This window comes from Camarhynchus parvulus, chromosome 13, assembly GCF_901933205.1.
Source record: "Camarhynchus parvulus chromosome 13, STF_HiC, whole genome shotgun sequence".
NCBI classification, from domain to species: domain Eukaryota; kingdom Metazoa; phylum Chordata; class Aves; order Passeriformes; family Thraupidae; genus Camarhynchus; species Camarhynchus parvulus.
Window position 1 is genome coordinate 11,895,382 of NC_044583.1, and position 63,127 is coordinate 11,958,508.

A 63,127-nucleotide genomic window follows, 5' to 3' on the forward strand; every position below is an offset into this window, starting at 1 on the left:
CCCCCCTGCTCACAGGGAGCAGCCCAGGGTAGGGATGGGGTGGGTCTGGGGTGGGTCCGGGGTGGGTGTTCTCCCTGGCTCTGCTGCTGGGGTTGCTGGGGGGTCTGTGAAGCCCCGTGGAAGGGCTGGAGTCAGGATTTCCTGCAACAGGGATTGCTGATGGGATGTGAGGACGGGACGGTGTGGGGAGGGGAGGTTCAGCTGCCCATGGGATGGGCTTGTTTTTACCCATTCGACCACTCAGAGATGAGTTTTGGTGCGCAGCCATCCTCCCCAGCCAGCAGGATCCAGATCTGCCCCTGGCCCGCAGCTCTGCTGGGATGGGGCTGTCCCTGGGGGGCTGGCTCTTGTCTCAGATTTGGCCCCGTGCTGGAGCTGGAGCAGGCACATGCCGGGCGAGATCCCCATTCCCGCCCAGCGGGAACTGCGGCTCGGGGAGGGGACTTGGCAGAGGGGGTGGAAAGCTCTTTCTGTTTCTTCCCTTCTTTCTTCTTCCTCCAAGGATTAGTTGGGATGAGCCCAGTGAAAACATGGGCACACATACGCCTGACATTCCCAGCCCCTTCCTTCTCCTTGCAGACTGTCATCTCCTTGTGTCTGTCCCCATCGTGACTCACTGCAGCCTCCCCCATCCCTCTGGCACTACCTTGGCCCCATCTCTCCCTGAAGCAATTGGAAAAAAGGGGAGATTTGAGCAGCCAAAACCCACTCACTGCTCCCCCCTTCCCCCAGCCTTTTCCCCTCCCTCCCTCCCTCCCTCCCTCCCTGCCCTGATTCAGAGAAAAGAACCGGCTGGATTTCAGGTCAGCGCCCGGCTCTGCCTTGCTCAGCTCCCGCGGGCTGATGACTCAGGCAAGAGCGGCAGGATCTGCAGCTCCGGCTCCGTCCCAGGCTGGCTCCGCTCCCCCCGGCACGGCTGCACCAACAATGGGCTTGGCCTTGAGCAGCGGACGCGGAGCGGCAGCTCCTGCACACCCACCAGCAGGGTCACACCAGCAGCAAGGGAGGGAGGGAAGGTGGGGACCCAGCACCCGCCCCCAGACCAGGGCCTTGGATGTGCCTGGTGAGCACTGGGGGCTGAAGGAGTCCTTGATGGAAACGGGATGGGCACTCCCAGCCCTGGATCTCCGCAGGTGGGTGTGAGCATCCCACCCACACCCCTCTGTGCTCAGGAGCCTGAGGAAGAATTTCCAATTCTCTGTCTGAGTTGGTTGCTCTGTCTCACCAGAGAGCTGTGATCAGCTCCCAGGGGGTTCTCAAGCTCCCCAGGAGTGGTACCCCGTTCCCTGAGCTCCTGAGCTGCCCTGCGCTCAGCCCCTTGCTCTGTCCCACAGCGAGACGTGCGCGGGCGGCGCAGCCCTTGGCGGAGGGACCTTGGTTCCCAGCGATCAACAGGAAACGGGAGATGGATTTCTCGGCAAACTGGGCTTTCCATAAACAATCTGAGGGGCCGACCCGCGACGGCGGGAGCAGCACAGAGCCAGGGCTGGGCTTTACAGCTGTTTATCACATTTTTCTGCTCTCGTTTCCTCTCTGGCTCAGCAGCTCAGGGTTCCTCCTCTCCTGCATGCAAACCGGGGATGAGTTGAACGCTGTTGGATGGGCTGCTGCCGTTCCCAGCTGGGATGCTCCTGCTGGAGCAGGATCAGGGTAGGCATCGTCCCGTGGGTCCTGTGCCCTGCTCAGCGAGGGTGCAAAGTGCCAGAACAGTCTCCAATCATTCCCAAACATAAACACAGGTCCTGTCAGGCTCCCTTTGCTTTGGAACACACCAGAACCCACTGGCACACAAGCCTCCAATTTCTCTGCAATCAGGACTTAAGAAAATACAGGCTGACCCCGAGGGCTGAGAGAGGACTGGGTGGAGGGGGGGGGATGCTGGGATCTCCACCTGTTTCTCATTAGCAGCAGCTTGTTCAGCGCCAGCCCCGCTCCCCATCCCACCCTGGTGATCTTGGCAGCTCCACTATTTCCCAGTGATTTCTGCCTGTCTCAAAGAGCATGAGATGAAAGGTTTGGCTGTACAGCATCCCTCCATCCATCCGTCCATCCCTCCCGGCTGGACAGAGCAGCTCCATACCCTTGCACCCACAGTGACCCATGCCTGTGTCCCTGGGCACTGACCCTGACCCGAGGAGGGGTGTCAGGGGCTGTCCCTGTCCCTGTCCTCATGCCGGCCCTGACCCATGGGACAGCAGGGACTGTGTTTCCGGGTGGTGGAGGTCACTGGGGTCAGCCGGCCCCGCTGGCTGAGCTGAACAAAGGGGCTTTATTTGCCTGGGGCTCGGGGCGAGCGCCGCCCGTCTGGGAGCGAAGCCGCCTGCGTCAGAGAAAGGATGGAATGGGATGGGGGGGTCCTCAGAGGGCAGGAAAAGCATTGGGGCTGCACTGGAGTCCAAGGGGAGCTGTCACTGGGCACTTCAGAGATGAGATCCTGGGACCCTCATGCCCACACCCCCTGGCAGGAGGATGCTGGGTGCCCAGGGCTGATGCACAGCCACTGTCCTCATCCCACGATGCCATTGTGGTGCCAGTAGTGCTGCCAGTCTGCTGAGCAACGCCCAGCTTTATAAAATACATCTGTTTTGCCTCTGAACAGTGCAGAAATGCCCCACAGCAAGGCCAGAGTGGGGACACAGACAGATGTCCAAGCAAAGAGTGAGACACCTGGTGTCACACCAATTTCAGCAGGTCAGCATTGATGGCAAGTGCCAGCTCCTGGCTCCTCCCCTCCATCCCAGGCACGGCCAAAACCATCTCACAAAAGCCAAGTGCGATCCACCAGCACAGCAGCAGCTCTGTGCAGCCGTGCAGGCGCTGCTGGCGCGGCCGGCCGTGCGTGCTCTGGCACCAGAATGCACATCCTACTGCCACGTGATGGATGTGGAAGAAAATGTGTTTGCCTGTGGAGAGGGGATGTGGATGGCGGGATGGGGCTGGGAGTGGGGCTGGCAGGGGAGGCAGGATGCTGGGATGTGGGACTGGCCAAGGGGCAAGGCTGCCTGGAAATGGGCTCTGCTGGGCCAGGGCTGTGTTAGGGAGAAAAGCTGGTATGTAGGTGTGCTGGTGCATGGGGATGTTGAGCTGGGGAGTGTGTTGAAGCAGAAGGGTTTGATTTTTTCATTTGAAATGGCATTTCTGCTCCCTTGGAGTATAAAATGAAACATTACCAAAAGAGGAGAAAAAGGGGGGGGGGGGCGAGTCATCAGTAACCATTCCTTCCCACCCTGAAAAATCCCCTTTGTAGTCACATTTTTGCTGCTTTGTTTGTTTTCCAGCCTGGATATGAAGCTGCAGCTCAGAGGCTCGTGTGTCCCTGTGCCATGGCTCTGCTGGCCTCAGGCTGCAGGGTGGCATGGCCCTCAGGGAGCCACACGGTGGGGATGCCCCTAGTCGGGGATGCTCCCAGGGAATGCAGCAGCTGTGGTGGTATGCTTGCATCACCCAGTGCCTGGAGGAATACAGCATGGGAAGTGCAGCCAGGCAGTTCCTGATCCTGCAGAGAGGGATGCTCCTGACCCCTGTGCCTCCAGCCCTGCATCCCAGTCCTCAGCAGGAGCAAGGGCATGGTCACTCAGGGCCAAGAGGTTCGTTCCAAGGAGGACTCGTGCAGGATTTGCTTTTGCAACTGTAAATCCAAACAGCAGCTGGTCCATGGGCCAGCTTTCTGGGGAACAATGCTTCCAGACACATGAGGCTCTGGGGCTTGCCCCTGGCCTCCCCATGGGGGCAGGACAGGCGAGGGATGAAGATCCTGGAGGTGCAAAGACATGTGGGGGTCCCTGGCACAGCCCATCCTCCTGCCTGGTCCTGGGAAGCAGTCAAGAAGGGTTTGGATCCATATCTTTCCTCCCACAGAATTTGCACCTCGTGTTCCCACTTTTTATTCTCTCTGGCAGTGTTTGGTTTAATCCACGTTGGAGCCTGCAGGGTGAAGTGTCTGGAGCCATCCCAGCCACGGCCACCGCTGTCCCACACTGGGCACGACGTCCTCTGTGTGCAGGGGGCACCCAGGGGAGCAGATGCCAACTCCCCCCAGAGCTGGGAGGCTGCTGGGAGAGTCTGCTCCAAGCATCGCCCAGTCTCCACAACTCCTCAGCTCCCTGCCAGCTCCGGGAGCGCTCCAAGCCCCAGACCCTGCTGATTAGAGACATTTAACATTCCTCCCAATGCCAAAGGGTTCTTTTATCAGCGGGGGTTTTTTTTCCTGCAGACTATTTTCTTTTCATGAAAACATTAAATGGCCTGAGAGATAAGGAACAAATTTATAGCAGTTCACACCGAATCAGCCAAGGCACTGGCAAGGAAAAAATGCCTTCCCTCCTGCTACCCGCCTTCCCTCGCACGCTCCCCACCCTGGCCGCTTCCTCTCATTCTCTCCAAATTCTACAGACTCCCACGAAAAGCTTGGCCAGCCCGTCCCAGCTCTTCCTGCCCAGGCAGGGCTTGGTGCAAGCTCTCCACCGAGCCAGGGGATTTGGCACAAGGAGGTGCTGGCACAGTCCCATTCATCCTCTCCCTGGGATGCTGCTGAGGGCTGCCTTCATGCCAGGGTGATGCAGCCTTGTGTCCAGCAGCCCTGGACATGAGGATAGGATCCTGGACATGAGGATAGGATCCTGGACATGCTCTCTCTCTTGGCACGAGGATGGATTCAGTCTGTGCAAAGCCTTGCCTTAAAAACGAGCCAGTCTAAATCTGGGTGGATGTTAACTGTGGGTCTGGGTGAGACCTGTCAGCCCCCCCTTCCCTTCCCCAATAAAGCATCCCTTGTTCCATCTCTGCCGCTGGGAGCTGCTCAGCAAACCAGTCCCGGGGCTCACAGAACTGTAATGTTTAAGTTACCAAAATCTGCAATAAATTTTCCTAGCAGCCCCCAATCATCTGGCCCCCGTCCGCCAGCACTGCCGGTTTATGAGCTCTGAAGAGCTATAAAGGCCTTTTACTGGCTGCCTTTTTTATTTCAAATTAGAGTGTGACTGGATAAACACTGGACAAAGTAAGGATTTACTGGGCATCCTGTGTAGTGCAGGGCTGGGGGCTCAGGGACAAGTGGAGCTGTGGCTCCGTGGGATGGACAACATATCCCAACACCCTGGGTGAGTGGATTCATGCCTTCTTTCTCCTGGCTGGCCAAAAACACGAGGGCTGGTGAAGGGGAACCCACTTTGGGAGCCCTCATGGGTGCCAGTCAGGGGGTGGGCACCAATGAAGAGCCCCAGTGCTGAGGAATCCACCCAATCTGGGGAAAACAGAGCACACATGTGGCCCTCTCCATCTCAGACCACTCTTGGAGTTTTACCACCAGTGGATGTCCTCTCCTGCCCAGAAGGTCAAAGCCAACATCTCTTCTATGGGAATAAGGGAGGGATGCAGTGCCAAGGACCCTGGATGTCCCCATTCCACCCTGAGGTGGCTGGTGGGGGCTGCAGGGGGCAGTGGCAGCCACTGGCAGTGCTCAGGACCTGGAGATGTCCCTTCCCTACTCGGAAAGATGGTGTCACCCATTTTCCAGGCACCATGGTCCGTCCCCAGACACCACAACAGAGGACAGAGAAGAGCAAATGGGTAAACAGCTTGAGAAGGGGATCCCATGTGGATATTTGCCAGCCCTTCCCTGTCAGCACCTTGCCTGCTTGCTGCTCCAGGGATGCTCTTGTGTCCTTGGGATTTGGGCAGGGAGGGGACATCCACCAGCCCTCCTCAGCCCCTCTGGGCCACTGTTAGTCACAGCTCATGGGACCTTTGGGCTCTGCCATTTCCCTGGGACAGGAGGGATGTTTTGGGTCTCAGGCCGCTGGGGATGTTGGGGTTAGCTTCCCCCACTTCACATCATGCCCAAAAAACAGGGAAAGGGGCATCCCTTTCTTGGCTTTGAGTTTGGGGGCTTGGTTGCCCTTTTGGGGGGACAAAACCATGCAGGGGGTGATCCTGGGTGAAGCAGAGCAGCTCTCCAGGCTGTAATTTAGGGTGTCCCTGCTTTAGGGAGGGGTTCCAGGGCAGAGGGGCTGCTTGCTGCTTGCTGCAGCCCCCCAGGACCGGCGCTGTGCCCCGAGCTGGGCTCAGGGCTGCGCTCCCAGCCGCCGCCAGCGCTTGAAGAATATAGGTGGTTAATGCCTTCAGCATGTATGAAATATCCCATATGCTGGGAAACAAAAGGGGCTCTGTGCTATTAAAGTTTCATTTCCCCCCTCCCCTCCTCCCTCCCCTCTCCCCCCGTTCTCCCTGCCCCGCGCGGCTGCAGCAGAGCAGCAGCCGAGCCGGGCGCTGCGGCCCCAGCTCCGGGACCCGGCTCCGGGCACGGCTCAGGGGCAGCGGGACGGGACCTGCTCCGGGCTCAGCCGGAGCGCATGGACAGCAGCCAGCTTCACTTCCCCAGGGGAGACAAGGGGAACAGAAAGAGGTGAGCGTGGCGAGTGCGAGCATCCCCGCGCTCACCAGAGGCGCCCCGGGCTCCGTGGCCATCCCAGCGGGATGCTGGCGGGGCTTGGCTCTCGGTGACCTTGGGGACAGAGCGGTGTCACACGGCCACCTCCAGGATGGAGAGGGCTCCCGGAGGAGCGGAGGGTGGAGGGGGGCTTCCCTGGAGTGCTTTCCTCACCGTGGGTGGCTCCTGGCTCCTCTGTCCTGCCCAGTGTGAGGTGCCCCCCTGCCAGCACCCAGTGCTTGGCTGGGTGAACTGGGAAGCTGGAAGGGGGAGCAGCCCTTTCCCCAGGACCCTCCGGAGCTGTTGGGGAAAGGATGAGCTGTGGAGGGGAGAAAGGAGGCAAGGGGGAAGAAGAAGAGGGAGGGAAACGACAGCCAGGGGACTCGAGGGCAGCAAAACCAGCCCTGTGCTCTGGGGGGACCCTGGAACCTCACTGCTGTCCCAGCCCTTCCTTGTGGTCAGGCTCCCAGGGTTTCATGGGGTTTGGCTCCAGCAGCTCCTAGGGCAGCTGGGCACAGGTCCCCCGGGCTCCTGAAGGGGTTAAGAGAGGAGAGGAAAAGCAGAGAAAGAAAAACAGAGTGTTGGGAGAGAGCAGCTCGGTCAGGGGCTGTTTGCACTGGCTTGGATGTGTCCTCGGCGTGTTTATTCCTACTGCACAAGCGGCTCTGCCAGAAGGGAGCCAGACTGCTGAGCACACACACACACACAGCCCCAGCCCAAAATGCTGGGGGACCCCTCTGAGTAGCGAGGTGGTGGTGCTGCCCTGGCCTCAGGGAGCCCCGGAGCCCCCAGGAGCAGCAGGGCTGCTCTCCTGCCTCGCCTGGACTGCCCGGGCTCTCAGCCTTGGGGGGCTGCATGGGAAAGGACCTCATGTCCCAAGGCCACCAGCCTGCTGTGCTGCTGGGGCCAAGGCCTGGGAATGGGCATGTGCTGGGGTTTGGCTGCTTTCCTGGTCTGGAAAGAAAACACTCCCTTCCCCGGGATGCTCTTTGTTTCCCATGGACAGACCCGTGGGGCTCAGAGGGGCCAAACCCTGCACTTGTGTGCACTCTGTCCCTGTGCTGCTCAAATGTCCTTTATCCTGGCCCTGGCAGCTCCCTGGCTGTGTGCACCCATCCCTGCTCTCAGTTCCCATCCTGCCTCCCTGGGATCAGAGCTGGGGGCCGAGGCACGGCCAGGGCTGCAGGTTTGAGTGGCAGCAGGGAGTGCTCCCTGTTTCTTAGCAGCCCAGTTCTGCTCTTCAGGGAGCTTTAGGGCTTCAGGGATGCCTGGAGGTGATGGTGGGGGGGCTCACAAGGGGGAGGACAGAGCTGGTGGGCTCAGCAAACCTTGGCTGAGCTGTCAGGCCTGCTATTGACCTCGGATCTCTGCACTGGCAGGTCACATCCCCTGATCCTGACAGCCCCAGGTCACGGCCCCTCGTTTGTCTGTTCAGGAGGACCTGGGCAGGGCTGTGACAATGTCAAACACGGCTGTAAAAGCCAGCAGTGGCTGTGCCAGCCCCCAGGATTACCTGGGAACTTCTGCAGCCTGGTTTGGAGCCTGGGGAGTTGAGATGCTCAGACTCAGTTGTCCCAGCTCAGGCAGCCCCGAATGCTCAGAGGTTGTTTAAACTGGATTTGCGAGCCCCTGTGGGGTTTTCTGCTTGGTTGCTGTCTTGTGCTTTGTGTCTGCTGAGGCTGAGCTCCCTGGGGCCACTGAGGCTGCAGGATGAGCTGTAACTCCACTGCCAGAAAGTTCATCCCACTCATCTCAGGGCTGTGGGGTGAGTTCCACCCCCACTGCAGGGTGAACCCCAACCCCACTGCAGAGGCTGCCCTGAGCTCCCCACCCAACACGGGTTTTGGAACAACCACCAACAGGCAGCTGATATCCAGGGGTGACCCCATCCCCACAGTGCTCTCCTCCAGGAGCAGGGTTTTGTTCAGTGAGAGTTCCTTCATTCCCCTCCCAGGAAATGTGCGCTGGTATTGCCTGGGAAATGCGTGCAGGTGCTGCTGTGCCAGCCCGCCCTCCCTTCCCTCCCTTCCCTCCCTTGCCTCCCTCTGGCAGCTGCTGCTCTGAGGGGAAATCTGGCTGTGGGACCTGCTGTGCCAGAGAGCTGGTGGTGCAGAGCTGGGATGTTCCTGCAGGATGGGTGAGGAGGGTGAGCTGCCCCGGGCACACAGGGGTGTGTGGAGCCAAAAGCTGCCAGAACCTGGCTCGCCAGCCCAGCTCGCCCTGCTGCCATGGTGGTGCCAGTCCTGGGGAGAGCTGTGCCACACTGACTTGATTTTTCAGTTCATCTTCTCTCTTGGACCTCTCTGGTTTTTGCATTTCTTTTGAGCTTTGAAAAGGCTGAGCTGCAGTTTCATCCCTGGCTCCCTGTAGCGATCTGCTGAGGCTCCAGCTGATCCCCCTCTGTCCCACAGCAGCAGGGGAGAGGTCCCTGAGGATGGTCACCCCCCTGGTGACGCCTTGGGCTGGCGTCAGGCTGAGCTGGTGGGACATGGCAAAGCTGGCACTTTGCTCTGCAGAGCTGCCCTGAGAAGAAGGGCTTGAGGCAGCTGTGAGAGCCAGGCTGGGGCTGTCCTCATTGCCTGGAATGCAGCAGCTGGAGCTGGGGTCAGGGTTCAAGCTGAGCAAAGGGCAGGACAGGCTGGGACCTGCCCTGCGTGGGGCTGTCATGCACTCAGGACATGGGCAGCTCCCAGCATGGTCTGGCTGGGACCCCCAGGTCAGATGGGCCCCACAGGGGTGGCAGGAAGGGGAAGATTCGCTGCTGCACCCAGCCAGGAGGGCAGAGCAGGATCGATGCTGCTTGGAGGAGTGCACAGACTGCTGTTTGATGGGTGCAAACCCTGTGCAGCATCAGGATTTCTCGGGGACTGGGACTGGAACATGGGCTGAGCAGTGGGAGGAGGGGAGGGGGCGTGCTGAGCACCAGAACCTGACCAAAACCCCCTCGGCATGGGGGTGGTGGAGTGGGGCAAACACCCTCTGGGGCTGGGCTGGGATGGCTGTGCTGGGGTACAAACACATTTCACCCTGAGCGCAGCCCAGCCTGCGCCGTGCTGCCCTCCGAGGGGCAGCATCCCCGTCCTGCTCCCCGTCCTGCTCCCCTGCCCTCCCCAGGGCCTGGACCCCAGGGAGCTGCCTAGGGAGAGCTCCACTCCCCCTGAACACAGACGGACGGGCCCCGGGCTGGAGGAGCGGTGCAGCAGCTCAGAGGGATGCGATCTGCCCACATCCAGCCCTTCCTTCCAGCCTAGGGCGGACAGGGAGGGGACATGGTCCAGCTGGCCAGGATGCCGCTGCCATCCTCCTCCTCCTCGCCTCGCTCAGCGCTGAATCACGCCCGCAGCCCCCGTGCCCATCCCCGGCATTCCTCTGCTGCCTCTCGGCAGCAGCTGCGGGCTCAGGATGTGGGCACAGGGCAGGGACCGGCAGCCCGTGCCCAGCCCGTGCCCAGCCCGTGTCCAGTCCCTGCCCAGCCCGTGCCCAGCCCGTGCCCAGCCCGTGCCCAGCCCGTGTCCAGTCCCTGCCCAGCCCGTGTCCAGTCCCTGCCCAGCCCGTGCCCAGCCCGTGCCCAGCCCGCGCCCAGCCCGTGTCCAGTCCCTGCCCAGCCCGTGCCCAGCCCGTGCCCAGCCCGTGCCCATCCCGTGCCCAGCCCGTGCCCAGCCCGTGCCCAGCCCGTGTCCAGCCCGTGCCCAGCCCGTGTCCAGTCCCTGCCCAGCCCGTGCCCAGCCCGTGCCCAGCCCGTGCCCAGCCCGTGTCCAGCCCGTGCCCAGCCCGTGCCCAGCCCCTGCCCAGCCCGTGTCCCCGCCGGCCGGCCAGGGTGCTGCGGATCGCAGGGGTTGCACGGGGACAGGAATTCAGGAATGTTGTTTTTTCCATCCCGGTTTCCGTCAGGTAGTAAATCAGCGCTGCAAAAGGCTCTTGTTTTCCCCAGCACGCTGCTGCGCCTGCCCTGAGCCAGGACGAAGCCATGCCTGTCCACACTGCCATTGCTCCTCAGGGAGCATCCCTGGTCCTGCCGGGGGAAGCGATCACATCCATCCCTCTTTCCCTGTGCCCCTCCCCTGAGCACTGGACCCTGCCAGAGAAGGTTTCCCTCCCTCCCTCCCTCCATCCTGCCCAGCCCAGCTGTGTCTGTCCTGCTGCCATCCCCTTCTGGCTGTGAGCAGCCTGGCTCTGCCGTGGAAGGGCGCTGAGGTGGCACAGGTGACCCCTGCAGGGTTTAGCAGTGGGCTCCTTGTGCAAGGGACACAGTGCCTTGTCCCAGCACACAGCTCAGCCGTCCCGGCCAGGTACCCAGGGAGCCGGGAGGGATATTGGATTGCAGCAGGCGGGAGCGTGGCCGTGCGCAGGGCGGCCAAACGCTGCTGGTGACACCCGAGGTGTCTCCGGTGTCAGCTGAGAGGGCAGCGCTCCCTCACAGCGATGTGGGGCTGCCCCGGGCGATGCAGCCTCCCCTCTCCTGAGGGAAAGGGCCACGGGAGGGAGGTGCCACGTGGAGAAGGAAGGTGCCCAGCTCCCCTGAGGGGACATTCAGCTGCTGGCACAGGGGAGGTGTAAAGCTCCCCAGATGTATTCATTGCAGCTGGGCTATTTTGGAAAGGGACTGCGCCGATCTTGTGACTGGAGCTGGGGACTGCAAGTCTGGGCAGCAGGGTCCTGCCTGAGTGACAGCGACCCGCTGCCTGACCCGGGAAACCCGAGAGCCCCGCGGGGCTGGGACGGCTTTCACACCCCTTCCCGGCTCGTTTCACGGTGATGAAAGCCCAGCGTGCGGCAGGGATGTGGCTGAGAGCAACACGGGGAAGCGAGGACAGAGCCAAAGTTCGGCTGCGAATCTGCCCCTCCACTTCATGGCACTCCCGTGGCTGGGCCACTCACGGTCCCCAGGGCTGTCCTGGAGGTGCCCCCCGGTGTTTTACAGCTGTGCCACCTCCTGCCCCTGCTCTGTGTCTGGGACAGACCAGCCCAGACCCCCAGCCGGGTGCCGGGAGCAGATGGAGACAAAGACTTTGAGCAGACCCCGTCTCCCCCGGGCTCAGCAGCCTGAATGCCAGCAACGCCTGCCAAAAATATTTGTGTGGGACGTGGAAAGTTAACTTTAGTTTTCCTTTTTTCAATAGCTGGGGGGGGGAGGGTGACAGGGTGTGAGAAAGGCAGGTGGGGGGGCTGTGCATCACTCGCCAGCGAGTGGGCAGGAAGAGAAGCCGAGCAAAAGATCTCCTTGCTGCCAGATTTCAACACTTTGTGAATTGAAGGATTTTTTGTTGTTGTTGTTGTTGTTGTTACTCCCTCCCCAGCACCATTTTGCAGCTTCTCTAGGGACTTGTTGCCATGAGGAAGCTTGAGGAGCCTCTCAGATGGACACAGGGAGCAGCTGCTTCTTGGGACACTGAGTTGGGCACTGCTGCCCAGTTTGGGCGTCCTCTGGAGCTGCACCCCTGAAATGCAGTCTGAAATGACCCTCATCCCTCTTTACAGCCTTTGTTTGCAGGTGGGGGCTATCTCAGCCTGGCTTTGTGGCTATGGCTGCCGTTGCTGCCTGCTGTTGCCAGCACAGTGATGCACCCGAGGCATTTACACACATCCTACCTGGCTGGTGTTCCAACAGACAGCATCAGCCCAGCAGCTTCTGCTAGAGATCCGTGGCACTCATAAATATTCCCCTGCTGCACTGCTGGTAGAGCCCAGGAGCTGTGTCCTGGGGGGAAGGAGGCTGCTCTCCACAGCTCTGCCATCATTCCCCCTCTGTGCTGGGCCCAGCCTGGCTCCCAGGGGGGCAGCAGACGCCTGACTCAGTATTTGGTGCTGTGGGCAGCCCTGTCCCAGCAGAGTGTCCTCAGGGAACACCGCAGCTCGGGTCTCAGCAGGAAGGGTTTGCCTGGGGACCCCCGGGGCCGTGGGTGTCACTCCCAGGAGATGCCCGTGCGGGGAAGGCGCTCCCACATGGATGGGAAGCTCTGGAAGATGCTTTCAGGGAGCTCCAGCTCCCCCAGCAAACTGTCAAGGCAGCTCTGGTGTTGGATGGACATGACTGTGCTGCCCCAGAATCCTGCTCCCTTGGGATAGGGTGAGGAAATGGGAGTGGGGAGATGCAGACCCACCCTGAGAGGTTCTCTGCCCACCCACGCTGGGCTGGGGCTATTCTGGGCAACTTTCTCTTTGTCCTCATTTGAGATAAACTGGCTCTCTCCAGCTCCAACAACTTGCCATGTTTCTAAGGAAAGATGTGGGTGGCTTCCTGCAACTATTGATCCCCCAAATTACGTAAAGACGAGGGTGAAATTTCTTTTTCAGAGAGAAACATTGACATTTTCTCCTCAGGTTCTCTTTGCAAATCTGTGCTGAATAATTGCAGCAGAGAGGAAGGATTTCAAAAAGGGCAGAAGATTTCCTTTGGGCGTTCTCCAAAAAATGCAGCCTTGTGTTTGGGAAATGCCCGAGCGCCTGCTTTCTAATCTGCCTTTTCCAAAATAACCTTGCTAAGGACAGGAAAAGTTTTGCAGAGAAGCTGTGTGAGCCCCGAGGAAGCTGCAGGGTGTATTCCTGCCAGAGCTTAACCTGCGATGTTGACCTGGTGCTTTTTCTTATTTCACTGAGAAACCTCACAGTAACTCAGGGAGGGGTGTGGGATGAGCAGGAGCCCCTTTTCCTCCCCAGCTGGCTGTTAGCTTGGGAAATCCATCATGCTCCACGTGCCCTGGGTGCTGTGGATCTCCCAGAGGTGATTCCAGGACCAGCCGTGCCGTGAGCAGGGCTGGGTGATGCTGTGTGAGAGGGCTCACAGGAATTTCCGTACACTGCAACCCATATCCTGCCCCGGGAGAGATGACATCCCCCTCTCCCAGCTGATAGCTCGTCTGTGTTGGTGCTTGGCTCCGTCACCCCGGCAGGATTTGTGCCTGGCAGGAGGGAAGTGGCTCTGTCTGCGCTTGTCCTGACGCCGCATGAGTCACTCGATGGTTAAACACAGCTTGGCTGCGTGCTGGAAATTTTCCCTTTTTTGTTCCTGATAACCCTGAGCAACATCCTCAGGGGTTTGCTTCTTGGCTGGACACTCCCAGCTGCGGAGCAGCGGTGCCCCAGGGCTGAGCACTGACAGGGGTGCCACATCTGGGCTGACAAAGCAGGGCGAGCAGGGCACAGGGTGCTGTCCCCAGGGTGAGGATGGATGGATGAGGGTGCTGGGGTGGTGAGCACGGTGGTGGGGTTGGGGCATTTCCAAATTGCATCTCAAGGGGTCCTTCCTCATGGGCTGAGGTTGCTGGGAGCTGCTCTGTGGCCATAGGAAATCAGTGCAAGCACAAGCATCCTCAACACTCCTCCTTCCCTTCACACAGGTCTTTGGGTGCTGGTCCTCTGTCTGGAAAAGAGAAATTCCTGCATAATCCTCCTTGCTGGCCTGCCTCCCCTGGACACATCCCTCCATCTGGGTCTCCAAAACCTGCCTGCTCCTGTGGCATCGTGCCTGATCTTCCTGCAGGAGTAGTGGCTGCCCTCCCTCATGCTGCCCGTGCTCTGAGGGAAGATCCATCCACCCCCCTGGCCATGCAGAGGCTGTGGAGCGCCAGTGAAGGAAACCAGTGAAGAAAGATGCTGAGGACAAGGCTGCAGCAGCTCTGCCTCCACCCCCAGCCCGGCTGCCCCGTGCCTGGCGAGGCTGAGCAGCCCCCCCGTGTCCGTGGGACAGCCAGGGGGGACACTGAGGGGGACAGTGGCTGTTGGCAGGAGAGGGGCAGCAGAGGGGGGCAGAGCTGCCCTCAGCTCTGGGATGCTCCAGCCTCCCAGGCAGGCGAGCAGGAGGCACGGACGGGACTGCTGGGAGGGAAATCGAGTGGGAGCTGCCAGAGGGACCTCAGGGGGCTCAGCGGGGATGCACCACAGCCCCCATTGAATGGCAGCAGCCTGGCCTTGGCAGAGGAGCCTGCAGCCCCCACAAAGTGCCCTGGCTCTGCCCCAGAGCTGCCCCCCACAGCAGACAATCCCAGCCAGGAGTGGAAAGTGGTGAAGATCCAACGGGTTCTCATCAACCCTGACTTTGAGCCAAGGAAAACAGGTAAGAGAAACCCCCTTTGGCCACTGTCCCCCTGGAAAGGCACTACTGTGCTCCTGGTGAGAACACCCAGCTCTTCCCAGGGCAGGACTTTCCCTGGATTAGAGGTCCCAGGCTTCCAGCAGAGCTGCTGGGACTAATTTAGCTTGAGATGATCTCTTTGGCCTTACAAATAAGGAGGAATCTGTGGCTTTTCTCGGGAGGGGGGTGGGAAGGCAGCGGGCGGGTTCCCGCTGTCCCCAGGAGCTCAGCCCATCCCTCAGTGGGGCACGGCCAGGATGGAGTTCCCAGCCCTCACCCCAATGGGGCTTGGTGGGATCCTGCCCAAGAGTGAGCAGGAGCAGCTCCTGTGGCACTGTCTGGGACAGGGACACCTCTCCTCCATCGATTTGGGATGGCCTAGTGTTCCTCACATGGCTTTGGGCCATTTCTGTCAGCCCCTGGTTAAAAACCAAGGGTTTATTTCAGTCTGGTTGGTTCCTACAATGCTCCCTGCCATCTCCTCACTTCACAGCCCTGTGCCACAGCCATTCCTGCCCCCATGAGTGTCCCTTCAGCCATAGTGACACCACTACAGGCCCATACCCAGGGTTCCTGTGGCTGCTGCCATGCCTGGAATGCCCCACCTCCCTGTGGGAGATGCTCCCACAGAACCCATCCTCTTACAGGCATTGGATCCAGTTTTAAACCCCTCTTCCACCCTGATTTCTATTTTGCTCCTGCCCAGCTGTTATCTCAGCTGCCACACCGTGCCAGGTGTGTCCTGTCCCCATGGGGGGGATGGCATTATGGGATGCTGCTGCCCAGCTCAGAGCCTGGCTCTCCCAGGGCAGCCCCCAGCACTGGGTGGGGTGGGACCGGCTGGGGGTGCTTGACACAAACCCAGTGTCCAGAACCCACTCCCTGCCCTTCTGCAGTGTCAGGCATCCTCCAAACCAGCGGCCCCTGGATGGGACACGGGCTGGGAAGCTCAGCCAAGCCCTTTGGCTCACAGCTGCCCCAGCAGCATCGTGTTTCAGGGCTCAGCACACAAACCAGATGGACCCAAATAGTCTTCCCATTCCTCACTGCTCCGGGATGGCAGATCTGTGGTGGGGAAAGGTCAGGCCTGACTCTGTCCAGGCTCAGCATTTTCCTAATCCATGCAGCCATCCAGGGCTTTTGCTGCCAGCCTGGAATTTTAAAGTAACTCAACAGGTTTGTTGGAAAGAGTTTGTCTGTCCCGTTTCCTCCCCCTCCAAGTGAGATCACCACCAGCCGCTGCCTGCAGGACCCGTCAGACTTTCCAGAGCCTGCAGGCAGGATGTCCCCGAGGGTCCTGGGAGCAGGGACCTTGCCAAAAGCCTGCAGGTTTGGGGGAGAGAGCTTTGGATCAGTGCGGGTGAGAGGAAAGGGCAGGTGCCCTCACAAGTGGCACTGGGGCTGTTCCTGCAGCAGGAGCATCCCTGGGAGGTGTCAGGGGCTTGCTCCTCTTTGTAGCTGCCATGGGGTGCTGGACCCCCCACCTCTTCCAGTTTCTTCAGGAGAAGAGGATGCATACAGAGTGCATCTAATCAACTCTAATAGTTCATAAAAACATTGGTCTTGTAAGCCAAAGATTGAAGACTAAACCCCTTCTTAGAGTCACCCCACCCCCCTATCTCAGGAAGAAAGGATTGAAACCCACATCTCCAACTCCCAAAGCTGGCATGTTTGACTAAACTACTTCCTGACCCTTGCACTGAACAGCCCGAATCGCCCCCCAAGACACCCCCTGCACAACCTCCAACATCACAAAGTCAACAGCAATTCTCACCCCCCAGTCTAAAGCAACCCCACACCCAGAGTGGAGCAGGGCTGGCCCTGGGAGCCAGGAGCCAAACGGGTGCCCCACCTTGAGCTGTGTGGAGCCACCCAGGCGGGTCCCAGGTGCCCCTTTGGTCCCCATCCAGCAGCCCAGGGCCAGGCTGGCTGCTCTCAAACATCCAGCACGGCAGCCCGGGCTGGCTGGCACCTCTCAGGGCAGGCTGGGGAGCGCAGGAGCCCCGGGAAGGGGCAGGGGCTGGGAGATGCAGGAGGCAGGACTGGTTTCTCTGTCTGGTGTGCAAATAAATGGAAGGTTTCACTCCCTGGGGGCTGCAGAGCCAGCGCCAGGCTCCCTCAAAAACCAGGAAAGCACAAAAAAGCACAGAGGGGCAGGAAGAAAGGAAATTAGAAAGGCAAAAAATCAAGCCAAGAGCTCATGCTGAGGTGTGGACAGGCATGGGAAGGGGGTGAGGCCGGTCTCACCCGCAGCCAGGGAGCTCTGCAGCCCCAGGGAGCTCTGGTGGAGGCGGGAGGTGATGCTGGCTGCCCAGGGATCGTCTGTGGTTCTCTTGGGAGCATCCCAGCCCTGGCAGAGGGGGGTGAGGGCTGTTTCCAGGAGGTCCCCAGGGCAGTGACATCGGGGCTGGATTTTTGTCTCTGGATGTTTTGCCTCCCTCCAAGTGCTTCAAAGCTTTAGCACTGAGGAAACCTGCGGGAAGGGGAAGCCCCACACCCCCAGCAGCGTCTGAAACGTGAGGTGCTGCGGGGGAGAGGAGGGAAAAAGAGTGAGGGGCTGGGTAAGGGGGTGTCCCGGGATGGGTGAGAGGATGCTCAGAACTGTTATAGGGAATGTGTAGGGCTGGGGGAGAGGGATGCACCGGGATGGGATAAGGCGATGCCCCAGAATGGGGTAAGGAGATGCCCCGGAGTGGGAAGGGGATGCGGGGACCTGGGTTAGGGGATGCCCGGGCTGGGTAAGGGGATGCCCGGGCTGGGTAAGGGGATGCCCAGGCTTCTCCCCCGCCTCGCAGCGGGCTCAGGGCAGACCCAGCCGGGACGAGAAAGCGGCAGAGCAGGAACATCGGGGGCGGCTGCCAGAGTGGCCGGGCGGGGGGACCCGTCCCGTCCGGTCTGTCGGTCTGTCGGGGCGGGCAGGGGCAGGGGCAGCGCCGGCGGGACCCGCCACCCCCCCGGGCCGGCCCCCGCCCGCCGCCCCCCCCGGCCCGCTCCGAGGGCGGAGCTGCCGCAACTTTCCTGGCCGCCGCCTCCTCGCCGGTGCAGTCGGGCTGCGCGGGGAGGCGGCACCGGCACCGCGGGTACGGTCGGGCTGGAGGGGTACGGGGGCAGGGACCGGGGGCTCCGGGCGGGGGTGGCACTGCAGAACGGACGGGGCGAGGAGGCCGTGTGGGCACGCAGAGGGGCTGTAGGGGTCTGGGGGTGTCGGGGTGTCCGGGGATGGCGGTGAGCAGGGGGTGCTTAGGGGTCCGGGGTGCACGGGGGGGACGGGAGTGCATGCCCAGATGTCCCGTGGGTGCGATGGGGGGCGAAGGGTGCGCGATGGGCACGCACAGCCGGGGCTCAGCGGGGTTTGTCCCCAGCAATGAGCGGGGCAGGTGTCGCTTCCCTCCGCCGGCACCCGGGTGTCCCATGTGGGTGTGGGAGGCACGGCGGGGACACACGGCGGGGACACACGGCGGGGACGCGGAGGGGCCTGGGGTCCTCCTCGGGGCTCGCAGGGTGGCACCTCGCAGCCCCGCAGAACTTCCCAGGCGATGTCCCCTGTCCCCTGCGTCAGGGACGTGACCTCCCCTGGCCATGCCACCCATGCTGGGGACACGAGGTCTGGCCCTGAGCTTGGCAGCCAGCAGGATGGATCCCTTACGGGTTGTGCAAGGGACAGCAAAGGCCCCGTTGCGTTCCGCCGCCCTCCCCGCTCTGCCCACCCCGCAGGGACACTCGGAGCCGTTTGACCTTCTCGGGGCACCGGCCCGGCGGGGCTGCCCCGGGACCTCGCAGCCCGGGATGGGTCACAGCGAGCTCCAGCAGCTTTGGGCACGATGGGGCTGGGAGGCATTTCCCAGGCAGGATGGATGGAGCACCCGTGGTACCCGGCCGTGGGACGGGCTGGTTCTGCTGCTCTCGGGATGGCAGGGCTGCCTGGGGGAGGTCTGCCCAGCTCCAGACGCCTTTTCCAAGATAAAAGCTTGATTTTAGCCAGCTGGGGAAGGTGCTGCCTCCACCTGTGTGGTGGCAACTGCTTCTTCTTGCCCACTGTGGATGCATGCAGGGCTGGGGCTGCTCAGTGCATCCCCCAGGACCTGGGGATGGGCAGGGGCAGACAGCCCCCACTCAATCCCCACCATCCCTTCTCCTCCCCCTGTGTGGGAATTGGGTGCCCCAGCACTGGCTGCTTGGAGCCTGTGGGGCCATTTCAGCAGGATTTGGGTGCTGAGTGCCAGCCAGGGCTGGGGAGGCGAACAGCTCCAAATCCAGCAAAGCCCCTGCGAACAGAGCACAGGCAGAACTTGCAAGCGCAACGAATTTTCTCGCTGTGCCACATTTTGTCACTGGCAAAGGCGCCCGTGTGGAGAGGCCCAGCACAGAGCGTCTGCCAGGCAGGAGAGGCTGATCCCACCACAGCACCCTCCACTTGAGCCAGATCTTTTTGGGGCTGCAGGGCCAGCAGGGATGAGAACATCATGGAGGTTTTGTATCTGGGGCATAGGAGGGCTGGAAGCTGGGAATGAGGCAGAAAATTTTCATCTCTCTATCCATATGTTTGAATCACATCCGTTTCTAGCTAGCTCAGCTGCCTGTCTGTGCTACCCTCTGTGTTTTCCTAGCTGCAGATTATTTGGGATAACTGGGAGCTGGAGGGGAATGTGTGCACAGACTTAAATGTGGGTGAGTTGGTATGCGTTGCAAAAAATCCTGCACAGCTGTAGCTGGGGCAAGGGGCCAGCTTGCTGCTCTGCCAAAAAACCTGCTTACATTTCCTCAGTGGCCAAAGTCCTCAATGTTTGGGTGAAAACACTGGATCTCCTCTCCCCAGCATTGCCTGGCTGTGGATGTGCACTGAGGTTCGTGTCAGGTGGCACAGAGCGTGTCCCTGTGGAAATGGGGTTTGTCTTGGTTTCACTCTTGGTTTTGCCAGTGGGATTTTGCCAGCAAGAGGCACCGTTTGGGTTGACCACAGAAGTCCAAGAAATGTTTGGAAATGGGGAAAAGCGCCTGCTGGTTGTGGATGGTGGGTGCTGTGTCAGGGGGTGGTCTGGTAGGACACCCTGACCAAGCTGGGCTGCAGCACCAGGATGGCTGAGCATCCAAACCTGGAGCAGGCCAGGGACAGAGCCCAAACTGAACTTTGGAGTCACCTGCCAGCTCTGACTCTGAGATTTCACATGTGGCACCCTGCAGGTACCATTGGGTACCTCTTGTCTTCTGCCTACAAAGACTTCTTACCAGGCACAGCTTCCAAGTCACTGTTTCCTTCCCGTGACATCCCAGCCATGTCAGGATCATCAGCTTTCACTGAATTTGTCAGTTCAGTGAAACTGCAATTTAAGGCCAAATCTTCATCCCATTTCAACTCTTGGAGTCCACCTTAGGGCAGGATGGGTTCACCAGCCATGTCTGAAACATCCTTCACCTTCATTTAGGGTCAGATGGTGATTCCAGCCTTTCCTGGCTGGACTTCAGACATGCTGCTTTAGCACCCTTCAGGGGGATCCATCCTTTGCATGGAAAGCTGAGATGGAAGGAATTTTTTTCCCCCCATCTGTCCAGGAAGTGAGAGTAACAAAAATGCCTTTCATCACCTTCGTCATCCTCTCTCTGGAGGAGAGAGCACTGCACATGCTGTGGGAAGGGCGGCTGACAGCTCAGAGAGAAGCTGTTAAGCCCTGCACTTGGGGGATGTTCAGGAAGTCACCCCTGGAGCAAGGGAAAACCTGCAGAGCAAGTGCCTACATAGATCTATAGATAGAGATCTATAAATCTATAGATAGAGATCTATAAATCTATAGATAGGGAGAGATCTATAGGCTTCTGTGGCCAGAGTTGGAGTGTGTTAAAGCAGAAGAGCACCTGGAGCTATTCTGTGTGCCAGGACTCTGGCAGCTCCAAGGGGCACAGGATGCACAGGGAGCACCTCCTGCAGCATCCCTGGACCAAGAGAGACCCAGGGTCAGCCCAGGGAGGGCACATGGCAGTGGAGAGGGTTGGTGGGGCTCATTGGCTTGGAAAAAGATGGGATATTTGGAGAAGGGAGATGTTTCCTGCCCGAGGGACAGTGTCATGGGAAGCCAGTGTATGTGGGAAGGAAGGAAGGAAGGAAGGAAGGAAGGAAGGAAGGAAGGAAGGAAGGAAGGAAGGAAGGAAGGAAGGAAGGAAGGAAGGAAGGAAGGAAGGAAGGAAGGAAGGAAGGAAGGAAGGAAGGAAGGAAGGAAGGAAGGAAGGAAGGAAGGAAGGAAGGAAGGAAGGAAGGAAGGAAGGAAGGAAGGAAGGAAGGAAGGAAGGAAGAAGGAAGGAAGGAAGGAAGGAAGGAAGGAAGGAAGGAAGGAAGGAAGGAAGGAAGGAAGGAAGGAAGGAAGGAAGGAAGGAAGGAAGGAAGGAAGGGAGAAGCTGTCACCTGTTGGAATTTGGACTGGGCTCAGGGTAATGGCTGGAAACCAGTTCCCAGTGCCCCTGGACACATGGAGTAATTTTACTTTCACCTCCTTTCTGCATGGCTTTGGCTGCCTTCAGCCCCACACCCCTTTTCCTTCTCCTCCCCAGCACCTGGACATTCTCAGTGCTTTCAGCTCCCTCCTGTCTGCCTGGGGCTGGGGCAAGGGACCAACCTGAGCGCCCCCGGGGCTGCCAGCTGGCCGGAGATGGCAGGGAAGGATGAAGGAATGTTCCCTGTGGCTGGGCGGGGAGTGTGTGGTGTAGAAACTGCCCCAGGTGACAGAATCCCTCCAGACACCATGGCACATGGATAAAGGCTCCAGCACTGGGTGAATAACCTCATCCCATGGCTTAGGCTGCAGCAATTTCCTCTGGACTGCCAGAGGCTTCAGTGTTCTTCATCTGTGTCATAAAAATCGGATGTGAAGAGCAATTCTTACCCTCAGCATCCCCAGCGGCATCCTGAGGGATCAATTTCCAGTGGGCCCAGGCGGACCAGCCCAGGAATGGGCGGTGCTGGGTGGGCAGGGGCAGGGCGGCTGCTGGGAGACCGGAGGGGATGGGTGTGGATGGAAATGGATTGCAGGTAGGGGATTTTAGGTGTCAGAGTCCACCCTGCAGCGCACCTTGATCCCAGCAATGCCATGGAGACGCCCAGGGGCAAATCCCGGCCGGCAAATCCCGGCCGGCAAATCCCGGTGTTGGTCCCGGCTACGTGGGAGCGTATCTGGCGGCTAGGGCAAGCGGGAACGGGCTGGCCGAGAGCTGAGTCATCCCTCCAGCACGGGGAGATCCCCCAGGGCCCCTCGCTTGCTGTTAAAAGGCAGTAGCAAGAGCAGGAGGCTGCGAAATGGCTCCGCCGAGAGCTCGGCTTCTGAGGCAGCCCCGGCGGCCTGGGGAGGAAGCGGGGATGGATGCTCCGCTCGGAGCACGGAACCCGCAGACATCTGGAGCCTGTGGCTTCTTTCTCAACGGCGCCTTGGCCGCGTTTCTCCTCCGTTTCGGAGATAAAGGCGGCGAGGGTGACCCCGCGGAGCGGGAGCAGCGGTGCTGGCCGCCCTCCAGCCAGCCCGGCCGGAGGAAGAAGCGGCCCCGCTCTGTGCGGCCGCCAAAGCAAACACAAACGGGGCGTACAACAATGCTGGGCGCGAACGGGGGACTCTGACCGCCGGCGACGCCGCTGCCGACGGGCTCCTCGTCTCTAGGAGAGTTTCCACTGGCATCTCTGCCCCCTGCCCAGATAAAACCCTCCTGTCGGGCAGCCTGAAGACTTCATGCAGGGCATCCTGCACACCTGAGCTGTGTGCAAGGACTTGCCGGGTGCTGAGGGAGGCAGAAGGGATGAAGGTTGAGGAAGAGGAGTTGCCCGGCTTCCAGCAGCCCTCCTGCTAACCGTGGGCTTGCTGGAAGGATTTGGCTTAGTCATCCATCCCTTTCCCTCGCTGGTAGGCTGAGCCACTGCTGAAAATATCCTGGAAGAGTCCCAAGCAGCACAGAAGGCAAGAAAATGAGGAACACATGAAGGAAGGGAAGACGGGAAGGGATGGGATGGGAAGGAAAGAAGAGCAGGGCTGTGAACGGGCTGCCTTGGCCACCCACCTCCCTGCTGGGGCCGGAGCAGAGCAGAGACACCATCAGAGCCATCCTGGCAGTGCCTTTGGAGCGGGGCTGCGCCCTTGCTGGGTGCGGGGCTGATGCCGATGGTGTCTGTGCCCAACAGCGGCCTCGGCAGGGTGGGGGACACTGCCCTTCCCACGGGTGCTTTCGGGGGGGGCAAGCTCATAGGAAATGGCTCACGCTGAGAAAATGCATTCCCGGCAGCTCCACATCCTCTCGGTGTTAGGGAAGGGCTGGTGCCCTGACCTTTGTCCGGCACAGGAGAAGCCAGCGGCACCGGGCTGCTCGCCGCGGGGCTCGGGCCAGGCTTTTAGCACATCGCTTTTAGCGCTCGTCTTGAGTCCCGAGGCGCGAGGGTGGCTCCTCGCTGTGTCCGTGGCTGTGTCCGGCTGGGCAGGATCTGCACAGCCTCTGTCGGCTGCTGCCATCTCGTGTTGCTCCGCACACGAGTCCCCCACCAGGGCTGCCCACGGCCTTGCTGGGCGGTCGGGGTGGGCTGGCATCTCCCCCGCTGGGGGCTGAACGTGCCGGGACTCGGGGCGAGGGGCCGGGGAACACCCGCTGGCCTCTCCCCCGCCACTGCCTCTGTGAGCCGGGGCCGAAGCCATGTGAGCTGCAATGTGAGCTGCAACCCGAGAGCCGCTCCGAGACATTCCTTTCCCATGTGGTCAGCGCGGTGGGTGCGCAGAGCCCAGCCGAAACACGGGGAGGGGTGGTGGAAACGTCCTGAGTGTCACTAGGTGTCCCCCGGGCCTTCCCATCTGTCCCAGAATCTTTGTGACGGCTGTGCTGGGTCCCCGTTGCCCCCGGACCGTGTATCCCAGCCTCGGTGCATCGCTCCTGCCTTCTCCCACCTGCCAGGGAAGAGTCGGGATGCCGGGGGATACCTGGAGGAAGGGCTGCCAGTCCTGGGGGGGAGGATGCCACCCCACATTCCCTCTGAGGGCCCTAATCCCCTTCTCCTCTGTGCCCAGGTCTCTCCCGCAGCGCCAGCCTCTCGGAGAAGGAGCTGAAGGAGGCGAAGGCGCGGAGCCAGAGGATCGCCGCTCAGCTCACCACGGCGCCCGGCCCCAGCTCCAAGGGCGTGCTGCTCTTCCACCGGCGCCGGCAGCGCGTTGAGGGGCTCACGGGGGCCGGGCATGGCGGGGGGCTGCCCATGAGCCCCCCCGAGCCCCGGCCTCGCCACGGAGCCATGGAGCACAGCCAGGGCCAGGGCATGAAACCAGAGCCTGGCCAGCCTGGCAACCCAGGAGAAGGGATGCTGGCAAACGCCTCCCCGTGCCAGGAGCTTCCTGCTGAAGCCCAGCAGGTCCCACTCAGCGTTTACTTGAAGGAGAACATGGCAGCGGCCGCCGCCAACGGCGTGCAGGAGCAGGCGGCCAGCGGGATGGAGAGAGGGATGGAGGGGCTCGGAAATGCAGCAGCCCCTGCGGGGCCGAACACGGCGGCTTTTGTCCTGCCGCAGAACCGCGAGGAGGGGAAGAACGTCAAAGTGCCCAGTGAGGTGCCCCGTGAAGTGCCCGGTGAGGTGCCCGCTGAGGTGCCCAGCGAGGTGCCCAGTGCGCCAGCGGGGACAGCCACAGGGATGGCACCCCCAGGCGGGCAGCAGCAGAAGGGGACGCAGGGCCGGCAGTACTACGAGGTCCATCTCACCCTGGCCAAGCCCAAGCCCGTGAAGAACCGGACAGCCAGACCCTTCGGCACCCAGGCATCCCCCGCCAGTGCCCAGCCGGCCGAGGAACCCCCTGCCCCCGAGCTGCCCCCACCACCAACCTATGCAGAGACCCTCAGCAGCCCCCCACCCCTCACCCGTGTCCGCTCCCCCCCTGCCTACTCGGCCCTGTACCCCAGCCAGGAGCAGAAGGTGCTGCCGGATCCCCTCCTGGGCTGTGGGGTGAGCGGACCAAACCCCTTGCCCAAAACAGGGATCCTGGAGGAGTCGGCTGCACGCAGAGCCAGCAGAAAGTCCATGTTCACCTTCTTGGAGAAGCCAAAGCTGAGCCCCAACCCCGACCTGCTGGACCTGGTTCAGAGTGCAGACAGCAGGAAGAAGCAGAAGGAGCAGGGGGAGCCCAGCACCGAGGATGAGCCCTTTGCCCTCGGGGCTGAAGCTGCGAACTTTGTCCCCAACAGCACAGCCAGGGGGGTGCAGCACCTCCCACCAGCTGAGGATGCTCCAGCGTGGTCCTCCTGCCTCAAGTCTCCCACTATCCAGCCCAAGAAGAAGCCACAGCCCAGCCACATCCTCACTGAAGCGAGAGGGAAGGGGGCCGAGCTCTTTGCCCGCCGACAGTCCAGGATGGAGAAGTTCATCATTGAGGCCCCCTCGCAGCCCGAGCTGCTGCGGTCACCATCGCCCACCATGTCCCTGCCTCCCTCCTGGAAGTATGACAACAATGCTTACCTGTCACCCATGGTCTCCAGACGCCCCTCCAAGAGTCCCTGCAGGCCCCCCAAAACCCCTCCTGCATCGCTGTATGGCAACAACCTCATGGAGAACGAGGTGTCCCAGAAGGAGCTGGAGATCTCCAGGCACCAGCCTTACCAGCTCCAGTCTTCTCTCTTCATCCTCTCCCCATCCAAGGGGCCGACAAGGTCCATGCCCCAGGAGGTGCCTCCACCCAGACCCTCTCTTCCCGACTCCTACCCCTACCCCCAGCAAGCCTCTTGCCCGACCTCTCCGCTGCCTCCTTCCCCGGTTTGGCATCCCCCCGTGGTGCCCAGCGCCGGCCAGAGCAGTGCCAGCCCCTTCCCCAGCGCTGCCGGGGCTCTGCCCCTGAGCCAGGAGAGCCGAGCCAGCCCTGCAGCCCCGGCCGAGGCGCTGCTGGCCTCGCCCTGCCGCCTGCTGCCGCCGCGGGCTAAGGCCGGATTCCAGGCACCCCGGCCCTCCTACTCCACCAGGAATGCCGGCATCGAGCCGCAGGTGTGGAAACCTTCCTTTTACTACAAGTAGTGGTGGCAGAGAGAAAAACACAGCGGTGCTAGTCTGAGTCCTCCCTAACTAACTGCTCATGGGAGAGCCAAAAGCCAAACCAACCACTAAAAAAAGTTGTGGGGAGGGGGAAGAAAATAGAAAAAAGAAGTGGTTGTGATGTGAGGCTGCAGCACTGGGACAGTGGGTGACAGGTGCTGCTGAGCCCCTGTGCAAGAGGAGCTGAGGAGTCCCGGGGGGGCAGCAGGAACTGGGCACAGAGGTGCAGGATTCCCAAAGAGGCAGCAGGAGCCTGCCTGTCCCACAGGGCTGCTCTTGCTCTTCTCTCTCCTGGAAACTCTTATGGAGCATCACACCTCTGGCTCCCTCCTCTCCTCATCTCTGACTTTTCCAGCTCTCAGAGCTCTGCCTGCTCCTCCACATCCCCTCTGTCCTGGGCTCTTCTCAGCTTCCTACCAAAGCAAACCTGGAGGGGACACACTGCCTTTCTGCCTCACTGTGCCTGCTCCTGGCTCTTCTGTTGCTCCTTCAGGATCTGTCCTCGTTCGCTTCCTCACTGTGGAGGAAGAACTGCACCCCTCGGGGAATGGCAGAGCCCAGTGGCGCTGGGCCCAGGGTCCCTGTGGGGTCCCTGTCCCCACCTGGGCTCAGTGTGGCATGGCTGGAAGCAAGGGATGTGCCGAGGGCAGGGCTGCTGGGTGATGCTCAGCCCAAGGCTTGTCATCCAGCTGTGCCCCTGCCCATGCCCTCCTGCCACTTTCCCCATGGTGCCAAGTTGCCTTTTGACTGTGCTTGACTTCTGCATTTTTCTTTCCCCCCCCTTTCTGAATACACTCTCTGCGCTGTCACACCTGGCTCTTCTCTTTCCTGCTGCCCGGGGAGCAGTGCTGGGTGATGGATCCTGGGGCAGTGCAAGGGAGGCCCCGAGCATCCCCCAGAGGGAGCCTTTAGGAAGCTGCAGGTAATGACAGGTCCTGGGACATATTCTGGGCAAGGATGATTAACAGCAGGCTCAGCCTGCCCCCATCTCCTTGGTGGGCGAGGGGGTGCAGAGTCAAATGCGTTTTGGGGACCCCTTGGAGGAGTGCAACGCACAGGGAGACATCCCCAGCTCCTGTGGGGCTGTGCCAGCACGAATCTTCCCTCGGCACCCTCCTGCCGCTGTACCCTGCTCTGTGCCCGCGTCCCCCAGAGTCACTAACCCGCTCTCTGTCCCTCTCCAGGACAGGCGCTCGTCCCTCCCTGCATCGCCCACCTGGACGCCCCGGCTGGCGCGGCGCTCGGGCAGCCTGGACGGCTGGGCCAGCCCGGCCTCGGTGCCCGAGCTGGATGAGGGGCCCCCCACGTCCCCTCCGTGGAGCGAGCGGTCGCTGTCCCCGCTGCGGCAGGACGCGGAGCCCCGCGCCAGCCGGCAGATGCAAGCGCGGCTGGCCAGGAACATCATCAACGCGGCCCGCAGGAAGAGCTCCTCTCCCAGAGCCGCGGGGCTGGAGAGCTCCCGGCCCTTCACCCCCATCCCCGCCGGGCCCCCCAGCCTGCCCCAATCGCCCCGGCTGGGGCCGAGAGCGCCGGCGCTGCAGGCAGCGGGCAGCGCGCTGGGGAGCCTGGGCAGCCCCTCGCCCACGCACAAGAGCCCCCTGCGATCGCCCCGGGCAGGCAGCCCCCAGCCCTGCGCCTCCCCCGGGATGCCCCGAGCCCCCTGGGCAGAGGGTCGCCGCCTCCTGCTGCCATCCAGCGCCTCTCCCTGCCCCGTGGCCCGGCTCTCCCCCGTCCCCAAGAGCCCCCTGCCATCCCCCGTGGTGGGCGGGCGGTCCCCAGCCAAGCGCGGCACCTCCCGGTCCCCGACGGACTCGGACGTCTCCCTCGACTCCGAAGACTCGGGGACCAAGAGCCCGGGAATCCACAGCTTCAACCTCTGTCCCCGGGGCTGGAGCAGCAGCCTGCGGCTGAAGACGGGGGCTCTGCCCTCAGGGGCTCCCTGCACCTCCTAGACAAGCCAGCCCCAGCCAAAAAACCCCTCTCCCTGCACCCGTCAGCCCGGGTGATGGCCCCGCTCATCCCCCACCGGGAACACACCAACCCCCGGGGCTGAGGTCCCCAAAAAACAGCGTCCCCCCAAAAAACAGTGTCCCCCCAAAAAACAGCGTCCCTTCGGAGCTGCCACGACCCCTCTGTGTGCCAGCGGGGTCAGGTGCCTCCCGCCCCCGCCGTCCCATGGCCCCGCTCTATTTTTACCACGCTGACCTTTCGGGGCAGGACTGCGTGCTCAGCAGGCAGAGTGGGGAGCCGGCCCGTCCCTGCCTGCCCGCCAGCCCCATCCGGCACAGCCAGCGTGGGATGGGCTTGGTGGTGCCCCGTGAGCCCTTGTCCGCAGCCCCCAGGTGTTATCCCGCGGTGTCACTGCAGCTCTGCTTCCCCGGGGGGGCACATCTGCTGCGGGTGGGCTGCATCGATTGGATGCCATGACCAGGCTCTCCCAGCCTCTAGATTTAGCTGGTGTCAATTAAAACCAGATTTTGGAGAGGAAAATTTAATTTTTAGTTCCAGCCCCCCAGTTCCTCACTGCCTTTTTTGTTTTGGTTTTTTTTTTTTTTTACTTTTGACTCCTTCTCAAAGAATTCTCCCAAATCTTTCTTTCCCTAGAGACCAAAAAGAGCCAAAGTTATTTATTGCCATGTTAAGGGGACTGTTTACAGGTGCCTTCCCACCCTGCCCAGACCAAGAGGGACAGCCCCACCGTGTACCTGTCACTGTCCCCATACCCAAGTTCACCACATCCCATCCCCACTCTGATGGATGGAGGAACATACAGGAACCAACGGGTGCTGTGACAGCCAGGGCAGGTGGGGAACTGTAGGAGCTGAAGGAAATGGTAGAAGTTGCAGAGGGTTTGAAGGAGGTGTTGGCACAGAAGGTGATTCTGACAATGTCAGTGTCCCCACAGCTTGGGGCCAGCCCTGGAGAGGGGGCTGGGTTTGGGCTGCCAGGGCTCTGGCATATTCCCATTCATGGAGCCCATCATCCCTTCCCTTTCCCCAGGACACACTGCTGAAGCCATCCCTGATCCCTGGAGCACCTCCACACTGCAGCTGCCCCTCCTGGAGCACAGCCCCCCATTCCCAGGACACATCTCCCCCCTGGCTCCAGCAGCCACCACAGCCTGCCTTCACCACATCGCTGTATACCCAGTTCTGAAATAAACCTCCGTTATTCCACCCAGGCTGGCTCTGATCTGTCCCCCAGGTGGCCTGGGCACACATGGCACACGGCCACCTCCTGCTGCTGCCACATGTCCCCAGGGGTCAGCCCTGCTCCGTGCCAGGTGACATTGTCTGCATCCGGGTGGGTCAGCCCTGCTTCACGCCGGGTTGTGGCATCCTGGTCCCCAAGGGTCAGAGCCCTGCTCTGTGCCAGGATTATGGCATCCTCATCCCTGTGAGTCAGACCTGTTCCACACTGGGGTGATGGCATCGCAGTCCCCAAGGGTCACAGCCCTGCTCCGCCCCCTTTCTCAGCCAGAAATAACTTCTGTCCCGTGGCTGGACCTTGGCATCTGGGCTGGAGCCCAGCACGGCTTGGGGCGAGCAGCAGGAGCCCAAGGGTGCCGGGAAGGGCCAGCAGAGGCCACTGGGTGCTGGTGGCTGCAGCTTGGCTTCAGCCTCATCCCCAGCACAGCAGGAGAAGCATCTTCAGTGCCCCAGAAGCATCTGGGGCATCCCCTGGCCAGGTAGGGAAGGTGAGGTCCCACGTGGGCCTCAGCAGGTGGGTGGGTGCACGGGTCTTGGCGATGTCCTTGGAAAAGGGGACAGCACCACTGTGGGGGTCAGGGTACAGTCTCCCTGGAGGGGGGCAGAGGGAAGAATGGGGTGCAGGTCCCTGGCTCATTGTGTGGATGATCAGTGCTGAGCTCAGAGCTGGCAGGGAGCTGTGCCAGGCACCCCAGCCCCACAGGAACCCCAGAACTGCAGGGCCCTCAGGGGAAGCTGCCCTGCATCAGCCCGAGCTGAGGGGTGCCAGATGCACCAAACAGGGTGGAACAGCACCTGGGGAGCTGAGTGTCCCAGCAACACAGGAGGTCTCTGCTGCAGGTGGGCAGCTCAGGGGGCTCGGACTGGAGCTGGTTTCCAGCCACCTCTCCACAATGGAGCAACCCAGCCGAGTGGTGCCATGGCCCTTCTTGCTGCTGGCTGGGCTCACCAGCTCCCTGCAGGTTCAGGGCTGCAGCTCCTGCACCCTGAGAGCCAGCAGCTGAAAATAGCTCTGCTAAGGCGGAGGTGCTGGGGGGGCAGTAGCCAGGGCCCCTCCTCGGCCAGCACCTGCTGCTCCGAGGGCACTTAGGGCACAAGGACAACAGCTCCCTGTGGGCAAAGACAGGGGCAAGGAGAGTTTCTGCCCTAAAGAAAGGCAGAGAGGAAGAAGGACAGGCAGGGGCTGAGGGGCAGCATGATTTGAACATTCCCTTTGTCTATTGAAGGGGACAGAGAGTGGTGCAAGGAGATGCTATGTGGTGAGCTGACCAGGAGAGATGTTCAGCTGAATCCTAGCACCTCTCTGGGGCATGCCTGGGGCTGACATGTTCCCATGCTTGGTGTCACTCCTGGAGTGCCTTTCTCTTCCAGCCAGACAGGATCCATCCTCCTCCCACAGAGCTGCCCAGGAGCACGGCAGCGAGTGATGGCCATCATGAGACCGGGCCCTGAAGATGGTAAGGGGGTGCAGGTGTGTCACCAGCCCCAGGACAGTGCTTCCCTCCCTGCCTAGGGGCCAGACCCAGCTCTGGTTGAGGCCACTTGCCCTATTTTTGCTGGAACAGCCCATGCACAGGGTGGGAGAGGCTGCTTGAACCTCTGGAGCTCCCTGGCAATTCCTCACACTGAGGAAATGCCAGTCGCTGGTGTGGGCAAATGGCTCAGCCACAAAACAGAGACCCAAACGAGGGGATGCACGGTCTGTGCTGCCTTGGGGGTGCCCAACCCTGCAGCGTCCTCAGCTGTAGCTGTGCTCTCCTCCAGCCTCCTCAGAGCCCCAGCTGGACCTGGGGAAGAAGATGAGCACAACACACGACCTGATGATTGAGGAGCTCTCCCTGCCCAACAACCGCGGCTCCCGGCTCTTCCAGCAGCGCCAGAAGCGGGTGCAGCGCTTTGTCTTTGAGCATCCCAGTGGCTCCAGGCAGGTGGGTCTGAGGACAGCCCTTCCCTGGCTCTGGCAGCCTTTCCAGGGAAGGAATTCCTGATTCCTGGCAGGGTCAGTGGTCTCTCTGCAGAGCAGCCATGGTTGGCTGACTGCTATGCAGAGGTGAAGGGAGAGGAGAGATGTCCTGGTGGGCTGGGCATGGAGATGGGCAAACATGGGGTTCAACATCCACCAAAGAGGAGGAGGATGGTGCTGATCCCCCTCTGCACCCACTCACTGTCTCCTGCAGCTCCCAGGGCAAGGGGCAGGTGGCTCCCACCACACTGGGAAAGGTGGTCCAGAAGGAACAGCAAATGAACAGATGGTGAGTAGATGGGGAAGCTCTGAGGTGCTTTCAACCACCCCGAGTCCCATATGGGGCAGGGGGAGTTCCCTCTGTGCCTCCTCCCCTCCACAGGCAGGCGAGAATGCTGGGGGCCAGGAGAATTATCACTCCGAGCTCCATGTAGCAGCATCACCCCAAGGTGGCCCCCCAGAAGTACCCAAGAAGTCAGAGAAGGTCTTGCACATGAGCAAAGTGCTGAACCCCAGTGCCCTGGCCCCAGGTAAGCCAATGCTTCCTGCACCTGAACCCAATCCTGCTGTGATCTCAGCAATAGAGATGGGGCTGGAGGCAGTGAGCTGCTGCTTGCTCAGAGGTCTGCCCAACCCTCCCCCAGAGATTTTACGTGTACAAATATGTATGTATATATACAGAAATATATATATATGTTATAGATACCCATTCCTGCCCCTGTAACAGGCTGTGGCCATGCAGAGGCCGGGCTGTTCCAGCCCCCTGGCTGTGGCCGCAGCACCCACACTGTCTCTCCCCTGCACAGGGTACTCCAGCCCCCTCAAAGAGATCCCCCATGAGAAGTTCAATGCCACTGCCATCCCCAAGGGCTACCGGTCCCCGTGGCAGGAGCTCTTTGGTGACAGGGACAATGCTGTGTACAGCAAGAACCCGCCACCCATGAGACCCCCTGCGTGGGACTTCAGGAGCTTCAACAGGTAACAGGGGCTGACACCACCAGCCACAACAGCCCTTGGCCAAGCCCTTCAGCCTCGAGGAGCACCCACCATCCTGCCAGGGAAATGGAATTCATTCCATTCATGAATTCCATTCATTCCCTCTTTATAGCCCAGAGGGGCTCAGGATGCTCTTTTCCTACTCAGGAGCTCCTCTGTGGCTCCCTGCAAAGGTTCCTGCCTCCAGCAGCTCTCCCTCAGATCTCCTCTCAGCTGCACTACTGGGCTCACACAGCCTTAAGCAGCTTGATCTCACTGGGTAACCTCAGGGATGAAATTTGGGAGGACCAATTCTTACAAACATGGCCCTGCAGTAGGAATCACTCCTGTTCCCAGCTGGGCTCAGCTCTGGGCTGCATGAAGGAATGACACAGTGCCAAGTCTCTTTCCTAATTTCCTTAAGGTATTCCAGCAGCTGCTGGAAGCAGTGGGGGTATAAGGTTAATCTTCCCACAGAGTGCTAAGAGGTCACCAGATTCCTTCCAAACACCTGCTGGAGCCCAAAGCCTCCAGGCCAGGGGGTTTCTGGTGGCTCAGCCTGGCAAGCTCCCTGCCCTGTGGCTGCTTCTGGTGGAGCACAGCTGGCACCCCCTCACACCTCCACATTACACTGGGGTCAAGGGTGGGACCCCGGAGCAAAGGCTGCCAAGACAGAACTCCTTTCTGGAAAGGAGTTTAGTGGGGATCCAGGAGATGGAGATCTGCTGGTAGCAAAGCATTGGCAGCCCATGGCAGAATAAAGAGAATTGAAGTTTTAAGCTGAACATCATCCCAGGGAATCAACAAAAAGAGTCCTGGCTGTCCTCCTTCCTGAAAGCCGCTGTGATGAGGATGGAATTACATTGGCTTCGGTGGCCTGGCCAAAGTCACCTGCCAGTAGGCAAGTTCCCACTGCAGTTTCCCCCTGGGACACAGCACTGGTCTCACAGGCCATGTGCCAACAGCAGCAGCAGCTCCCCTGCACCCGCCCCAGGGCTGGATTTGAGGCATGCTGTGCTTTCAGCACTTGGCAGAAGGGGCTGTGGGGGACCACAACCCCTCCTTGTGGGAAAAGCCATCCTAAAGGGCAGAGATGAGCCTGGCCACCACCGTCCCTTTGCTGCTCTCCTCCCCCTCAGCCCTGGGGCTTTGCCATGTGGCTCTCCTTGAGGAGTTAGAGCCAAGGAGGCTGCAGGGGGAGAACAAGGAGCTGCTGCAGACACTTGGCTCTTTTCTTTCAACATTTAGCCATGTTTCTGCCTCAGGATTTATTTATGGACTGAAGCAAGGGCATGTTTCTGAATAATACTCTACCCTGTACCATTTCTCCCCTCTCACACACTGCCTTTCTATTTTAAGTCTTCAACTGTAATTTAATACAGATGGATGCTAATTTAACTCCAAGCCTCTTGCCACCTCCTCTAATTCTTCAGTGAGGCAGAAAGATTCAGAAAGCCAATCTGCTTTTAACTGGGCTTTTCACAATTTTCCAAGCTTTAAAATCACTTCTCAGTTCAAATACCAAGCCACAGAAAAACAAACTTTTTGGAACAAGCTGGCTATCGAAAAGCCAGTGGTCTTGCCTAAGGCTAGCTGAATCCCAGCACAGCTCTCATGGGTCACAGAGCAAGGGCAAGTCCACCATCTCAACAACTGTGTTAAAGCAGGCTGATTTATCCACAGTTTAAAATATTCAGACTGATGCAAAAACCTGGGCCACCTTGCTAAGATGTGCTGCCTTAAGAGAGAGTGAAAACCAAGCTTTGACAAAGACTCTCTTTTCCCAAAAGCAAGTTCCTAGAACTTGTCTCACTTGCCTTTCCCCCTCTTATTGCAAAACAGTGCCACGTTATTCATGTTCTAGCTGTTCTTCCCAAAGCAAACATTCCCAGTTTTGCCTCATTGATAACTCAGCCCCCATGTGCTGCTCCAAAACCAACATTCTTGGCTTTTTGGGGGCTGGCACACTCTTCCCCAGTCCCTTTCCACATTTCTCCAGAAAGAGATGACAGCTCTTGCCCCCACACTGCTCCTCCTGTTAGTCATTGTTCAGGAGGAGCAGTCCCAAAAGGCAGGATGGAGCCAGGGCCAATAGAGCTGCATGTGCTGGTGTGATCTTGAGCAGTGCTGTCAGCCCCAGCCCTCTGCAGGACACAGGAGCTGCAGATGAGGCACTCTCAAGACCAGGGGCTTGTCACTGCCACTGGTCTCTGAGTCTAAGCCCTTCCACGTGCAGAACACTTCCACCAACACCCAGGCATCAAACCCCACTCTTCAGGCTTGAGATGAGGTGGGCTCTGTACCAGAGAACCACCCCGCTGGGCTGGCAGGGCTCTAACAGTGTCCTGGGGAGGAAGAGGAGGGTTAGGCAATGCAACAGGCATTGCTACATTGTGCTGGGCTCAGTAAATCCAAACTTGTTTTTTCCAATACCTTCACAACATGGCCAGCCTCTCCTTGTGACTAATGTGCTTCTCCTTGTGCTGCAGGACTCCAGCTCCATTTGACAGGGCGTTGGTTGGTGAGCTGTTCTCCTTGCCCACCATAGAGCTGGATAACCTGAGCGTGCTGGAGGTGATTTCCCACAGGCCCAACTTCAACAGGGTGGCCCAAGGCTGGGTGCGGATCCTGCCGGAGAGCGAAGAGCTGTAGGACGCGCTCCCTTCCCCATGGCCACGGATGGTTCCCTCACTGGACTCGGACACACTCACAGGGGAGGGGAGGGGGGCAGGAATCCTTCATGGAAGCTCAGCTGGTGGGCTTGGGTCATCATCTTTGAGTGGGGGTTGAATGAGCTCGAGTGTGGGACCATTCTGAATTCCCCTTGCAGTCAGTGCCAAGCCAACCAGCCAAGTCCTCGCTGTTAATCCAACAGATCCCTGCAAGCTCCCGTACAAAACATCCCATACAGCCTGATCTCTTCCCTGCCTCATGGAAAACAGCAGCACCACCAGCTGCAACACACCAAAGCTGCCTCACTGCATCCTCACTGGCACACGAGACCCGCTCAGACAGCTGGTGCTTTTGCAGAGAAATTCCATCTTCAGGACAACTCTGCATCTGTCATTCCAGTCAGGACGCAGAGAGGAGGTGATAATGGAAGAGCAGTAATAAAACAAGTTACTTGAGGCACTGGCATGTTTAAAGCAGCTACCTTGAGCTTGGCTGGACAAGAACAAATGGAATGGGAATCTACTTGTTTACCAATACAGTACAGCCATGATAGAGGGGAGAGGAATGCTGGGAGTTGGAAACTTGTGCTCTGTTTTCCAGAAGCTACTTGCTAGCACTTGGCAGCTATTTCGCCCTTCCTACTGCTCTTTGCATGTCTCGCTTGAACATCTAATCCAGGCTCTTGGAGTGACTTATGACAGATTTGCTTCATGTAGTTGGTCAGTGATCGGGCCTGACCTGGACCTGCTGCCCTGCAGAACCACACCAGTGTGAGGATGTGCCGGGGTGTTCTGGTAACTTCCACACCAGTGGGAAGGAAAAGCAGCACAGCCGTGCCTCCAGAGCAGGCATAGGCTTCCCTGGGAACGTGAAAATCAGCAATGAGAATCCAACTACACCAACATTTCCAGCAGTGACACACAGTGGGACATGCAGCTAACAACAGCCTACAGTCACCATAATACCTGGGGAACCCCATTCACAAAAACCTCTGACTCAACACAGGCTTCCTTCAATTGCTTTTGTCAGGTTCTTAATGTTACCCTTTCTTATACTCCCAAAAGTACCAGAATAAAAGTTCCTTTTTCCACCACTGTGGTTAAATGGGGCAAGTAAATGTTGTGGTAAAAATGCAGTTAGCAGCTGCCTCATTTGTGAAGTTTGTAACGCTGTGCTGAGCAAACCCCACACAGGGATTCTGCTGCCACAACATAACATTCAGGTGGGAAGCTTTCATTATTCTTGTTTCCCACAGACGCAGGAGGGGGCAAGCAAACAGAAAGAAAAATGGTTTGTTCCTTAGAAACAATAAATCTATGATGCATAACTGCTGCTCTGTTCCAATTCCATTTCTCTCCTCTTTGTCCAACATAAGCAGAACCTAGGCACCCTGGGTTACTGGCTGGTTACTGGAAATAATAAATAAACTGGGATGATGTGAAGCCTCCTGCATGCCAAATCTGTCACAGCACTCACAGGTTCTGGCTACAGACACTCTGGACCAGAGCAGTGCAAATGCCACAGCCCTCTCCCATCCACCAGCACGTCCAACACACCCTAGGTGAGCTCTCCCCCGACAAAAGCAGAACTAATTACCCACACCCAAAGCCCAGTTCTTTCTCCAGAGAAAGCCAGCCTGAGGTGCCACAAGTGCTACACCTCCTCTGCTTTGTTTGGTTGCCTTTTCTTAATCAAGAAGTCAGGAAAAAGGAGGGAGTAAAATTCTGTATAGTGGTAAGTCCAAGCCATGGGTTTGGCAGGTCTGATGAACTCGTTCTTCAACTCTTATTCAGTCCTGGTTTAATACCTCATTAGAATAATACATCATCAGTTACTTGACAGAAAAGTCTCTGGTTGCATTTTTAAGTCCATAACATTCCAGCTGAGGGTATCAAAATGGCTTGAAAAGGGTTTGGTTTTGTTTTTCCAGAAGTTTATTTCAAAAGTGTGCCAATGGGATACACAGATAGCACTGTAATTCTGGTACCCCAGACCCACAGACCCCTGACAGCCCTTCTGTCTGTCCCCCACCCACCCCCCACACTAATAGAAAGACCTGGAACATATCAAGAACCCGATTATAAGTGGAGACACGGAGCTGAGCTTGCCCTGTGGCTGCAAGCAGGGAAATAAGGCATCTCTAGCTCACCCACAGCTCAACATATGGTGCTACCATGGTAACTAGAAAATAACATTTACTTCAAGGATGAGGGTGGCAGGACGTGCTAGGGGCTGCTGTGCTTTCCTGCGTGGGCACCCATCCTCTGGGGGTCCTGGGATGGGTAGTGGATGGGGCCTGGGGCTCTCATGAAGGGAGGTGGGGGCCCCATGGCGTGGAACATGTGTGGTCCAAAACCTGCAGAAACAAAAGTTGGCAGCTTCAGGCAAAGCAACAGAAAACCTGATGTGTGTGTACTGCTGCTTCAAAGGGCTGACACCACAGCTGGCTGACAGCTGTGCCTCACAAATGTGCACATCTGCCATCTCCCCAAACTCCTGCCCCTCTTTTTAGTACAACTAGGGCCAATCCCTGCCCAACACACATTCTTACAAATAAGCTGGTAGGGGGACTGGACAGGTGTCTCTAATATCCATCTAAATCCTTTCTACTCAACCACAGAGAAGAGCAAATACATCTGTGAGAGTCCAAAATTCCATTAAAAAGAAAAGAAGTATCTCTGGATAGATATATAGAGAGCCAAGGACATGCCAGCATTCAACCATCTGCAAAATTACCCTCTGAAGTTTGGGTTAATGTGGCATTTACACAGCCAGCAAAAGCACTGAGTAGGTCTCAGTACCAGTAACAGTGATCTCCAACATGCCTGGGAATTCGCAAGCAAATACCAACCACAACAGGCAGCTCAGTTTAATTAAACTGTGCTGACAGCTCAGTTTAGCTCATCCGTTTACACTGTGTGATCAGGGATGAGGAAAATCAGCTCAGGGCATGCATCATTAGTGCAGCATGGCCTAGCAAGGAGGAAGAGACTGTCTAACACTGAATTTCACACTCCCTCTTGAGGGGGAAGCACAGGTACCTGGAGGCGGCGGTGGAGCGATGCCAGGAGGAGGTGGCAGGGCAATGTTCACCACGGCTGAAGGGCCACTTGGAGGTAGATTGAAGTAATTTGCAGAAGCCTCCTCTTCTGCAGCTGGAGGAGGGGGGAGGGCTGCAGAAAAAGTACATATGGTTATGGAAAATCTCTCAGGCAAGACAGGCGGAGGTGTCTGCCTTCAGAGATGGAGCACAACCCACCCTTCCACAAGGGCAAACTGTGGCTACTATTTCATGTATGAACTGGAGTGAGAAGCTGAACTGCCCTGAAACCCCAGTCACCAAATTCCTTCATCTGAAACCAGCTTTGCTTTGTCCATCATACAACACTCACTGGACATTAAAAGCGTGGGTTGCAAGTATCTGTGACCTAAGAAAGTTGAATTCAGTTTTTCACTCATCATATAAAGAGCTCTCTTTTCATCAAGGATCTGCTCCTAGACAAAGCTCATCTCCCATCCAGCTGGATCTGCTGCAAACCTACAGTAACTGTTCTGGGCTCACCACAGCCTCTACCATCCTGAACTGTAACTGCTCCTGGAAGTTTAACAGCAGTCTCACTGGTGGAAGTGGGTCAGCATTAAGTGTTTCAGAGATGAATACAACTCCCTTACCTCCAGGAAGTCCTGGAACTGGCTCCAGCTTTATCCCTGATTCTGTAGTGCCTTCCTTGTCCTTTTCTTTACCTCTTGCTGCCTGGGACCTGAAAAACACAAAGAAGTTTGAGAACAAGGATGAGAAAAGCAGGATAGAAGATATTTACATCACAGCGGCTTCACATTATCTATTCCAGATCCATTTCTTCAGGCCAAAGATGAAAAACTCACAGAACGTCAGACAGATGGCACCAAGTTTGCAAACAGTGTTTACAGGAGATGGACTAGGAGCAAAGCTACCAAAATTCATCCATAATCCTCAACCAAGAAATCCCCTACGCTACTTGTGTCATCTCCAAGCCAGATCCCATTGTAAAAATAAAACCAAAATGCAAGAGGACCCCAAGCATTTACCAAACAAGTATCAACTTATGCATAATACCCAATCCTGCTGGTCAAGACTCTAAACTGAGAGAAGAACTTACAAATCCTCAGGGCTTCCTGCCCCCACACTTACCTTCCCCATTTGACATTGAGCCTGCGGCCGTTGACGATGAGTTTGTTGAAGGATTTCTCAGCAGCCACCTCTGCAGCCTGCCTGGTGGCAAACTGGATGAAAGCACATTGCTGCCTCTGCACCACCGTGATCGTCCGGATCTCCCCAAACTGGTAGAAGTGATTTCTGTATGGGACAAAAAAAAAATTATTATGATACCCCACTCTCCCTAGTCACAGAGTATAGAGCAGGTGAGATAGGCATGCTCAGAAACCCTCTCTTCTCCATTTCCAGTTCAAACTAATCATTAGAAATCAATAATCAATCAGTTAATCATAATTAGCCCTCCATGCACTTATGCAGCAATTAAAGCTCTGCAGCAGCTTCTCTCAGTAGCTAGCTAGAGGATACAGGACCTCCTTGTAAAAAGGGTTACACAGTATCCCCAACAGCACAAAGGCATGACTCACCTTAAAAGAGATACATTTTAATCAAAGCATTTGAAATGTGCCTGCTTGTTCTCCAACAAGCTGGCACTCCTCTGCACTAGCCCACCAACCAGCTCCCCATTAAAAAACCTGAAATCCAGATTTATTTTTGTTCCTCACTTGAAGAGCCGTTATCAAGTGTCAAACAAAAAGGCAAGGGCAATACAAATTCACCAACACACCTGAGATCTGATTCAGTGATGGTATCTCCAAGCCCTCCAACATACAGTGTAGTAATAGTCTTGTCTTCAGGAGGATCTAGACGAGGCATGGTTGACGCTCGTTTCAGAAGTTTGTCAGCCACAGGATCATTAATTCCATAGTAACGATCCTTGATGTTCTGGTCAGCCAGAGGATCATCTGGATCTGTAGGTTTCTCATGTCTAAGGTTCAGCAAACAAAGCACTTTATAACATCAGGGATGACTGAATGGATTAAAATTACTGTAGCTGCCAGTTTCCCTTCTCAAAGCCTCGGGTCAATTATATCCTTAACCCTGTCCACATAAACATGCCAAAATGGAACAAAGCCCTGAAGACTTCAGCTGCAGCCAGGACTGCGTCAAGTTCTGAATGAATGGGGCTTCTGACAGCTCAACACTCAGCACTACAAAACACAAGAGCTGGGTTTGAAACAGCCTCTTGTTCAAATACAAAGATCTCTGCTTGAGGGGACTGACGCCACAAACGGGAAAAATTGACTACACAAGAGAAGAGCTGCAGTCACTGCTTTGGCAAAGGACACAGCCAACTTCTCACAAACCAACTTGCCACCACAGAGATTTATTTGCTGGCACTGGATGCAAGTGTTGCCCTGACCCAAATCACTGTAGTGTCTCCTGTCCACTGCAGCATCTCCAAGGGAAGCTGCATCTGACTGTGGTGAAGAGATGGACTGTCCAAGCTGTGTCTGTACCTGTAGGGACACTCCTCTCCTCTCTTGCACTCTCCTTTTACCCAGAAGGAACAGATGTGAGGACGGTTGCGTTTGTAGTACGGAGTGGTTCGGGCCAGCTTCAGCAGCATGTCACTGGTAGAAGTAGCTTTTCCTAGTGCCCCAACTGGTCTGGTGCCATCAGAATTGGCTATCTAAAAGCAGGCAGAACACAAACAATTATGTGTATATCAGCACTGAACACAAATGCACAGAATCAGAGCAAGCAAGCGGTTTTCAGAGAAGCTAGGTCATTGCTGCCCATTGCTCCTCTCCCCCACACACAGGCACCCAAAAAGCATGATCATGCCTGGCTACACTCACCTCTCGCTCCATGTTCTGGGTGTAGTATTCTTTGTTGACATCAGATTTAGGCATTTCATCCTTAAGGGAGAGTCCTGCATCCCGGACTTGAATAGGCAAACCTAAAATGAAACAAAAAAACCCCAACCAATCAATATGAAGAATAAGCTGAAAGAGCAAAAACAGTGATTTCTGCAATCTGCAGTGACCAGAGGTAAATCATGTGCTGCTCAGGGAAACCACTCTGCCCTCAAACCTCTGAAGAGACAAGGCCTGTTCTTCTCAAAGACTGTCCAGTGCCAATTACATGCGCACATTAAAAGTGATTTCACCAGCTCCCATTTCAGAGGGCAGCTCCCTGTCCTGAATGAGGTTTCTGGGTACACACCATATTCCAGGTCGAGCAGGCAGGTCTGACAGACATTCTTCAGCTTGCTGCAGGTCTGGCACACTTCTGTCTTCTTGAAGCGCATCCGCACGCCGGGGCACCAGCGGAACACCGTGAAGGGCCTGGCACAAATCTGGGACACAAAGGAGGCACTTGGTTCACCCTGCACACAGCTACTGCTCTGCTTCTGGCATGGAAACACACTCCAAACTCATCCAGCCTCTCCAAACCATAAACACAACTTCTTTGTCCTAAAGCTAAGACTCAGAGCTCAGGTAAAACTTGTTTCTAATTGGGGTTTTACTTTGACAGGAATAAGTGTTAGGGAACCTGGGGGGTTTTTTTTGGTTGCTGTTTAATTTTTATTTATTGCATTTATTTCTTTATTTATTTAAATGCAGATCTACTCAAAGATAATAAATTCTCTTTGATTCCAGGTGATGTCAGTGTGGAGCTTCTAGAGATGAATTACAATGATGGGTACATCAGGCACCAGCACAGCAGCAACCTGGCAGAGGTTATGAGAGCTTTGGTGCAGAAGAGTGATGTTCCCTCTTATCTCATGGAATGATGCATTTGCTTCCTCTGCAGGTACACCTTGAGTTCATAATACAATCTCAGTATGTGCAGACTCCAAATTATACCTTTTCTCTTCCTCAGATGAAAACTGATAAAAGGGCAAAAATCTCCTTTAATTTTCCTCAGCCCAGGCAACACTGAGTGTTTCTTGCTCTTGGAAATAATTGTGGCTTATTTCTTGGACAGCCAACACAAATCACCAAATAGCACGAATAACATACACAGTAAAACCCAAACTCCAGGTATTTTGCACTTCTCAGTAAAAATAACAAACTCACACAAGAAAACATGGATCATTTAAAATCCTGCAATTACTTCACATATAGTACAACAGTATTTGCAAAACCTCATTCTGATAAACGTGAAAACTTGTTTAGACAAACTCAGGATTTGCTCAATAATTTTACTGTTTTAGAACCAACTGACTTTGTCTAACAAGCACAGTAGACTGACCTAAAATTTATGTAGTTACATAAACATTTTAAGTTAACCCAGATAAGCATTTTTCTGAAGCTGACAGGTTTTTAATCATTAAAATGGATTGTTCCTAGAGCTGCACCAATTTTGACATTCTTTCTTCAAAACACACAAACATACCTTGCATTCTTTTCCATATTTTTCTTTGGTCTGAAATATAAAAAAAAAAAACCAAAAAACATGAAATATCACCAATTCAATGTAAAACATGAAACATGCCATTGATATGATAACACAGTAGGTTTTTTCATATTTATGCTGCATTTAGACTCACCCATCCCTATGTATTTGGCTTATACCATGGAAAGTCAACAGGACAAAAAATATAAATCCTAAATACTCTCAATAAACTTTTGGTTTAGAAACTTTCATTGAAAAGAGTACTTTAAGCCCCACCTCCTGTACTGATGAAAGGTGAGAATCAAAAGGAGCATTATCAGCTCTTTTTAAGGAAAGATGAGGTTACACTAAATAACCCATGGAAACAAACAGGTTTAGAAATATCCCCTATAGTAGCATTAGGGTTCTGTTTCATAAGAACAAACCAATCTCTCAGGAAATTTGTGGAACATGAATGTGAAGGAGATAATGTCAATGTAGGTCATGGGCAACCACGTCAGGCAGAGAAAAGCAACAGAACATGGACTGACTCACCCTGCACAGAGCAAACCCAGGAAAACAAACAGGAATTTAAACTACCTTCATAAGTCATCTTTAACTTAATTTTAGAGGTACACATTTGTCACATTTTAGAAATTGCACTGATTAGAATTTGAGCAGCTCACAGCTCTCCATGTGGGAGCTTGCCAATACTAAAATTTCATTTTCTACCATTTCCTGCACTCCAGACACTGGACTGGGTCATCTTCTCTCCTCTGTGATTGATTCGTTCTTAAATCACACCCCTAACTGTGACATTACACACCAACAACAGCTGGAACCAGATCCTGTTGTGCAGAACCAGCTGTTCAGGAGAGTGTGTTCACTTCAGCACCTCCCCCTGTACCCAGTCCTATTTCAGTCCCCAAACCCACAGTTTTAGGGCCACCACAGAGAGAGGGAAGGGCTGCAGGGCCCAACAGGCACCTACCATCCGAATGTAGGGATTTTCTCCAAGACACGTCTGGCACAGGATAGGGAAGTCCTGAATCGAGCAAGAAGAAAATTGGGAATTTGTAACAAGCTCTGCCATCACAACAGCATTCAAGTCACACTCTGAAAAATGATCTAGTTTAACTCATCAGACAAATTAAAAAATGCAAGTGGATTCAGAGACACTGGGAGAGCTGCAAGCCATGAACCAGGCCCAAATTACTATAGAATCATAATCCGGTCGCTATTGGAGCTTGGAGTAAAACTTAGAATAACCAAATAAAAATCGTATTCTTGAGATGTGAACCTGTCAGTGCCCGGACTGCAGCAGGCGACACCGCCCCCGTTATCCCTCAGCAGCGATTGTCTGTACTGGGCCTACTCTGGGGAGGCTTCAGCTGGAAGGGACGCGGCCAGGGGCACACGAAGGGCCCAGCTCAGCCCCGCAGCTGCTCCAGCCCCTCACGGCGGCGCGGGGGAAGGAGCGGAGGCAAGCTCGCTCCCTTTGGGCCGCAGGGAGAGCCGGGGAACCGCGGCACAGCCCTCCGGGGCGGCTCAGCCGCAGCTGGCGGGCCCCCAGGGCGGGTGGCGGGTCCCCAGGGCGGGCGGCGGGTCCTAGGGAAGGCGGGAGGTCCCCATGGCGGGTGGCGGGTCCTAGGGAAGGCGGGAGGTCCCCATGGCAGGTCCCAGCCCCGGGGCCGCCTCCCCGAACTCCGCCCGCCTCGCGGCCTTGCCGTCCCCCGCGCTCCCGCGGCGGAGCGGGGCCCCGCCGGCCAGGGCCCGCCCCTCCCGGCTGCCCCGGCCCCTCGCGGCCGCCCCGCTCACCGCATCCTCCCAGTTCTGCCGGTTGTAGGTGTTGGAGCCCAGCGATGTGGACATGGCGGCCCCGCTCCGCTGTCGGCAGGCGGCGGCCGGAAGTGACGCCACTTCCACCAGCGCCGTGACGGAAAAGGCGGGCCGCGGCAGCGGTGACGTCACAGCGGCAGGGGGCGCTCCCGGCACGGCTCGACGGGCGAGACCACGGGCAAAGAAGGGGGGGGGAACACGGGGACGAGACCATTGGGAAAGGACGGGGGAGCTCCGCCTTTTGTTTTGTTTAAATAATGATTGTTTGAAATAAGAGGCAGCGCACAGAATCCGAGAGCCACGTGTGGTTTATTGAAGGTCACTACACGACGTCAAGCACAAGGCAAGAGGCGCCTGTCAGGGAGCAGGGACAGAGGCAGGGACACGGCAATACCTTTCCTATGGCCTACAGCACCTGCAGGGAGGGGAGAGCAGCTCGCCGAGCTCAGAGCGCCACAGCCCAGTGCACCTTTTGTTTGTAGTGAGAAGAGCCCAGGTCACGTTGCCTGCAGCAAACCCCAGCCCCAGGCACAGCTCCAGGCTCGGGTCCTGGGAGGTCTTTCTGTGGTGGTGTCAAAGTGCAGCAGCTGCTTTGGCTACTGAACAGGAGAAGTTGTGGCCAGAGGTGAAGTGCTTTGTTATCCAGACACGGAAAGCCACAGCAGGCACTAGCACTACACATTAACTACTAACTACAAGTCTCAAACTCATGCTGTACATCTGTGTGTCACCTACACAGAGCTGTAAACGTGATGCCTCGCTGCTTTGAGACCCACTGCAGGAGCAGGGCTGCGAGCTGTGAGGCCCCCAGCACACCACAGCAGGTTCCTTGAGCTAAGGGAGATGTTTTGGGGTGCTGCAGCACCCCCCAGAGAGCAGGCAGCCTCATCCTGCCCCTCCATGCAGAGGATTGGCAGAGCCATGGCACAAGCACCATGCCACTGGCAAGGCTGGCTGGTGTTCAAGCCTTTCCCAGCACAGCAGCGTGTCAAAGCCCCTCAGAAATGTTTAACAAAGGTCAAGGTCTGAAGTGGGAATGCTCTGCAGGAAGAACCATCTCACCTGCCTGCACCAGCCATGCACTTCTCAGTAATTCAGTCTCCTGGATACACAGCTCTTAATCACCTATTTTAGCTTGGACTGCAGCCAAATTATACCCTGGGTAAATGACCTTCTGGTACAGTGTCTGTCGTTAACACATAATGAGTTTCCACCTTTACACCTCCCTCCCACCCGCCCTAACTGGAAAAACAAAGATTACGAACCCAAATCACCACTGTAGCTTTATATTTACCAGATCTTAACTCTCCAGGTTTCATACCCTCCTTGCTACAACCCCTAGCAACACAACATTTACTGAGCTGAGGTCTGCCAGGGAGCCTCTGTGGAGCATCCCTGCCTCTCCAGAGCATTCTGAGAGCTGCAGCAGCACCTCAATTCCCAGCTTGCAGCACATCCTGCTGCCACACCCAGCTGAGATGCAGCAGGCTTGGTTGCCAGTCAGATCCATGAACACTACAGTACACTATGTTTAAAGTTTAAAGGCAAACTGATCAACTCCTTTGTGAAGAAACATCTGCCACCTTGGCTAAGCAAGCTACATATGCCACAGGGGTAGGGCTCTATGGCCCAGCCCCCACAGTTGAGGTATCCTATGAGGGAGCAGAAAACCAAACTAAAAGATCATGCTGCTGGCAGGAACTTGCCAGAATGCAGAAGGCAGGGACACCCCTTAAAATGTTTGTTTGGAAGGGCATTGCTCTGTGTGAAAGAGAAGTTGTTCATTATTGGGTATGTAACATCAGGTTTGTGGGCTGAGAAAAAGCCAGTATGGGTTCTCTTCTGCTGATAAATCCAAATTCAGCCCTAATCATCTGTTGATAAAGCCCAATTCAGTGCAAAACTGGAGGGAGATATTTTTCTGTGCTCTAAGACGTGCTGCAAGTTACTCTAGCCTGGGGCAGTGAGGGGAAGTGGAGTGGTGGTTAGTGGGCACTACACAAGGGGAGAGAGAACAAACCAGCCCAAACCACGGCAGCTCAGCCCCCTCCTGGCGGCTGGCCGGGCCCGTGGCACACCCACACATCACAGAGGAGCTCTGCAGAACCTTTCAGAGGTGCTTTCTCAGGGGGCCAGTCCATCCAGCCGTCGGGAGCAGGCACTGGGAGCCGCTAGGGGAGCACGGGGCCGAGGCTGAGCTCCACGTGGTGGGTGAGCCAGATCACCTCTGAGGTGTGGTCACCATCCTCGTTGGGCCTGATGGGAGTAGTGAGGTTTTTGAACTCGTGCTTCATCTTGAAACTCACGGTCACCTCGCCCTCTTCTTTCTGTGGGGTGACCTTGATGAAAACTCCCACCTTATTGGCTTTTCTAAAGGCAATAATGCTGCAAGGCAGAACACACAGGAACATTGGGTCAGCCAAGCTGTCAAAGCATTGTTCCAAGTGGAACAATGCTCTCAGAGGAACTCAAACCACACTGAAGACAGGAGGAGAGGGAGTTACTCAAAGAGTCGAGTTTTTAAGGGAGAGGATCCCCACAGGACACTCACTCAGGGTCATCCTGGAAGTCTTGAGGCTCTGCCAGCTCATCATATTCTGCTGCAGCATCTTTGCCAGCCAGAATAAGCTCCTTGGGAGGAACTGCCACCTGAAACAAAGCAGGGAGAGAAAGAAGCCTTTCAGTACTGATCACCAGCTACACTGCAAGCAGGAGAGGGCTCTCCTCTCTTGAGGTCTGCTTCACTGCAGTTTAATAGAAAACTGACTCATCCTCAGCTTTTCTCTGCTCCAGGACCACCTGATTACCACCCTGCCAGTGAAATAATAAATTTCTCCTTTGGGTTTTGGATATCAATGAACAGACACAATTTCAAAATACTTTATAAGCTGCTGTTTACAATTGTGATAGTCATTTATGCTCCAAGGAGGGAAATGCAGCACAGTTAGCAGGGGATGAAGGACATATGAAAAGTGTGCCCTGTGGAAAGACAAATGGGAGTGACCCATTGGGCTTACCCAGCAGGTGGATACAATCAATACCTTGGCAGTGCTGTTGATGTTATCAGGGTCTCCCTCCTCACATTCCAGCAATGTGACATGTGTGACATTCTCCACAGGGTTAGTCAGAGTCAGAAGGACTTGGCTCTCCTGGGGAGATTCAGGAATCACAGTTCAAGAAGCAACTGTGCTAAAATTCATTGTTACTGTAAGCACCTCCATCTTCTCTGACTCATCCATACATTCAAAAATTGCATCACATCCTCTCAATGGATGGACAGTGGCCACTCCCCGTCTATAAGAAAGGCATCAATGCCATGCAAAACACTTAATATAAGAAATATGTATTTCTAGTCTAGCTGAGATCACAATTCCACACCCTTTATTCTTCAGACATTGGCAAGTGGTGATGTCACACTGCACAGCAATCTACTGCTGCAGTGACAAGTACATGCAGAGTTACTCTGGCCACTCCCTTAAACCCTGCACCCTCTGAATGGAGTGAGTGGAGCCCTCAGGGAACAATCATCACACCATGTCATCTTCCAGAAAGATCCCACATTCACAGCTCCTGGCTATGTCTCAGCCTAAGACATTTCTGGAAAAGCTACTGACCTTCATGTAGCGCAGGTTGGGAATAGACATGATTCTCACTTCAGGGATGTAGTTACTACAAAACAACAGAGCAAATGACTGTGAGGGACTGTGCTGCTGTCTGTAAAGCTATTAGAGCTTTCCTAAAAGGAAAAATGAAGCGTCCTTTTGCTGTATAACCCTAACCCTACAAAACCCTGCTGCAGTCTGGGGCTGGCACAGCATGCAGTGCATGCTGAAATCTTTAGTAGATCAGCAAGCAAACCTATTACAGATAAGCTAAATATATTTTAAAAGGTGATTACACCATCCTAAGGGATGACACAATCCCACAAGAGGTCAAAGGAAATTAAAATAGAAGGCCTAAGCATGAACAGGGAATTGTTGTCCCCAGTCCCCATTTCTTACTTACACAGCAACCAGCTGGATCTTGAATTTGATAGAGGTTGGATTGAATTCTGGTTTGCTCAGGTTATGCTCACATTTCTAGAGAGAAAGGTATTTAAGTCAGCACCAAAGACTGTGTGCAGTCACACACTGAAGAATCAGAGCCACAAGTGCTGTGTCACCAGCCATGACACAACAGCCTCCAGCACAGCACATAAAAACTATCTGGGGTGCATGTAGCCATCAATGTGCTCAGCTACTGATACTCCAAAATGTCATACCCAGCACAACCTCAGAACCACAAGACTTGGAACTGGTCTTGAAAACACCTGGACACTGACTGCAGCACAAATAACTGCCTTATGCTCCAGAATCCATTAAATAAATGAAGCAGCTAGAAGTCCTGATCTCCTCATAGGCCACTCTTCAAATACAGGAGCAGTCTGACATATTACTTATTTCTGAGAAAATACTCTGCATTTGTTCAGCATCCTAAATATTAAATACTTACAGTAATATTGCTCTATTACTTTAGGAACTAGAAAAATAAATATCCTTGTATGACTGAGAACACAAATAGTGTAATAAGGGCCATGCAGAAAGCCAACAGCAGAACTTGGATTTAACTCTTGCCTGTCTCCACTTCACAGATCTCTGCTTTGCTTCTCTGAAGTATCCTCTTCCTGCCTTCACGCTAGTGACATCTTCAGTATCCTGCACTGCCTCTCCCCAATAATTTGTTTGTTGACTTTTGTCCTTAGTAACAGCAATTTTTTTTACTTCAACTACACTGGCAGTATTCTTTGACTCCTTGGCTAGGCAGGGCACTAGCACAAACCACCTTTGTATCTTTATACATCTTTGACAGTGTTGTTCCCTTCTCACAACTGTCATCACACCAGAGACATCACAGCCTCCCTCACCCCCTCAGTGCTTCTACCACTAACTTGGCTGAGAACTTTCGAGGAGAAGCATTTGAGCCATTTCTTTTAAAAGAGAAACACAGAGCCCATTTCCCAGCACCTGAGTGCTGAGAGCCTGGAAAGGTCATGTAGGAGTGCGCTCTTTGTTGACAGGGTGACAAAACTATCCTTTGTCTCCTTAAAAAAGAAAGAAGCTCAGAAGTTTCTCGCTTTGATTAGGTAAAAAAGCCACCTCATAGGCCTAGGAGACTTCACCTCAAACTTAAAGCTAATTAGACAGAAGCCAAAAAGTCCCACCTGGGCAACTGACTAGAAAAAGAAGTAAAAAAACTAACCACTTTTGTAAAGTGTTTTACCAAGAGCAAAGATCTCCTGCACCTAGCTCAGTTTTTCTCTGTTTGTCACACTGCACAGCAATGTGCAGTGAAACCTTTTATGAAACCTTTTTGTTTCCAACACTGTAACAGAAGCTATCCTGCTGATTTTTATGCCTCCAAGGGTAGCTGAGCTATCTTGGGTGTGTTACAGGCCTCTGAGAGCTTATGAAACCTGGCTGGAGGAGGCTCCTAGAACAGGGGCAGCGCTCAGGATTGAGTTGCCTACCCGGCAGCGCAGCGAGCGTTTGATCAGCAGGTGCTTGTGACGTGGGTAGAGCTGGGAAGCGCAGATGGGCTGGAAGTCAGGCTGCAGCAGGCGCTGCCGCAGAGTCGTCACTGGCAGCACAACAGAAAGCAAGACAAAGAAAGGTCTCAGGAACCGAAACTCGAGCTGGATTCTACATATGCACCATGCACTGTGTGGAGATCTGCCACCATCCCTAAGACACTTAATTTCACCTGCACCTTGTAATTCAGAAGCCACTGGCAACTATCACATTTCTAGAAATAAATAGAAAGGCAAAAGCTGAATAAAGGGCTGCCCTGACTGGGCACAGTAACATGAGAGCAACATCAGTGCTAGCCCAGGAGAAATAAGGGACTCCCATCTTTCTTCACAGTTGAGCTGGGATGGAAACAATAGTTTTCTAACCATCTAGAACATAGTTCTTTCCCTCACCACAGAAATGAGTTTCACATCTTTGTTACCCTCACAGCTGGGTGCTGCATGAGTACAATACACAGCTTCTTAGCAAGGAGTTTGCATAACTCAGACTCACACGTAGAATTAGAGAAAACAGTTCCCAAAGCAAGAAACTCCCAGCAGCCAAAACCTCCCATGGGTTTCTCTCAAAATGCAGGCTCTTCACTGCACCAGTGCCTAAGAGGCAAGTGAGCCACCTGGCAGCCTTTTCCTCACTATGAGGAACCAGGGAAGTTGTCTTCTTCACCAGCATCAAACTTACAATGCCAACAGCCTCATGAGAAAAGGAAACTAAGAAGATCTACTCCTTTCCATAAACCTTTTATGAATTTATTGATACTTGCAGACTTTGTAGGCCTGCAGAACTACCAACATCATCCATTCCACTTGGAGCTACCTCAGCTGGAAGCCCACATCACTCCTGTACTTGCTGGTTTATCCTGCTCACACCAGGTCTTACTGATCAATTTACAGTATTTATGGATTAAATTTATGAGTCAGCTAAAGAACTGGCAAGCGTACACAGGCTGTTCCAAGCTGATGTCAAAGCAATGCGCAATTGTTACTCAACAGCCCACTTCTGGTTCCAGATCCCCAGCAGCTGCTATTTCCTTATTTCCTGCTATTACCTGAAAAAGGACATCAGCTTTTTTCTCCATCCAAAAGTTGATGCATTACACATCAGAAATTAAGGCCAGCAAGAAAATTAAATAACCCTTCTGGCTCTGAGCTTTCCATGTAAAACATGCAGCTGAGGCTGCATTCAAAGTTACCATTTAAAAAGTCAAGTATTTCCCAGTATTTCAATCCCAGCATAAAAATGACCAGGAACTTGGGTCATGAGGAATGTCACAAACTCGTAGCCAATGCCCACGTTACCAAATGTAAGGACAAAAAGTGACAGAATACTAAGGTTTTACCTTCTGTCAGATTGATTGGTCTTGTGTAGTAATCCTCAGGAAGAGGTTCCACTTCTTCCACTGCATCAGCTGGCTCGATCTTGATCTCCTTCTGGTCTTCTCCTTCTTTCAGGCTAAAGCAAAATAAGGGGCAACTCAGTCATGAAATGGGGCATGTGTGCTCTGACAGCAACTGCATTATAGCACAGAAGGCAGAGAGAGCTGAGATTGCACAACAATAATTGCAACAAGGGTGTGAGCAGTCCCTTGTTCCTCTTGGGAGAAAGCAGAACATCTGGAGTTGCTGCACAGAGATGCCTGAGGATCTGACACTTCTCCAGTGCTCGAAAGGAAAAATCTCCTCTCACTGCTATCTGCTAATTGTCTATCATTTTTCTAGAGCTGCTTTATTCCTCTCTTACCTACACCTCCAAAGCTCCCCCCAAAGGTAACCCCAACCCTGAGACTCACGAGAGTCCAGCGAGGGCACTGATGGGAGCTCCGGGCCTCTGGCGCTGCAGCCTCGTTCCAAGGCCGTATTTGTCCTACAAGGAAAAAAGGAACTGTCACCCTCAGGTCTGCCTCTGATGGGACACAACAACCTGCTGCAAACTCATCCTTTGAGCTGCATGACAAGCATGGGGGTACAAGCAAAGGAAAGCAAAAAGGAAAAGGTATTCAATGCTTCCTAAGATACATTTTTCTGCTTAAACTGTTAGCAAGGAGAAAACAATTCCCACTGCACAGCAGATGGGGAAAGATGTGTGTGGCTACTGCTAATAAAGCTTTTTGCTCCTTCCACAAATCACCAGCCTGCACTACTGACACATCTTCTCTGGATATTCTCTGCAGAGCAACTCCATGTCAAGTAGTGTAGAATGAGAGCTCAGCTGCCAAAAAAAGTGGGTTGATGTGGTTATACAGCTATCTGAAAGGCTCTGTAGCACTACCTGAAGCAGCTGAAAGCTGTTAAAAGCTCCTGCAAGCCTTGTTACCTACAAGTCTCTCTCACCAGCAATAGCTGAGCTGTACCCAGGGTACTTGGGGGCAGACATCTTCCTTCCGGGCAAGGCTCAAAACCTGAATTCTCACCAAATGAGAAATGTGAGCATCAGCCTACTCTGGTGATTTTTCAAGGATGAGATGATTAATGTTAGTGCCACCTGCCTTGGCCAAGCAGACAGCTGTGTTTCAGCCTAGTTTGGTGAAGGACTGCTTGTCAAGTGTACATTACTTACTCAAAGACATTGCCCTGTTTCTAAACTAACACAAGATATTTTTGTAATAAATGTTACCCTCTGAAGAGTTAGGCTTCACCTGTGTTTGTTCTAGGCAAACCTAAGTCAGAGGCCCTGAGGCATGGCATCTGTTACTCCCCTTCAGTTGGTACCATGAGAGCTTTAACACCAGCAGAAACTGTGAAAAGACTTACCACTACGTGTATAGTGTGTTGCTGTGGAGAGCCCCCAAAATAGCAGCAGGTAGCAACAGAGACAAAAAATGCAGCCATAAGACACAAGCAAGGGCACAGAGCAAGCACAATTCATTGAAGTAGCAAGCATATGCAGTCACCCAGCTAAACAAAGTGAGCATTTACCTGCCAGATACAATAAACAAGGCATTCAAGCCACAACCAAGTCTTAAGGTTAACTTCAGTAGAGATTTCATGCAGAGAAGTGTCAGACAATGCTGATCTATCTGTCACTAAGCTGTGGGATGAACTGTCCTGAGAAATGGCTGCCACTGGCAACGTGGCTGCAGTTGGACTGCACTTCACTGCTGGAGAACATATTCCTAGGCATGGCAAGTATAAACCTTCTGGCACTGCTGGGGAGGACTATCAAGGAGAGTGGCAATGTAAAACAGAGTAATGCATGTCAAAGTATTCATCCCTAAAGAAAACCTCATTTTCTTCATGTTGTCCTCAATTAGCCAAAGTTGGGCAGCCCTATTGTGCTACCAACTATCTGATTTTCCAGGCTGAGGCTGTTGTGGATCCCTTTTCCTGCTCTGAGAGGATGGCACAGCAGCTCACCGAGAAGGCCAGTGGGACGTAGTTACGGCGTCGCACCAGCTTCTTCCTGTCCCGCTCGATCTTCTCCTTCTGAGCCAGCTGCTGGTAGTACTCAACCAGTTTGTTAATCTGGAGGGAGGAACAGGGAGCACTGTCACCTCAGCTGCAGCATTTCTTTGTGAACTAGCTGGGTTCCTGCTGCTTGTTTCACTCTGTTCCTAGTACCAGCTGTATTATGCAAGCCTTGTACCTTAACGTGTCTTAACCCACACTGTGGGTCACAAAATGACCCTTCCTTGGAATGATGTGTGTTGGAGGGCAGTGTCCAATTCTCACCTTGCAATTCAGCAAATGAGACTTTGTTCATGAATTTGCCATGACTGCATAGAGTAATGCCATGTGGCCAACTCTGAGCAATTTATTTTGCCAGAGCAAACAGCATCTTTAGCATCTTTTCCCCCCTCCCCAAGGGTGGTCACATTTAGAGTGGAGCCTTAACTGGTAAAAGGGAAGGGTGTTAAAGGTGCAGTTGTGTTTTCCAGATCCTGGACACACTTTTGATTGGAAAACAGCTTTTTTTCACATACATACGCAGCACATTCACCTTAACAGCACCATTAGATAGGTTGGTTTCAACTGAGCTTCTTCTCAAAAGGAGATTTTATATCCTCAGGGGAGCCTCTAAGAGGCCTTCCCTCCATTCAAGGAGCAGATTAGGAACTGGAACTGGTATCTGAAGGATTATATAGATGCAGAAAAAGTGATTGAGAGGGCCTGACACTCTAACAGCTCTTTCTGGCTGATGCATTTCAGCCCAAGCACAGTCTTTCCCATTCACTCACCCTCTGTGTGTGAGGATTCTCCGGCTCCTGCCAGCCCCCACTTGCTGCACAAGAGAAGAGAAAAAGCAAAGTCCACAGGAGGTTTCCAGATGCCACACAGAAATCACACCCAACACTCAACTATCTTGGTGTTAATTATAAAATATGGCATTCCCTATTTTTGCTACACCTACCACTGCAATTGTTTAAGTTCATGTCTGTACAAATATACACATCTTAAAGAGTTGCACAGGCAGGTTTGGAATAAAGGAGCTCTGACATCTTTTATACTGTATTTTTAAACAAATGTTGCTTGAGAGATACTCAGGACAGAACCCAGGAGTCACTTCAGTAGCAGGTACTTGTGTTATGTGTGTCTCTTATAACTGGCTGCTGCTGTCTCTGCATCCTCAGCTTCATTTTCAGTCACATCAACACTGGAAGTCAGAGGATCTGCTTGGCCTACTCAACCCCACCTGACAGATATTTTCTGTACATCTCACGTACCAAAAAAATAGATGAAAGCTTTATTCTAGTGCTCTTGTGAAGAGAAAAGCCAAGTTCAAACACTGACTAGCAACTCTGGAATAAGTCTAAGTGAACAAAAGTGATGGAAAATAAATTAGGTGTTTATGCTGTCAGACTGAGCAGCTTCAAAGCCTGTGAAAGCACACAAACAAGATCTCAGCAGTGGGGAGGGTGCACTGAGTAAAACAGTTTGACAGTTTTCTCACTAGTCAGGTAACACAGACGTGAAAGTGGGTCACACATTCCATTAACTCAGCTCTTCAGAGGAGTCTTCAGCAACAAAGAGTTTTCCTGTGAATGTCCAACTACAACTCCAATCCTTGCCAGATATCAAGTCTAGAGCACAGTCTAGACCTAAGTGGATTATCTGTTAGCTTCAAAACACAAACTGGGCTCATGCTGTCACTCAGTTTTGTGTCTTTGAACCGTCCCTTACCAACAGACTTGTCTGCCATGCCCACATCCCGGGAAGTCCAGCGGCAGAAGCCGCAGGCCAGGTAATAGGCTTTCTTCATGGTGGTCTTGGCCGGGTCGTCGGGCAGCGGCGCAGGGATGCTCGTGGCCCGTGTGGAGAGGGTGTGCATGCAGCACGGGCAGTCAAAGCAGTTGGCACACCTGCAAACAACGAGGCAGGGCTCTGAGAAGAGTTCCAGGCTGAGAGAAATGCTCCCAGCAACCACATCAGCACTAAAACAACAGATTATTAATTCCTAGGCAACAGCGCGAGGGACAACGGGCTGTCACAGGAACTTGGGGGATTCAGAGTTCAGCATAAGAGCAGCAGCAGTGAGAAACACAAAGTGACACTAAAAACCTTCTGTATTATGAGCCCAGGTCATAAAAATACCCCCAAAAATCATGAACAGCCTGTGATGCATAGTGGAAAGACACTTCTTCCCCAAAAGAGACTCAAACACAACAAGCAGCCATGTAATTTTTGAGGAGTTTCAGACAGACATGGGAAGGGACTGTTTTAAATAGGAAGCCTTGATTTAAAAAAGAAAAAAAAACCCAAAGCAACTTTACCTGTTCTTTTTGAGCTTGGCTTCAGCTGAAGGCATGTTTTCCAGGCAGCTGGGGCAGTAGTGAGAGTCAACCTGAAGAAGACACAGCCACATCACACATGTTATCTGGCACACCTTTGTCCAAGAAGCCCCAGATTTGTGTCATGCAACAGCAGGGTGAAGCCAGGGAAGGCTTGAGATGTTTTTTGGTATGCAAAACCTTACCCCATCTCAGTCAGATTCTGATCTTTAATAACATAAATTATAAGCTTTCTTTAGTTAGAATGGATTAAATTACTCTGTCTTGTAAATGGGAAAAGATTGGCTGAGTGTTGACCTCTAGGAGTTACCAGAATCTCATTTTTCAGCTTGAACAAAAATTTTAACATTTTATTTTCTATTTGGACCTAAATTTATTGTGTCCTCACAGTTACACTGGTCAGATACATGAATATTTCAGAAGATGCTTTGTATCTCTCAGCTGTGACAGTGAATTCTGTCCATTAAAACAACAGCAGCAAGACTGGGGCCCCCTGCTTGAAGAGGAATTCAAACTGATTATTAAGCACGGCCACGCACAATGACTGCACTGCTCACACCACAGTGAATTCATGACGGATACAGCCAGGTCACAAATCCTCTCTTCAGAGGCATTTCATTAAAGCTGCCTTTTCTGAGATCTGGGCTGCACAGTCATTCCTTCAAGGCTTCCCAAATCTATCACAATTTCTTAATTCAACCATGCTTCCAACAAAACGAGTCTCGGCGATTTCAATATGACAATTTATGAAGTCAAACCCCTGCTCCACAGCAAAAATCATAGCTGCAAAAACCACACACCCCTCCACAACAAAAATGGACATAGGGTGTGGGTCTGGGGGTCCCTGGGCCCCTCCTCGGCCGGGCCCGACGGGCATGGGTGTGGTGGGGAGGGGTCTTGACCCAAGGGTTGGGTCCCCACGAGGGTGAGGGGTCCCCGCGAGGGTGAGGGGTCCCCGCGGCCCCGCTCGGGTCCCACCGAGGTTTGGGGGGGCCCCGGCCAGAGCCATTTAGGGAGGGTTCGTCCCCCATGAGGGGAACCACCCCTGTGCGCTCTCCCCAGCCAATCACAGCCCGAGTTCCGCCGACAGACAAGCAGGGATAGCCAATAAACGCGCAGCCCCGCCTCATCCGTCACTCGCGGCCAATCCGCGCGCTCCATGCAGCGCAGCGCCCGCCTGCCGGCCGCGCGAACAACCAATAGAAAAGCAGAAAGCGAGTGAGTGGCAGGAAAGAGACCCAATCGCTGCGCGTAGAGAGAGCACCGTCCCGCCCGGTCCCGCCCGGTCCCGCCCGGTGCGCGGGTGCGGCGCGGCCGGTCCGCCGTTACCTCGTGCGAGACGCACTCGAGCGAGCGGAGCTCGCTGCAGTAGCGGCAGAAGTACAGCTGCGGCAGCGGCGCCCGCAGCTCCTTCTCGCCGCGTACCAGGTACAGCACCCGCTCCGATTGCAGCAGCGACGCCATCTTGGGAGGGGGCGGGCTCCGCCGCGCCGCCGCCTGATGTCACGACGCCGGCTTGACCACGTGATATCGCGTGCTGGCAAAGGGCGTGGCCAGAAAGGGGCGTGGCCGTGCCGTCGGCCCCGCTGAATGCCCGCAAATGCCGCCCAGAGCCGCCCCTGCCGTGGGGCTGGGGACACCTTCCTGGGTGCCGGGGCTGCCGGGCCCCTCCAGCCCGGCCTTGGACCCTGCCGGCGGTGGGGCAGCCGCAGCTGGTCTGTGCCAGTGCTCCCCACCCTCACAGAGAAAGATTTCTCCCCAGTAGCCCGTCTGTCCCTGCCTCTGGCAGTGGGAAGCAGTTCCATCTCATCCGTCACTCCGAGCCCTTGTCCCCAGTCCCTCTCCAGATCTCTTAGAGCTCCTTTAGGCACTGGAAGGGGCTCTGAGGTGTCCCGGAGCCTTGCCTTCTCCAGTTTTCCCAGCCTGGCTCCAGAGCAGGGGGGCTCAACCCTCAGAACATCTCCATGGCCTCCTCTGGAGTTGCCCCAGCAGCTCCGTGTCCTTGTCACGCTGGGGCCCAAAGCTGGACACAGCTCAGGTGGCTCTCACCAGAGCAGAGCAGAGCAGAGAGGGTGATCTTTTCACACCCCAAAGGTGGTTTCTCCTCAGTCTCACCTCCACCAAGACAGGATCCTGACAAGAATGAACATTCCCGTGCCATGGGATCAGCAGGAAAGCACGAGGTCTGCGGATGCTCTGCTGTGTGCAGAGAGAATAAACACCTCAGCAGACTTTAAGAGATCTGAAGCTCGGTGTCTACACTACACCTGCTTCATTCTCTGCTGAGGGCAGAGCTGGCACCAGCAAACCCCTCCCGGTGTGCTGCTGGAGAGGCCAAACAAGGCAGAGCCAGCCTGGCCTGTGGCCTGAATCCCTCACCCCGGGATGCTGCACTCAGTCCCTGCCCTCTGCTCCACAGGAAAGCCCTGTCCATGAGGATGTGCTGCTGCTCAGATAAAAACCCCACAGTTTTATCCACCTGCAGCAGCTGGAGGGGCAGGGAGGAGGCTGCCTGTGCACTGCTCCCCACAGAGCTGCGTGTCCAGGAGTGCCTTGGGAGTGTGAAAAGTGCATATTATATGGCTCTACGCAGATATTTTATATTTTATATATATGCATTATATATGTAATATATAAAATATATTACATATATTATATCCATATTTTTATACACATATATATATTTTATATATATGTATTTTGTTGTATTGATTAGTAGTGCTGTATTAACATTTTAATAGTATGGTAAGTGTAGTTTTGTAGTTAAAAGGTAACCTCTGTAGTTTAAATAGGAACTGTGTAAGAGGGATATTTTTTTAAGAAAGGAATGAGGTACTAGCACCAGATAGCAGCCACAGGACACCTAAATATTTCAGAGAAAAAGAATTTATTGTTCTCTTATCAGAAGAAACTGACTTCTTCATGCCTCGCTCAGGATCGAAGATGCTGTTAGGATTAGGAGGAAGAAGATGATGATGACCAGACCAAATCCTTTGTATGAATGGAATTTATGCATCATATATGGGGTGTATGAATATTCAATAGGCTACTGCTTTTAAGAATTAATCCTTTGTTAACATGGGTCCTTTTTCGGGTCTGTGCTGCCCAGAAAAAGATACCCGGACATCCATAACTCTTTGTTTCTGTTGTCTCATATTGTCCTAATTTAAATTGTCCAAATTATTATTACTCTGATTGTATTACTATTTTTATAACCATTTTATTACTATTAAACTTTTAAAAATTTAGAAACAAGTGATTGGCGTTTTTCACAGGAGCTTGTGGTAGGGTTTTCCACCACCAGGAGCCCAACAGGTTTCCCTGGGAAAAGGCAGGAGTGAAAGGTGCAGTGTGTGGCTCCCGCCGTGACTGACACTGAGCTTGTGTCCCAGAAGGAAAGTTGGGCCATCCCATCTTGCTTTTGCCATTCGGCGTCACCAGTGGAGTGGAATATTCCACTGGGCAGCAGAAAGAGCCTTCCCAGCCGGCGGGCTGAGCTCTGTCCCCTCTCTCTCTGTCCGTGTCTGTAAATCACCCTGCCCGAACCCCTGGGGACTGCGGGCACCGCGCTGCGGCTGTGGAGGCTCTGGGTGCTCCTGCCCTGGGCCTCGGGGCGAGCGGGTGCCTGTGAGCCCTGCTGAGGCAGGAGGAGAACGGGGTAGGGAGGACCCTTTGTTAAGGATTATGAAGTGAAATGTCCCCACAGTCCCTCCCTGAGACCTTCGTGTTCAGCTCCAGAGGCATTCCCTCAGTGGAACCCCACTGTGGGTGGGATGAGGTGGAGTGCGTTCTTATTTTTCCTGGTGTAGAAAAAACCTCCTGCCTTGCTTTGCCTTTCCTTCCTTCCTTCCTTCCTTCCCCTTCCTCCTACCCCCTTCCCCTTCTTCTCCCCCCGTGCCGTCCCCCGCGGGCCGGGCCGGGCCGGGCCGGGCGGGGCCGGGCGGAGTCTCTCCCCCCTCGGCGGGCTCCTTTCTCTCCCGGCGGGATCCGCCGCTGCCACCGCTGCTCGCAGGAGCTGCCGCAGGAGCCGCCGCAGGAGCGGGAGCCGGAGCCCGGCAGCGCCGCAGGTACGGGGATGCGGGCAGGTGGGACGGGAAGGGCACGGGCAGGGCACGCAGGGCGCGGGCAGGGCACGGACAGGGGGCGGGCAGGGCAGGCAAGGCACAGAAGGGCACGGGCAGGGCACAGACAGAGCACAGACAGGGCACGGCAGCTGCTGCCTCTCCCCACGGTATCGTGTCCCCCAGCCCCGAGGTGCCGCGGCAGGACGGCGGCACAGCCGCGGTCCCCGAGGACGGGGTCCCCGCTCCCCGGCCCCTCGGTCCCCGCTCCCCGGCCCCTCGGTCCCCTTCAGCTGATGGACAATCCGTGACTCAGCACGAGGTGTGGGTGGGGGGGGGACACACACGAGGCTCCCCAGAAATGAGGGGTCTCCTGGCTGACCCGATCCCAGCGTGTCGGGTCAGAAATGAGGGGGGTCCTGGCTGACCCGACCCCACCGTGTCCCCGTGACCGGCAGGACACCCGGTTGTGGCTTCCCTTTATCAGTTTGTTTACTGTAACAAACAGTAGCAATTAATAGGGAAGTTTTTCCCTGGGCTTTTATCCAGTGCCGTTAAAGCATGCTGTAAATCCTGCGGGTAATTGAAGGAGCCTTTACCAAAGGCTCTCGAAGGAGCCCAAGGTGAAAGCTGGCACCTGGCCATAGGGATGTCCCTGGAGAGGGCAGCAGGGGACTGGGGGGGACTCTGGCTAGGGGAGGGATGGAGGGGGCTGCCCCACCTCCCCTCTGCCTTTTCCTTGCAGGATGGGCCTCCCTCACCTCACGAGTCCCACCGACCTCCCCAAGCACATTCTGGATATCTGGGTCATCGTGTTGATCATCCTGGCCACCATCCTCATCATGACAGCGCTGCTGCTGTGCCCGGCCATGGCCGTCATCATCTACCGAGTGCGGACACACCCCACGCGCAACGGCATCGTGTGAGCCACGGGCACGGGGGCACGGCCAGCTTGCTGGGCTGGGGCTACAGCCATGGCACCCTGTGCCAGGCACCCTGAGAGCTGGAGCCTGGCCAGGAGCTGGGGTGGGCCAGCCCAGACCCGCTCCTGCAGCTGGCTCGTGCTGGGTACCCACTGCTCATCTTCCCACTGAGCTCACGGGGACTGTGGGGGAAATGCCAGCGTGGGCAGCAGTGGGGAGAGGCGTGACTTTGTGGACACGTCCAGCTGGAAATATCTCACTCCATGAGGGAGGTAGGCTGGTCTCACCTTCGCTGGTGACACTGTCTCCTCCCAGGCAAGCAGCAAGGAGTGGAAATACCTGACGAAGTTATTTCTCCTTTGGAGTCCCAGCTGTCAAGGTGGCTGGGGAAAAAAGAGTCAAAGCAAGATAGATGTGGCTTCTGGTTGTGCATTTAGTGCTTGGCTAAAAGCATCAGTGACAGAGCTTGTGCTGGCTGCACAGCAGACGTGCAGCTGGCACCAGCTTCTCCTCCACTCATTATCTGCAGAAGTGGCAGGAAAATCCTGCAGGACTCTTGGTTCCTCTGGGTGTTGTGGGGCAGAGGAGTGTGTGCAGTTCCTGCCAGCCCTCCTGTCTGCATGCTGGTTGCACTCCTCACTCTCCTGATAGTGAGAGCTCCCACTGTTTGCCCAGCACACCAGCCCTGCTGGGGAGTCTGTGTGTGCCTCACCTGGGCAGGCAAAGCAGGAGGAGCAGGTTTGTGCCCAGCCAGTGGCAAGGGATCATGTAAGCTCTTTTACTGCCCTTTGTTATGAAATAAATGGACTTTATCCTTCATGTGAGTGTATCGTGCAGCTCTGTCCACACTGCAGGTGCTGTCTGGCTCTGCAGGATCTGGGATACTTTGCAGCCTCTCCAGAAACCCTCCCTGCTCTGACCTCCTGCCCTGCCTTGCCTCAAGGTCCCTGGGGTTCTCCCCAGCCTTGGAGCCCAGCAGGAATCTCACTGCCAGCCCAGCCCCATGCTCCAGGAGGGCAAACCTCAGTCTGGACCCCGTGGGTGGGAAGGATCCCTCAGGACTTTCTGACAGTGGTTGTGGCTGTTTTTATCCCACTCTGGTGACCAGCACCACTTCCCTCACCCCAGCCTCGTGCCGGGTCAGTGTGGCAGGAGCCCTGGGGCTGAAACGGCGCCTCGGTGACTCACAGCAAGGAAGGTCACAAAACGAACAGCATGAATCAGGAAGGATGTGAGGAAACACTACGGTGATGCTGGTGGGAATTGTTTCAATCCAATTTTCTGTGCTGAAAAGAGCAACCAGCCCTGCAGTGTTGGAAACCTTGTGTGGCTTGATCCACAACATCCAGATCTGGGTTTGCATTGGGTGGTGGGGCCAGGGGGGCAGGAGGTTCCCAGGGAAGCAGGACCGTGGGCAAACACCTCCCGCCTTGAGGAGGGAGCCTAGCACAGGGATGCAGACCCTGGGGAGCAGAAGTGCCTGTGCTGGAGCCACTGGCTCTGGTTGTGCTGGGAGGGAGCAAACACTTATTCCTTGCCCAGCCAAAAATAACATATTTCTGTTTTGAGCTGTCAGCTCTCCCTTCCCCTCTCGAGTTGCAGAGTTTGAGGCAAATAACCAGAGTTATTTTCCTGTTTTTCTTCCTCTCTCCCTCCCTTGCTGGCACAGTGCAGCAGCAGCTGGATGACATTACAGATGTGCAGGGTGGGAGCAGCCCTGACTCTGCTCTCCCCCGTGCTCCACCCCAGCATTGCTTCCCTGGGGACAATGTGGAGATGGCCAGCAGCACCAGGAATTAGAGCTGAGCAGCTTTGCTATGACAGGAATAGGGGAGAAGCCACAAACACTGGAGTGGTTTGGGAAGGAAGCCTGGTTTGGAGCAAAACACGAGGAAAAGCATGGACCACCTCCCCCCCCCATCCATGCCACCATCCATGATTGCTGTTCCCAACTCTGCCTTCCCCTTGTCAAGAGCAGCAGAGGGAATTGAGAGATTTCCTTTATTGGTATGAATTTTCTGGGAAGTTTCAAACCCGTGGCAAACATTTCCAGGAAAGGCCTTGGAAAGATGGGTTTGCTCACAACAACAACAAACATGGAGCTAAATGGCAGCAGAGGTAAAGCAGGGAAAAGTCACAACTTTTTAAGCATTAAGATGGCGGAGAACGAATTTAAACTGAATTTCCAACGCTGTCCAGGATGGAGCGAGATAACAAAATCCCCCTGTGGCCCTGGACAGTGCTGGAACTTGGAGGCAGTGTTTGCATGGAGTTTTGCCAAGGAAAAATGCCTTTCTGCTGAGCAGTGGGTCCTGCTCTGGTGACGCTGTAGCAAGCAGGGTGATGTGGGCACTGAAGTGATTCAGCATCCATTGGGATGTGTCCCTGCAGGTCCTGGCATGTGCCAGGAGCTGGCTGCTGGCCCGTGGGGGCTGCTGCTGGGGGAGGCAGGTGGGGCAGTCCCAGGAGGGAGAAGGGGGCGCAGGATGCTGGCTCTCACCTTGCCTCCCTTTGCAGGGGGAAGGGGGACAATGGGCCAGGGGCATTTCTGCAGGGAGCAAATCTTCCCCTGGAAAAGGAAGGGATGGCAATGCTGGCGGGGGCAGAGCACAGAGCCTGGGGGCTGTGGGGGCACTCGGGAAGGGGACCCCCACTCCAAAGGGTGCTGGGCACCGTGCCCAGCAGGGAGGCTGCTGCTGAGCCAGGGCAGTGTGTGGGAGCACACGGGCTGGGGCAGAGCAGCGAGGGCTGGCTGAGCTGTGAGCTGGCAGCCAGGGGAAGCCTGGTGCTCAAAGAGCTGGGGCCTCTCTCCTGGCAGAACTTGCTTTGCTTTTGCTTCCCCGTCGCACACTTAGAACAAAGGTTCAGAGGTTGCCCTGGGATTGATGCCAAGCCAGGCTGCCAGAGGGAAGCTGCACTACTCCTAGCCAGAGCAATGCTGCCTGCTGCTGCTGCCCAAGCTCCCTGCCACTGTCCTGCCATGCTGCTGGCACCATCCCTGTCCCTCTGCATGAAAATACCTCTGGGTCAGCTCTGGGATAACCCCAGCAGGCAGCACTGGATGGTCCCCACGGCTGCTTTCACATTCCCCGTGCTCAGCTGGGGCCCTGCAGCCTGGCACAAGGTCCCTGCAGCCCCGGCACGTGGCTCAGGGGACACCAGGGAGGCTGGTGGCAGTGGCAGCATGGGGGCCAGGGAGCTGGAAGCGCCTGGCCTCCCGCCCCGGACTGCTGCCAAACATCTGCAGCAGGCGGGGGCTG

The 63,127-nt window shown here is 55.5% G+C and overlaps 5 protein-coding genes across 6 annotated transcripts; 3 read left to right on the forward strand and 2 right to left on the reverse strand.

Moving 5' to 3' along the window:
- The first annotated feature begins 6,214 nt into the window (after positions 1-6,214).
- Positions 6,215-28,690, forward strand: SYNPO (synaptopodin). The gene is made up of 4 exons (XM_030957596.1): positions 6,215-6,403; positions 13,765-14,480; positions 23,522-25,470; positions 26,703-28,690. Exons 2-4 carry the CDS (start codon positions 14,018-14,020, stop codon positions 27,468-27,470), a joined length of 3,180 nt encoding a protein of 1,059 aa, XP_030813456.1. The 5' UTR covers positions 6,215-6,403; positions 13,765-14,017; the 3' UTR covers positions 27,471-28,690.
- Positions 28,691-30,037: 1,347 nt separating this feature from the next.
- On the forward strand, positions 30,038-34,414 carry MYOZ3 (myozenin 3). The gene is given in 7 exon segments (XM_030957597.1): positions 30,038-30,128; positions 30,131-30,184; positions 30,492-30,655; positions 30,905-30,979; positions 31,073-31,220; positions 31,497-31,668; positions 34,155-34,414. Coding segments are annotated over 7 exon segments (867 nt in total). The 3' UTR covers positions 34,318-34,414.
- Positions 34,415-36,249: 1,835 nt separating this feature from the next.
- On the reverse strand, positions 36,250-43,704 carry RBM22 (RNA binding motif protein 22). The gene is made up of 11 exons (XM_030957257.1): positions 43,574-43,704; positions 42,747-42,800; positions 41,777-41,806; positions 40,601-40,733; positions 40,234-40,334; positions 39,892-40,064; positions 39,159-39,359; positions 38,510-38,674; positions 38,011-38,099; positions 37,380-37,511; positions 36,250-36,694 (listed from the first exon to the last, which is right to left on the reverse strand). Exons 1-11 carry the CDS (start codon positions 43,625-43,627, stop codon positions 36,564-36,566), a joined length of 1,263 nt encoding a protein of 420 aa, XP_030813117.1. The 5' UTR covers positions 43,628-43,704; the 3' UTR covers positions 36,250-36,563.
- Positions 43,705-43,886: 182 nt separating this feature from the next.
- Positions 43,887-56,384, reverse strand: DCTN4 (dynactin subunit 4). 2 transcript variants are annotated; one of them, XM_030957547.1, is made up of 14 exons: positions 56,213-56,384; positions 54,866-54,936; positions 54,276-54,454; positions 53,333-53,376; positions 52,512-52,619; positions 51,909-51,929; positions 50,948-51,021; positions 50,498-50,610; positions 49,101-49,210; positions 47,600-47,673; positions 47,209-47,263; positions 46,636-46,743; positions 46,146-46,243; positions 43,887-45,979 (listed from the first exon to the last, which is right to left on the reverse strand). In XM_030957547.1, exons 1-14 carry the CDS (start codon positions 56,345-56,347, stop codon positions 45,766-45,768), a joined length of 1,404 nt encoding a protein of 467 aa, XP_030813407.1. In that variant the 5' UTR covers positions 56,348-56,384; the 3' UTR covers positions 43,887-45,765. The 2 variants fall into 2 exon arrangements, with proteins under 2 accessions (XP_030813407.1, XP_030813408.1); XM_030957548.1 differs by lacking the exon at positions 51,909-51,929.
- A 2,381-nt stretch (positions 56,385-58,765) lies between these two features.
- Positions 58,766-60,673, forward strand: SMIM3 (small integral membrane protein 3). The gene is made up of 2 exons (XM_030957510.1): positions 58,766-58,950; positions 59,690-60,673. The coding sequence occupies exon 2, from the start codon at positions 59,691-59,693 to the stop codon at positions 59,868-59,870; it is 180 nt and encodes a 59-aa protein (XP_030813370.1). The 5' UTR covers positions 58,766-58,950; position 59,690; the 3' UTR covers positions 59,871-60,673.
- Positions 60,674-63,127: the final 2,454 nt, after the last annotated feature.

Excerpts from the sequence above, each read along its gene's own strand:
- SYNPO (XM_030957596.1), top strand. The coding sequence starts at position 14,018 with ATGCTGAGGACAAGGCTGCAGCAGCTCTGCCTCCACCCCCAGCCCGGC. Across the intron at positions 14,481-23,521 it reads CTTTGAGCCAAGGAAAACAG|GTCTCTCCCGCAGCGCCAGC; the intron begins GTAAGAGAAACC and ends CTCTGTGCCCAG. Across the intron at positions 25,471-26,702 it reads ATGCCGGCATCGAGCCGCAG|GACAGGCGCTCGTCCCTCCC; the intron begins GTGTGGAAACCT and ends GTCCCTCTCCAG.
- RBM22 (XM_030957257.1), bottom strand. The coding sequence starts at position 43,627 with ATGTCCACATCGCTGGGCTCCAACACCTACAACCGGCAGAACTGGGAG. Across the intron at positions 40,065-40,233 it reads CCCAGAACATGGAGCGAGAG|ATAGCCAATTCTGATGGCAC; the intron begins GTGAGTGTAGCC and ends GCCTGCTTTTAG. Across the intron at positions 38,100-38,509 it reads CTCAATGTCAAATGGGGAAG|GTCCCAGGCAGCAAGAGGTA; the intron begins GTAAGTGTGGGG and ends TGTGTTTTTCAG.
- DCTN4 (XM_030957547.1), bottom strand. The coding sequence starts at position 56,347 with ATGGCGTCGCTGCTGCAATCGGAGCGGGTGCTGTACCTGGTACGCGGC. Across the intron at positions 51,930-52,511 it reads ACGTCCCACTGGCCTTCTCG|CAACACACTATACACGTAGT; the intron begins GTGAGCTGCTGT and ends GGCTCTCCACAG. Across the intron at positions 47,264-47,599 it reads AAGATCCAGCTGGTTGCTGT|TAACTACATCCCTGAAGTGA; the intron begins GTAAGTAAGAAA and ends GTTGTTTTGTAG.
- SMIM3 (XM_030957510.1), top strand. The coding sequence starts at position 59,691 with ATGGGCCTCCCTCACCTCACGAGTCCCACCGACCTCCCCAAGCACATT.